Raw genomic sequence first — 72089 nt, 5'->3', positions numbered from 1 at the left:
TTTTTATAAAGTGGCTTCACTACAGAGTACTTTAATCGGTCAGGAAACCGACCATTCCTAAAGGAAAAGTTACAGATATGGCTAAGTACTGGGCTAACATACATGGAACAATACTTCAGTATTCTGCTAGATAACCCGTCATATCCATGACAGTTCTTGGTCTTTAGTGATTTAATTATTAACTCAATCTCCCTCTTATCAGTATCATGAAGGAGCATTTCAGGTAACAGTCTCGGAACACTTTTTTTTACGAGCGCTATATGATTCCCTGTTGGGACTAGGTTTCTATTTAGTTCACCTGCTATATTCAGAAAGTGATTATTAAATACTGTACATATATGCGACTTATCAGTAACACGGACATTCCCACTACGCACTGGTTCTATATCCTCGACCTGTCTCTGCAGATCAGCCGCTTCCTTTACGACTGACCATATGGTTTTAATTTTATCCTGAGACTTAGCTATTCTATCTGCATACCACATACCTTCTGCCTTCCTAATAACTTTTTTAAGCACCTTACAATACTGTTTGTAATGGGCTACTGCATTTAGATTGTGACTGTTTCTAACGTTTTGATATAATTGCCACTTTGTTCTACCAGATATTCTTATACCTTTAGTCAGCCGCCCCGGCTGCCTGTTTGTGCTAGTACCCTGTTTTGAACGTTCTAACGGAAAGCAACTTTCAAAGAGCACGAGAAAAGTCTTGAGGAAAGCATTATATTTATCGTCTACTGTATCAGCGCTATAAACATCTTGCCACTCTTTTCCTTGATAAGGTTTACAAAAGCCTCTACAGCAACTGGATCAGCTTTCCTAAAAAGTTGGTAACTATATTTAACATGTGTTGCAGCGCAAAAATCTTTTAGACTTAAAATTTGTGCATCATGATCTGAAAGGCCATTCACCATTTTGCTAACAGAATGCCCTTCTAGTAATGACGAATGAACAAAAATATTGTCTATGGTTGTTCTACTGTTCCCTTGCACTCTCGTTGGAAAGAATACGGTTTGCATAAGATTATATGAATTAAGGAGGTCTACCAGCATCCTTTTCCTCGCACAATCACTTATACAATTTATATTGAAGTCACCACATATAACTAACTTTTTGTATTTCCTATAAAGTGAACCAAGAACCTCCTCTAGCTTTAGCAAAAATGTTGTGAAATCGGAGTCTGGGGATCTATAAAAAACAACAGTAAGAAGTTTAGCTCCACTAAATTTAACCACACCTGCACAACATTCAAACACCTTTTCAGTGCAGTACTTTGAAACATCAATTGACTCAAATGGGATACCGTTTTTCACATACATGGCTACTCCCCCACACCGCAAAGAGCTCCTAGAAAAGCTGCCAGCCAACCTGTATCCTGGTAAAGGAAGCCTCTGAATTATCTCCTTATTTAAGAAGTGTTCAGATATACCAATAATTTCAGAGTCAACATCTATAAGAAGTTCACTAACTTTATCTCTAATGCCTTGTATGTTTTGATGAAATACACTAATTCCCTCATTAATCGGATACCTAAGCTTTGTCGAAAGTGGTTTCTTTGTTAGAGAGACTTCCCTTAAGCAGGACTTCAATCTAAAAAAGGTACAGCTCTAACACCCACAACTACCGGAATTTTCCCATGAGTGATCCTTTCCATACCTGTTGAGGTGCAGGCCATGTCAGACATTGCGGTCAGTGCTGATGGGACTTATTGCTGCAATGGGTGTAGTGTGTGAACATGACATGGCCCGTCCTTTCGTAAGAAGTCGTGTATTGGCCGAACATTTAACTTGGTGCTTCTTTTATTGCACATATAAAAAAATTCTGAACCACACATGCGGCCAAGAAGTCACTAATTTAAATAAATATTTCCTTTTATCAAAAATATGTGACTAGATATATGAGATATGATGTTGTCTTGGGTGTTTGAAAGTTAAATGGAGCTTGACATGCTAGTTTTTTATGTTGTGCTGTCTTAAGTTGTTTTTCTTCTCATGTCAGTTAACCTTTAAATTTTGACCTAGGGGAGTATTGTGTAACGCCACGTTCTTCTGCACATGGTTAACACTTTATGAAGTATTGTTATTTTGTTATTCACTAGTGTGCTCTGAGCCTGTAGTACGTTATTAAGATATTAACTGTCTGAATTATGTGGCTAGAAGGGATTTTACTGTCACAGGCGCGAATGATTAGTGGGCCTGCGGATTATGTAACCTTTTGTCTTGGCGAAATCCATATCTAATTTATATTGCAGATCATCAGGGTATGGGTTGTATATAACATCATGCGAATGGTTCTGCACGGCCCTAACCAGTAAAAGAACGTTCCTTCAAAGCAGTGAACCAAGCCACTCATTGTAAACTATCTAATATTGAATTTCTGTGGTAGACTGTTATTTAAATTGTGATTTTTGCCATTGTAATGTTCTTAATTAGTAAGCGTTAGGCAGCCATTTTGCACTTCATTAACCCTGTTCTTCTTACCACTAGCGACCAGTGCTACAGTGCGGAAAGTTCCACCCACACTGTTCATTTATTTATTTACTGTCATTTTACACAAACTACAGATGAAATTAGCTGGAAACACAAAGAAAATTCACGCTAGTCATTCAACGGAAGGATTTCAGTTGAAAGTCATTAAAGTGGTGGACCACAACAAATTATTCTACCAAAAAAATTACGAAGTAGTTGAAAAGAAAATTATGTATGCAGTTACTGTTATTAATCCCTTCTTATTGTTCTTTCCTTTCCAAGTGCTCCTTTTTCGAAGAATGTGGATCATAAAATTATTATTTAATAGATCTGTTGACAGATAGTGTTCACATTAGCAAATGCATTTAATTTTATTTTGTAAAACCAATGCTGCAACACAGCTGGAAAACAGATATCAAATGAAATAAGCAACTATGTAAGGCAAAGCATAAAAATATCATTCAATAGTCATGTGGCATTTCATAAGTTAGTAGAAATTCTCTCAACTCTCGTAGAAAGGCACCTGTCATAATCAGGTGCGCAGATGTAAGAATATTTCCCATCAATTCATAAGCATTTCAGTAAGTAGCACAAAGTACGATATGTTTCCAAGTAATGAGCGTGTCGTTTCTACAAAGGAATGTCAATAGCGAGGTTAATGGTCTCTTTTTTTCACTTAATGGCTTTTTCTCCAGGCAGGTGGCACAGCTGGGCGCCCATGACGCATTACGTGAAGGTCACTTAACTTTCTTACCGAAATATTTACGACAGCAGTGACAGTCTCATATAAAAAAAATTTCACAGGTTGAGAATTTGCGTTACAAATGTGTAGAAACAAAATCCTATAAATATAACAGTGTCCAAAAAATTTTCGCCGGTATTGTGATACATTCACACATATACACACATTTCATAACTCTTAAAGCTCGATTCTTGGTTTCCAACATCCTTTTCCACAAATCAGAGTCCCTAACCACTACTCATTATTCATATACGTATTCGTCGACACTTCTTCAATATTTCATCATAATAAATACGTAGCATAATAAAATTCCTCATATATCATAAGCTTATTGATCATAAACATATCTCAACAGCATAATACACATCGTCGTCGTAATAATAACATCATAACACCTCAGTCAAATCGCAAAAACGTCGTAGCTTTCTGCAATAATTTCAAAACCTAAAAAAAATTCTCTGCTCATTTCAATAGTGTCATCTACCTCAAATGTACTTTAAAAATCATGATCCCATACCAAATACATCATTCAAAGCTCTCATAGTATCACAATGGTTCCGAAGAAAATATGAACAGTTCACACAAAGTACAGACAAAATACAATTTCATAAGTGTGAAGTTGTCCAACTGTGTAATTACGTTAACATGTGTCACTGACGTAGTAAACCAAATGTTTGTCTCTCTCAGTTAAATGGTCAGATAGGTGTGTAATTACGTGTCAGAGAAATATGCTACCAATGTGTAAAGTTGTATAAGCAAATACCATATTAGCTAGGGATCCTTGTGCTTGCCAAACACATGGTACACAAAGTAAGCGTGTACCCCCCAGAGGATTGATGTAATTATACCCTCAGGTGTTACAGATTACAGCAATGGAATGAAATGAATCACGGAAAACCTTTGTATCATTGTAATTCAAAAATCTTTAAAAAAATGTTTTAAGTAAAAAATTAATCATTCAAATGCGTGTCCTGTAGCGCTAAACTGTGCGTCTTGCTGTAAGATAATTCTGTGGAAGTGTCGTAGTTATTGTCCTCCGAAAGCTAAGTTCTGCAGAAGTCAATGTATTTACCTCATCATAAACAAAAGTGAGATGCTATGCGTATAGATATCGTAGTTATTACGTACATTCCCGTGATCAAGAAAGTACTGTACTGAAATGTATTGTTGTGCTACGAAAAAGGCTGTCTCATTGTAGCTATACCACAAAAGTTACTACTAAAACATGTTTTACTTTCCAAAGGATTCAGAAAAACTGTGCAGATATAAAACAGATATAGCACAAAAGCAACAACGTAAATTGTGTCACACATTAGCAACATCATAATATAAACGTGTAGCTGTCAAAGAAACCAAATACTAAGTCATCTTTAATCTCACAGAAAGTACTTCAAATAAAGAATGTCTTTTCAAGTAAACCAAAATGTTGCATTAAAATCTCATTAGGAGTATATGTTCTAAGTATGTAAGCCTTATAGTCGTTACATAATCGTGCAACTAACAAGCAAGAATGTACAAATAACAACACTGTGTCGCTTTTCACTATAACAATGCATTTGTAATTACTTGTCTAAATAAGTTCCCTAGGTTCTTGACTGGATAGTTAACTTTAAAACATAGTTGCATGTTAACAGTTTCTAAGTGTGACAAAGACTCCTAGTAACGTGAAGTGAAAAATTTTATAGCAAAGACTAAGTTAAAAAGCAGATTATCTCTCAATAAAAGGTTTTACATGTGAAATGTGGTACAATCCTTTACCCTTTATAGTGCGCAGAATTTCAACTTCAAAGTAATTTTCATGCTGTATACGTCGGTAAGGAATGCTAAAATTTTTCTCAAGGTTAGCGTCTATGTTATTTTTCGCTGAGGCAGCCGGCGCACGTGGCTGCCTGAGGTGCGAGTCATTGTCTGACTCTTAGTTGTCGCGCGTCGTTGCTGGGATTTGGAGATCTAACTTCTGTAAATTCATCTTGTCGAGAGGCCCCTGCCCTGTTTGAACAACACCAATTTTGGTTAAATTCTGGTCTGTTGTTAAGAGTATATCGTCTGTCGTCATGTCGGTAGTTTCTGTAATTTTTTTCTTGTCGGTCACGTGGTGGAGAATTTCTCCCTGAATCGTAACTGCGCACTGGACCGTTGCATCTAAAGATATTCTGTCTCCCTTGATAATAATTATTTTGGTTCCCATATTGTCTGTTTCTCTGATTGTCTCTGTCATATTCATTACTATGGAAATGCGATCTTTCTCTGTAATTATTACTACTCTGCCAACGGTTGTCGTACGGGTGGTGTCTGTTTTGTTCACGATTTGCGTTGTAAGAACAGCCTTGTCGTGTTCAGTTATTATTTCTTTCATCGCGGAATTGTGATGGATTTGACCTGTAATTGTTGTGTTCCTGTTTTCGCGTCCCGTGATTGTCAGTGTCAATTTCCAATTCTTGTAACAGTCCCTGAAAAGCTTCAATGTCGTCTTTACAACGTCCTGCCAAAATAATATGTCGTAAATGTTCAGGCAATTTGATTAAGCAAATGCGGATGAGTTCTAAGCTGCTGTATGGGTTTGACAGGTACTGATTCTTGTGCAACATGTCTTCAAAATATTTCACAAGACTGGAAAATTCAGATTGTTCGAAATGTTTCACCATCATTATGATGCTATGTTTTACTCGGTCTTGTGTAGCTTGAGACCACTATGCTGAGAAGAAGGCATGATAAAATTCTCCTTCACTGTGACAATAGTGAATGACCGATCGCATTCTTACAGCTGGTTCATCCTCTAAGAAGCCACACATAAATCCTAACCTGTGCTCCAGTGACCAGTTGGGAGGAAAACAATGAGAGAATTGATGGAGCCATGCTTGTGGATGAATGTCGTTGCCAGAATTCTTAAATGTTTTGAATTTACGTGTAGTAATGAACAGCTTATAGTCAAAATCATCATGTCGGCGAGTCGCATATTGGTCATTGTTACTTCGTTTCGGCGGTTCCATCTCAAAATTCGGTGTACCTTGCCAATTTCTTTCATAATTTCCGAAGTGGCATGTGTTATTATTTTGTCGCTGTTCCCTATTTCAATGTCCCTCTTCCCGTGTTGGAACGCAAGTCTCCTCTGAAATATGTAATTCTTGTATTATTTGTGCCAACTGATCTTGTACTTCCCGGATTTCTCTTTTGTGTTGCGTATTAATTTTATTCTGATTTTGTTTGAATTTCCTAATTTGTTCGTATTCTTATGTGTCATTGAAGGCTACAGGTCTTGTGTCATTCGGATCATCATCTACCTTTGTAGATAAATTAGTGAACTGATCAGAAAGTTCGGCTACTTTCTCCGATAGTGAACTGATTTCCTCAGTGTGTTTTTCTGAACCAAGTTTCAGAGTGTCCATTTGTGTTGAAATCGTATCTACTGTGTCCTTTAAGTCAATTTTAGCTTGCAAGATGTCGTGACTTTCATGAACAATAGTTTGCAGTTCTTTTATGGCTGCTTCGTGATTCTGTAATGCATTTTCATGACACGAAAAAATAGGTTGAAAATGCTCACAAATTTGTGTTTTTACGTCATTACAGACTTTTTGACATTTAGATTCGATTTTAAGTAACTCATCAGTTAAACCTTCATGTGTTTGTTCAAGCGTGGTGTCTAACTTTTGAAGCTGTTGCTGTGACTGTTTTTGATATTGTTCCATTGCGTCTAACTTTTGAAGATTTTGTTCCATTGTGTCTCACTTTTGAAGATTTTGTTCCATTGTGTCTAACTTTTGAAGCTTTTGTCCCATTTGTTGCATTAATTGTAATAACAATGCACTGGTGTCTGAAACATGTTTCTCAGTGCTATTCGGCAGTGCATTTCAACCGGCAATATTCGCATTTTGAAAAGCAGAAAATGTGTCTTGACTTACTTGAGAAAACGGTGAGGACGTAAAACCTGAATCTACAGTATTTGCAAGATTGTGTCCTGTTATTTCGGAATCCTGAGGCGAGCTGTTGCCGACCGATCGATCGATAATGCTTCCCTGTTCACTATTGGTTTCACTGTCTACGCGATTATTTGCCGCCCGCTCCATTTCCCTATGCATAATTACCAAAATTACTACTTTGAGTGTCTGTTAATTCATTACACAGTGGTGATGATAAGCTACGCTCGTCGTCACTATTATCTCTCAGTTTATTTTGGAGCCTAGTGTTACGTTTTTCACACGCCATTATTGTCACAATATTTCACACGATAACACAGAAAATCACAATTTGAAGAGCAAAATAAGAAAACACATTAACATAGCACTGAAAATAATATCTAGTTAATTGCAAGCGCAGCTGCGAAATACTTGGTGCCAATCTATATGCATACCACAACTGTTTTACTGTACAACAATGAAAAACTACAACTACAAAGGAAATTCTCTCTATAATTACGCGCTAGCAATAAACAGTAGCTACACTAATTGCACAAAGTACAAGAAAAAAATCAGAAGATTCCAGTGAGGTATTCTCGGCTAAGGGTCGACATATGAAACGTCGCCTTAGAAAAATTATTGAATTACTGTGCTGGTAAACTCCTTACGTTATTTGATTTTCAAACAGCTGAGCAGAACTGAACGTACTCAGACATTTCGCTCTTTACTTATTCTGATCAACACTAAACTGACACACAATATTTTTAGCGCAACGCAATCTGACTTTCAAAAATCCCTGCAAAAGAATGACCCTGACTAACAATAACCTATACCTTTCATGAATGACTTACCTCACAAGAATCTTCGTTACTCGAATTACTGCAATACAGCGAGCGCCACTACTGCCAGCGAAATAAAAGATTCTAGCTACTGAGGGGACTATTTACTGATAGGCATAGTTAGCAAATGAAAGATTTTGATAGAGAACAAACAATGTATTTACTTTAATAGTTTTCAAAAGTCATTATATATATATATATATATATATATATATATATATATATATATATATATATATGTGTGTGTGTGTGTGTGTGTGTGTGTGTGTGTGTGTGTGTGTGTGTGTGTATTAGTTCATGACATCCAGTCTTACAAATTTACTGTCTCTGATGGACACACGCCCAGATCATCCGCTCTCAAAACTCCGCCATCTCTCTCCCCACATCCACCACTGCTGGTGGCTCACCTCCAACTGCGCAACGCTATGCGCTGTTAACAGCCAACACTACAATAGCAAATTCCAACAATGGAAACCAGCCACAGACTGGACACGGCACAGTCAGTGATTTTCATATAGAGCGCTACATGGCGTTACCAACATAAAAACCTAAACAGCCTACTTACAGCATCAGTATGACCATGAGGGTGCTGCATATTTTTTTCCGGCAGTGTGTTTGTCGATTCGGCCTGCTACTTTCTTCATTTGAGTGAGTTTGTTATACGTAAACTTAGCTAAGAATACCATTCGAAGAAGGCAGTGTTGGCGAGCGATTTTTTCGGCAATGAGAGAAGAGTTGGACGAGTTGAAGGTCGATAAAAAATTACACAGTGTTAATCTGTCAGGAACATCCATATGCAAGCAACGTACGTGTAACACTGGCCTATATGGAATTTGCAGGAAATGAATGATATACACACTGCACGAGAAAAAAGTGAGGTGCATAGAAGACATGATCCGAGGTCAGTGTAACTTCTTACACTACACACCAGAGGGTGGAATGTAAACGATTAGCTACAATTCTCTGCAGCTGGTAAAGCGGCCAACAGAGAGCATCAGTGTTGTTCGTGTTTAGAGTTACTCCCACGTCAGGTAGTGTACGTAAGGACGGTCAGCAATGTTGAGGAAACACTGTGACAGACACAAACATGCCATGTACTTGTATGAGATAGCGTTATCAGCACCTGACAGGGATTGAAGAGGCCTCAGTATCGGTCCCATTTTGTTGGATGGTGCACTATCCAGATTCATGGATCATTCAGATTCGACGGTTGTCCACTGTTGGAATACATGGGAACATTAGGATCAGGTACTCATACCGTCAAGATTACGGTCGATCACGTCTAACCACCACGACGAAGGCTCGACACACTGTGCACCAAGCACATTGTAACCCTTTCACATCTGCGCCTACTTTCCGAGAGCAAATAATGGACTCCATGAGACAATCTGTTCTATGCTGCTGCAATGGTTACAGACTAGCAGCAGCCAGGTTAATGAAATACCGCCCCATATGTACGCTGCCTTTAAGAATATAACACTAGTGCCTGCGGTTGGTGTAGTGCCGGGACCAGGAATCACGCACTCCTGATTAATGGCGATGCATCGTGTTCAGCAACAAAGCGCAGTTTTGCATTACTATGGGTGACCACCATCATTGGTTATGACGACGACTCGGGGAGCTGTTTGGAGAGGCCCACCAGTGCGGTTTCTGGTGTCTTCCTGTGGGGAGACTGACCACGTGATGCCTGGTTGTGACTGTTCAAACCTTGGCTCCACATCGGTCGTCGTTATGCCTTACCTCTCATGCGACAGTAATGTGGCCCCATTTTTCAACTCCATATGCTCGTCTATTCATGGGCCATGTCTCTGTGAACTTTCTGAGTGTCGAGGTACTCCCGTGATCTCTCCACGACAGAACAGATATGGGACTAGCTCGGACGTCACCTCTGTGCCACTGCTGGTACCTAAGATATATCAAGGATTAGTGACAACAGTTGTAAGCCATCTTATTCCGTAGTAGGTTCAACGGCTTAATAACACTCTTTCCAACCGAACCAGTGCTTGCATCCGCTCTAGAAAATGTCCATCCAGTCATGGAATAGCGATATGCACATATACAAATGGCAACAGTATTGCGTACAAAATGTATAAAAGGGCAATGGGTTTGCGGAGCTGACATTTGTACTCAGGTGATACACGTGAAAAGGTTTCCGAAGTGATTACGGTCGCAGGACGGGAATTAATAGAGTTTGAACGTAGAATGGTAGTTTGGATGCATGGGATACTCCATTACGGAAATCGTTCGGGAATTAAATATTCCGAGATCCACAGTGTCAAGGATGTGCCACATTTTGGGTATTACTTCTTTGTCCTTTGGTTCGGTAACTAGCCCTTTTTCTGGGATAGGGTTGTTAGCTTCATGCAGAAAGAATGGTGTAGAGCTGCACAGTCAAGAAAGTGTTCAAAGGAAAACCAGGTGGACGCCATAACAGGAACCGACCAAGGACCAGATAGCTAGACAACGTGGAGGAGTATTTTATAAGGATGGAAGTTATAAGATGGAGAGCCAAGGCACCCAGCAGAGAAGAGTTAGCGGAGAAGACCCTAAACGAGCTGTAGTGACAAGGAATAAGTAAGTAAGTAAGGCATTACTTCTCACCAAAGTCAACGCAGTAGCCGTCGGCCTTCACTTAACTACAGAGAGCAGCGGCATTTGCGTAGAGCTGTGAGTGCTAACACACAAGCAACACTGCGTGAAATAACCGCAGAAAACGGTGTGGAACGTATAACGTATCAGTTAGGACAGCGCAGGGAAATTTGGCGGTAATGGGGTATGGCAGCAGACGATCGACGCAAGTGTCTTTGTTATCATCACGACATCGTCTCCACCGCCTCTCCTGGGCTCGTGATCATATCACGTCTGGAAAACCGTGACCTGGTTCGATGAGTCTCGATTTAAGTTTCAAGAGTTGAGGGTAGGGTTCGAGTGTAGAGCAGATCCAACTAAGCCATGGAACCAAGTCGTCAACAAGGCACTGTGCAAGCTGGCTGTGGTGCCATAATGGTGTGGGCTGTGTTTACATGGAATGGATTGGGTCCTCTGGACCAACGGAACCGATCATTCACTGTGAATGTTCGGCTACTTGGACACCATTTGCAGCCATTCATGGATATCACGTTTCCAAACAACAGTGTCACGTCACCAAGTCACAATCGCTCGCGATTGGTTTTTAAGAACATCCGGTACAGTTCGAGCGAATGATTTGAATACCCAGATTGCCCGACATGAATCCGATCGATTATTAATTGGACATAATTGAGAGGACAGTTTGTGCGCAAAATCCTGCAGCGGAAACACTTTCGCAGTTATCGACGGCTATTGAGGCAGGATGGCTTAATATTTCTGCAGGGTCTTCCAACTACACTGGGCTAAAGCAGGTCGGACACGACATTAAGAAGTATCCCCATGACTTTTGCGCATGAATGTATATAGATAGTTTGTGCCGTGTGGCAGGTCTATCGATGATTTATTCACTTGTTTCGATATAACAGACGTAGCAAGCATCTCTGGGGACGGTTTGAGCACTGGAGATCTCGATGGTGGCGTAGAGAGAATTTGAATGGGCGTGCACTAGCAGAGTGGAGAGTTGGTGTTTACGGGTTGGAGGAGAGAGCTATTTGCCTAGTAGCTCCGCTGGTCTGTTGTAGTCAACTTGTCTGATATGCACTGGCGGCTGCAGCAGGTGTTTGTGGGGCACGGAGTTGAGGCATGTCTGGCTATGCACTACCGCACTTAGCGAACTGCGGGGCTTCCGAGACGCTCGCTTTTAGAAGTACACGAAGGGTGAAAATTATTGAACTATATGAAATAAAATCGTCATAGCTTCTGTATGGTTTCCGTAAGGACGTTCGAACTTCACGGTTAGCCGCTGGACGTGGTGGGAGTTTGTATGCGCATGCGTGGTATGATTTAGCGACGAAGCCCACTTTCATTTGGATTCGTTCGCCAATAAATAAAATTGATGCATTTGGGGGACTGAGAATCCGAATTTCGCGATCGAGAAGTCTCTTCAACCTCATCGGGTGACTGTGTGGTGTGCAATGTCCTGCCACGGAATAATTGGTGCCATATTCCTTGACGGTACGGTGACTACCGAACGGTACTTGGTGGTTTTGGAAGACGATTGGATCCCCAATATCGAAAGTGACCCCTAATTTCGACAAGATGTGTTTCATGCAAGGCGGAAATCGACCTCATCGAAGCAGCAGAGAGTTTGATGTCCTGGAAGAGCACTTTGGGGACAGCATTCTGGCTCTGGGGTACTCAGAGGCAATCTCCGGTTCAAAAAATGGTTCAAATGGCTCTGAGCACTATGGGACTCAACTGCTGAGGTCATTAGTCCCCTAGAACTTAGAACTAGTTAAACATAACTAACCTAAGGACATCACAAACATCCATGCCCGAGGCAGGATTCGAACCTGCGACCGTAGCGGTCTTGCGGTTCCAGACTGCAGCGCCCGAGACAGGATTCGAACCTGCGACCGTAGCAGAATTTCGCTATTCGCCTGCACCACATCATCGCCAATGATGGCAGGCATATCGAAAATGTCAGTTAACCTAAATTCGAATATCTGTAATGACGTTTACATGTTGAACAAAGTGTGTGCACGTCTTAGTTTGTAACTAATTTACGTTTCATTGTATATAGTTCAATAATGGTCACCCTGTAGTTGTCAAGCCCGTGGGGGTGCGCTCCCCTTCCTGTTCACTACCATTGCCAAGTAGTGAGGACTGCACAGTGTGAGTTTGCAGTGTAACGGTTATTGTACCTTGTGATTTATTAGGTTGGTGCATAATTTCTTTGCGTTCTTGTTTTGTATGTTGACATTCCAGTTACCATGGGTTTATTTACCGATTGACATTTTTTGTTTGTAGTTCACTGTTGTTATTGGAGTTTACAGGATCGTAATTTTGTCATTTGGAGCTATGAGTGGACCTGTGGAATTTAGAAAATGGAGTGCCAAGGGGGTAATCGGATCATTTCCGACATATTCTTCTGTTTAAGTTGAAAAGCAGCAGCGGAGCCAGTCAGAAACATTTGCGCTGTACACGGGGAGAATGCCATTGGACAGAGGAAGGAAGAAAACGGTTTCCTCGTTGTAAGGAGGACCGTTTTGACATGAGTGACTCTCCATGTTCTAGAAGACCTTCGGGGATTGATGAAGATTGTTTCAGAGCATTAATCCACAATGATTCACGCCAGTGCACTCGAGAACTGTCAAACTTGATGAACTGTAATCATTCCACAATCCTGCGACATTTGCATGTAAAGGGAAAGATTCAAAAATCGGGTTTAGCGGTACTGCATGGTCTACGTCATAATCATAAAACACACGCGGGCCACCATATGTGTATCTATGTTTGCTCGTCATCAATTAGCTAGTGAACAACAACGATCATTTCTATCCTGTATCATTACTAAAAAATTAAACTCCTCCTGAACAGGCCATGAAGGTCCAACGGTACCGACCGGCCGTCGTGTCATCCCCAGAACACAGGCGTCACTGGATGCGGATATGGAGGGGAATGTGGTCAGCACTCCACTCTGCGACCATATGTCAGTTTCCGAGATCGGAGCCGCTACTTCTCAGTCAAGTAGCTCCTCAGTTTCGCCTCACAAGGACTGAGTGCAACTCGCTTGCCAACATCGCTCCGCAGACCGGACGGTCACCCACCCAAGTGCTAGCCCAGCCCGACAGCGCTTAACATCGGTGTTCTGACGGGAACCGGTGTTATCACTGCAGCAAGACCGTTGGCCTTATATCGATACTGGTGACGAAGAATGGTGTCTTTATACCAATGTAATGAAAAGAAAGGAATGAATGAGCCCAAAAAAAGCAGCAAGTCCCTGTACAAAGACCTGCGCGCAACCACAAAAGATAATGAGATGATCGCGTGGCACTTATTGGCCGGTATATCCCCTTCGGGGTTCGGCCATGTTAAGCATCTAATGGAAGAGAGACGATGTGCTGTACTACGAATTGCTTCCCTGAGGTGTAACATTAACTGCTGACATTTGTTTTCAACAACTGAGACGTCTTGCAGACACAATCCGAAAACAACGACCGGGAGAACTGTATGAAGGAATGCTGCCCCGCGATAACGCGCGCCGCATTCTGCTATTCTGCCAAAAAAACATTATACAGAATTTAGACTGAGAAGTTATTTCGCATCCACGTTATTCTCCTCATCTTGCGCCCTCAGATTTCCATATTTCCGTATTTTGTGCTGTCTATCGAACAACCTTCAAGGAACTGCCTTTCCATATGGAAATGAACTCCGAACATGACTCGGCGAGTTCTTCGCCTCAAAACCACGTGATTCCTACAGCTGTGTAATCGAAAAGCTACACCAGCGTTGGCAGACTGTTGTAAACAGTGAAGAAGAAAATATTACTGTTAACCAAAGTCTCTGTTATGTGTATCTCCTGTGTTTATTAAACTAATGGAAAAACGCTGCGAAATTATACGAAAATTAATATATTGCTTGAGTGAGATATTCTACATATACTATTTATGTGCAAGTAGTGTTAATTAACTTAGATGAATCAATTTTTTTTCTGCTGTAGTCCGTGTATTACACCAATCATCTGCAGAATGTAAATAAGTTTGAATTTAATTTTGGCCTCGGTGCCTTTTCTTGATTATCATTGCTTAGTGTTGCGGTATTTTGTGGCCTTGTCTAACTCTTGTTATAACCTTCAGGTGACATATATTTAATTTTGTCTGAAAGCGTATGACTCACTGATCTGTACAAGATTTATGTACCTGTAGTTTGTACAAAGTCTGTTAAAGTTCAGACGCAGCTGCAGTTACCTATTAATAACGATAATTCAAGTGCTTGCGTGTCGGCTTGATGGGGGTCGTGTCTAGTAGACCAGCCGTGCAATTTACTTCCTTTAAATAGCATTTTCTAGCGGTTTTAATATCTTTTTTTAAGGTTAGCTACTATCATCTCAGGAGTAAACATTGTTACCGTCACAGTTTTAAACTTACGCCTTAATCAAAATCTCTTGCCACACATTTGAGTATACTTCTAAGGTAATTGATATTAAACCTCCATTACTAAGGCTCCAGTGTGGAGCGGCGGTTATCGTAATTTTGATAGATTGTTTTTATGTGTGTATTGTATAGCACGGTTATTCGTTGCGCCTTAGCTGTTAAAAACTTCTTATCCATCCTACTGAGGCGCGGTCGGTGTTGTACCATTTTAGACAGCTATAAATTCTGTAAGCATAAGAATAATTGCTGCTTCTAAGGGTGACGCAACTCACCTCTGCTAGTGTATAATTTGGTATTGTTTTAACTATAGGTATTGGGTTTTCTAAGTCCTAGGGTGACGTACGTCGCGTCTATGATGTCCTATATCTTTGAATTCTGTTAAGTAAACTTGTATTTTCCTGAAAGTGATATACGTCACATCTAAACTGTATTATACCTCTCGATCGTGTTTAAGTAAATTTCTGTTTTCTTAAAAGTGGAATACGACACGTTTGGTCATAGCATATCTTTGATTCAGTCTAAGTTAAATTTAGCCTTTCTCCAAGATGTTCTGCTAAATTGTACATGTAAATGCTGTTGGAATAACACCAGTTTTATTTAAAGTGCCATACGTCACGTCTGACCTTTGGAATATTCATATATGTTAATCTCTGATAGGCTTTAAGGTCAACGGTTTGGACCTGTTGTAATTTAATATTAATTTCATAAGGTAGTATGATCAATATAACTGTACAACCTTGACTTACAAATTAAACTACTGCAACACAAAGAGTACATATGTTAAAAAGTTGAAATAAGTGCTTGGAATACCGTTATTATAAAAAATAATTGGCCTTGTATAAATGAAAGCTCACCTTTTCTGTTAAGCTGGTAATGAAATAATCAGAAAACAAAAGCGATTTAAATGTCAGTCACCTCGCTAACGATTATGATTGTTTCTATCTCCTGTAACAACTTCATCGATCCATCGGCCTGGCCTCATTGTATACACTGACTCTCACGCATTACCTAAGCTAAGAAGCGCCTTATTAGGTTTATAGCAGGATACGTGACAGTCCTCCTGTCAATAGGTCCGTGCTGCGAGCTCTGACCACATGGATGTATTTACGTCTGCTCCCTCCATCCTGTGGTTTGGTGGAGCCAAATCACTACACTCAGCTGTGTTCGTGAATTTCTGGCAACTTCTTCGAAATTGTGTAAGTGGGATGGCAGCAAACGCTGGTAATAATTTTACGCACTTTAGCCAGAAATTCGCAGAGGTTAAGAGGATTCGAAATACACGCTTGGATTTGTGATGTTTTGCGTTTGTCAAGTGTCGAATTTGTAGGCATGCGATTAGACACACTCACCTATACTCATGCTCTCTCAAGTTCGAAAAAACACTATATCTCGGAAAATGACGGTATCAGAAAACTGAAGCACAATGACGGCAGCATTAATGACGTCGCTGTGCATCACGCATCATATGGCATTCGAACTTCGCGTTCTTTTACATACATTTCGAATATCCGAACCATGAAATAAGTAATCGTACTGATATATACGTACAAGGGGACGGCGTCCACTCGTTATCACCGATTTGAGCCAAATTAATGGTATATGCAGGGTCTGTCTATAAATGAAACGCCGGCCGGTGTGGCCGAACGGTTAAAGGCGCTACAGTCTGGAACCGCACGACCACTACGGTCGCAGGTTCGAATCCTGGCTCGGGCATGGATATGTGTGATGTCCTTAGGTTAGTTAGGTTTAAGTAGTTCTAAGTTCTAGGGGACTTATGACCACAGCAGTTGAGTCCAATAGTGCTCAGAGCCATTTTTTTTATAAATGAAAGTGAGCTCTAAGTGGCCAAGTGTTTAGAAAAAAAATTGCATTTTTGGCGTGGTTCGCAGGAGGCATACTCCATTTCATTTATGCTAGCGTAGTTTCGAGAGAATGGTAGTAGCGGGTTCGAGTCGTTGAGTGTACTTCCTCATTTTCAATTTTTACGCTACTTACACTACAAGTGAACCTAAAAGTTCAATACTTCGTAGTTCTTAATTTTTCATAAAAGGCTAGAAATGCAAAGGCAAAGGAAAATTTCGAACAGCGAGTAAATTGTCAAGAGGGCATGGTACTTACAGCTTCCACGAGGATTTTGCAAATAACGTTCCGAGAAGGGATTGTAATTAAAGCGTACAGGACTTCACATTCCACTTGTTTCATTTACCCCTTCCGGCAGTGTTACGCGTGGTTTGCTACAAATTTTGCGATGAGAGAATCTTTTATGAGTGTAAACCAAGCGTATTTTTTCTATGGAAAACTCACAAAAACCTTGTAATTATATAACTGCAGCGTACATAATGCTTCCCCTACTTTGCTATGAGTATAGCGACAGGGCCGATAAACTGTCGAATGCAGAATAATAAAAAGATCTAATGTTACATCGGAATTTGACATGTACGTCTTACAATCCTTTCCTGGAAATTTATTTGCAGAGGGCTCGTGGATGTTGCAACTGCAAGTCTCTCTTGGAAATTTATTTGCTATCCCAAAGTTTCCTTTGCCTTCCCTTCCAAGCATTTTATGAAAATATTAATAAATACAATATACTGAGCACTATTTAGGTTTGTTTGTAGCGTAAGTAACTTAAAAATTGGACATGAAGGAAGTTTCCGCATTGTAACTCGATTCCATGACCCTCGGCGTACCGTTCTGTATTTTTCCCGCTGCGACACCCACTGCTTGGTGGTGTTTGGTCTATATAAATTGATGTACTATCGTACTCGCATATCGTTTGACGTAGGGCGTACATATCATGTAGCGAGCTTCTGAAGACATGCGGAATTTGTTACTCTATGGACCACCTTGGAAATGATTGTCCCAATAAAGAGCGGCACCCCGTCTAATTGCCAAATGTGGTGACGGAAAAAGTCTCATACCTTTTTAAGTGAAACATCAAAGGCATTGCGACCCCACCTCCAGAACAATCGCATTTTCAGTAAGTGGAAGTAGACGTTCACGCTGTCGTACAGTCCCAGCCTGATGTAGCTGAAAACCCAAGTTCGGTTAGCGTCCAGGAATTAGTGGACGTTCACCAAAGACATTCAAACGGACACGAAAATTTCAAAAAAAGAAAGAAGAAAGAAGCACAAACGTAAGACCAATAAGGACACCTCAAACACGGAAGACAGTAGTACCGAGAGCGACCAAGAGGTCCCTCGCCCAACGCAGTTCGGAAAACCAACGAACCAACAATCTAGGTGCGAACACAGGGAGCAATATGTATCGGAGAAAGTTCCACGTGAGGAAGTCGAACACCGCCAAAGCGAGGACTGTGTGGCGGCCCTAACCCAGGGCTCGCGGCGGCATCTGCACAGCGAACCGCCCCAGGATACCAAAATACAACCCGCTGCTTCCTCATCCCCATCATCGCTTCAAGCATTAGGCTTCTTTTTACGCCGGCCGTTGTGACGGAGCGGTTCTAGGCGCTTCAATCTGGAACCGCGCGGCCGCTACGGTCGCATGTTCGAATCCTGCCTCGGGCATGGATGTGTGTGATGTCCTTAGGTTAGTTATGTTTAAGTCGTTCTAAGTTCTATGGGACTGATAACCTCAGATGTCAAGTTCCATAGTGCTCAGAGCCCTTTTAACCAGCTTCTTTTTTCCTATTACGGTACCCATCGCTTCCTCGGTCTTCCTTGACTTCATCTCCCAACTGGCTTAAATCTTCTTATCTGAAAAGGTAATCCTCCTCCATTCATTCTTTCGAGATGTTCACTCCAGAATCTCCCATTTTCTTATATTTTATTGAGGATGTTAAATTTATTCAGTTCTTTCCTGATTTTGGGATTTCGAAATCTGTGGGCTCTTGTGCATCCCTTTACTGCATTTAGAAACTCCTTTTCCTTTGCTTCCAGAATCTCCCATTTTCTTATATTTTATTGAGGATGTTAAATTTATTCAGTTCTTTCCTGATTTTGGGATTTCGAAATCTGTGGGCTCTTGTGCATCCCTTTACTGCATTTAGAAACTTCTTTTCCTTTGCTCGTGGCCGACTTTCTTGACGTTTACTTATAACCCACGGTTCACTCCCGTAAAAATGTATTCTAACTGCTACTGTCGTATAAAATTATTTTAGTCCTCGTTTTATTTTTTAGACAGCTGTTCATTGTTCCACATATATTCTCAAACTTTGATAATTTCATCTCTATGCCTTCGTCATACTTACAGGTGACGTCAGAAACTATATACTTCAAAATGTTTAACCTGGTTGTTCAGGTGTTGATCACAAGTTTTGCCCGTGCAGAATATTTCCTTTTGAAAGCCATTGATTTTGTCTTCTTTTCTGAAATCCTCAAATGCTACTCTTCACAAACCTTACGTAATAAATGTATTCTCCCTTTTATGTCATCTTCATTATCCAACAGCAGCGTGGCGTCGTCTGTACATGAAAGACATTCCAGGTGGGAAATACCGTTAATCTTAATTCTCCCATGAAACGCCTCCTTCCATTTCTAAATTGCGTTATATAAACAAATGTTACAAAGTGTTGGTGAAATGCTGCACCGTTGTCTTACTCCTTTGCTTTTGGCTATAGGCTCGGACAGAGTGCCATGTTTACCTAAAATTACATTCGTGTCTTCGTACAGACTTTTTAAAACGTTTATTAGATGTGGATATCCTCTTTTCCTCACCATTCTCCTCACTTTCTTTCTATCAACATTATCGAATGCCTTAATAAAATCAATGAACGCTAAATGGGTTTCCCTATTATACTACCTATTTCTTCGATTATTTTCTTTATTATAAATACTGCCTCCGTTGTCGATCTACCCCTCCGTCTGCGGCAAGCTCCCAAATAGAAAACCTCACAACCACGGACGGGGTGGAAGAAGAGGAGAACGGTGAGGATCCAAGAACGGATATTGAATTTTAACATAATTTTGTCAGTTTTTTTATACATGTGTCCTACGGTGCACCGGAATGCTACTGTTGTTACGATTCTGACTTCAACAAAATTGAATGTCCATTCAAATTACAGTTGTTGATATAAGAGTGGTAAAACAGACGTGGCCCTCGTGCAAGAAGTGAACACCGATGAAGCCGAGTATCTACCATGCTTTCGGACTCTTTAAAATGTCGACTCAAAATCAAAGTGCCTCACTGAAGTTTTAGTGAGTCACACATTGCATTTTGAAAACGTCTCAAGATAAGCCAACGGACGCGGCATTGCCTGCACGGTGGAAGATGTCTTGTTTGTGTGATCTGTCACGAACGGACATCAGATGTGAGCGTGGTCAGGATTTTACTACTGATGGTGCCCATTTAAAAAAAAATTGTGACAGCATAATTGCACTAAGGAACGACTTTTATTCTGTCACAGACGACGCGGACCAACAGCCAAGAACCAACAAGCGTCAAGCACTGCAGTACTCAACGCCTGCTGGACGCCACACTACGAAAACCTGAAATTAGTCTTTCGACAAACGCACTACATCTACATATATTCTCCGCTAGCCACCAAGCGGTGTGTGGCGGAGGGCACAATTCGCGCCAAAGTCATATCCCCCCTACCCCCCCCCCCCTCTCTGTTCCACTCGCGGATCGCGAGAGGGAAAAACGACTGTCTGAACGCCTCTGTACGAGCTCTAATTTCCCTTATCTTTCAATGTTGATCATTGCGCAGTTTGAAAGTTGGTGGTAATAATATATGCTCAACATCCTCGATGCAGATCGGATTTCGGAATTTAGTGAGCAGCCCCTTTCGTTTAGCGCGCCGTCTACCTCCAAGTGTGTCCCACTTCAAACTTCAAGATTTGTAACGCTCTCGCGATGGCTAAATGTACCAGTCACGAACCTTGCCGCTCTTATTTGGAGCTTCTCAATCTCTTGAATCAGACCCAACTGGTAAGGGTCCCATACAGACGAACAGTACTTTCAAAGTACCATACAATGGTGAATCACTAGGGCGAAAATGGCTTTCCGATCGACACTGAAAATCTACAGCGCGATGAAAGCGTTTCAGCGAAAGCCTCCCACGGAATTCTATCTGCAAGTGCCGTACAATTCTATCTCAGACGGTCATCCGACATTTGGTGCGAAAAATAAGCATCAAGTTGGAATTTCATACGGCAAAAAGGCCTCAAGTGAAACACATGATTGCGGGAAGAAACCAGTCGGTAATGCGGTAATGTTATAAGGAAAAATCCATTCGCTTACCATATTATGCGGGAACACAAGCGGAATCACCAACACACTATAGATCAGGGGTGCTCACCACTTTTTACCTGCTGCTCAACTTTGTAACTCTGTTAATAGTAAGATAGTCTAACAGCGCACCACATCCACAGTAATGCTGATTTATACAGACTTAACTTTGCTTTAAAGCGAGTTACAACAGCTAACCACTTACCAAACGCATATTTCATGAAAATCTAGCGAAAATGGTTTTAAAATCTCTACTGTCTGCCGCCCGTCATGGAAGCTGGAACGCCCGCTAGTGGGTGGCAGAAACCACGTTGACTACAGCTGTTCCAGGAGGAGTGGCCGAGCGGTTCTGGTCGCTACAGTCTGGAACCGCGTGACCGATAAGGTCGCAGGTTCGAATCCTGCCTCGGGCATGGATGTGTGTGATGTCCTTAGGTCAGTTAGGTTTAAGTAGTTCTAAGGTCTAGGGGACTGGTGACCTCAGAAGTTAAGTCCCATAGTGCTCACAGCCATTTGAACTACAGCTGCCTTAGTTGAACTAGAAGGGGAAGGCGGGGAACACCTTAATACTTAGGTTGCTGTTATCAGAAGCACACAAATACTTTACCAAACTGTTTCAGCAAAAGGAAATACACGGACGGAAAAAAACTGCAACACAAGATCGAATTGTGCAAAATAAACGAAAGTTAGTATGCGTGTTTCTACATGCAAAAGGTGATGTCTATTCAAATTTCGTGCCACTCCCACAAGAGTGGCGCTAGTAGCACCACCATGAGCATGCAAATCAGGTTTGCCTTAAATAAACGCTGTAACGGTCGTGAGAGTTCGCTACCTGTGCGATTGGACGTGGTCAGTTGATGTCAGTAAAGAAAGCCTTTAAAGGCGACAAAGACGCCATTATCAAAACCTCACTCAATTTGAACGAGCTCGTGTAATACGGCTACGAGAATCTGGGTGTTTTTTCTTCTATGGTGCAGAAAAACTTGACAGATATGTAGCCACCGTACATAATTGCTGGTAGCTACTATACGCTCACAAAGTCCGGCGACGTGGCACTATGGAGAGGGAGGACCATCGTGTTCGGCGTATGGCTCTGGCGGATCGTACTGAATCTGCAGCAGCAATTTGAGCAGCAGCTGGCACCACAGTGACACGAGCTGTTACTAATAGGCTACTTCAAGGACGGCTCCGAGACAAATGCCTCTAGCGTGCTTTCTACTGATCCCAAACCACCGCCGTTTGCGACTTCAGTGGTGTGAAGCGGGAGCTCATTGCAGGGCAGGGTTTTCTGTGTTTTCTCGTGAAAGCTGGTCCTGTCTCGATGCCAGTGAATGGTTGTGTGTTGGTTAGAAGTAGGCCAGTTGAGGGCGTGCAAGTAACCGTTTTGCGTGCTAGGCACATTGGACCTACACCTGCAGTTATGGACTCGGATGCGATTTGAACTGACAGCAGGAACACTCCCGTGGTTGTCCCACACACCCTGGCCGCAAGTTTGTATGTCAGTCTTGCGGTTCGACCTGCTGTGCTGCCATTCAAGAACAGCATTCCCCCGGGGGTGTTTTCGAACAGGATAACGCTAGCCCACTTACCGCATGTTCTACAGCAGGGCCGGCCATGGCGTGCCAGATTTCATGCGTGGAATGCATGCGAGTCACACGCAAACCAAGGCCCAGCCTGTCACTTGGCTTTGCTCGGTCTGTCTCGGAGGTACCCGGAGCAGCGTGACATTTCATTTGCCGGCCGGGGTGGCCGAGAGGTTCTAGGCGCTACAGTCTGGAACCGCGCGTCCGCTACGGTCGCAGGTTCGAATCCTGCCATGGGAATGCGTGTGTGTGATGTCTTTAGGTTAGTTAGATTTAAGTAGTTCTAAGGTCTAGGGGACTGGTGACCTCAGAAGTTAAGTCCCATAGTGCTCAGACCCATTTGAACCATTTTTTTTGCATGTGTGTATGTAAACGATTGACCTTCAAGGCAATTTCAGAACTTGTAACAAATCTTTTTACGTTAAAACTGCCCAGGACATTAACTCTGCTTTCGTCAGGTATAGTTCACAAGTCTCCATAATGAAATTGGAAAAGAGATATAATATTTCTATCGACATATTTGTGTGAAAGAGCTTATTTCAATTATGAAATTAAACAAGTCACGATTACGTGGCAAATTGAGTGTGAACGTCGTGAAATTCTTTGTGTCTACTTGTATGCCGACAAACTGTACCGCATAAAAATTATGTTATGTAATCAGTGCAGCAAAAGTAATCGAATACTACTGAAAATTTGATTTGTTTGTGTCCTATGTTGTTGATAAATGTTAAATATAAAACCAAGCACTAGGCAGTGCGACAACACTGTCATTGAAATGTGGCGCATTCGCAGTTTCCCTTCTTCCTGCACCTTACGCTCAGGCAGTGGCGTGGTGGTGGGGGAAATGTGAAGTGAGGCTGAGAGCTTTCGTACTCGTGTCCGCGCATGGTTTATGCGCCGAAATCTTGGCCGCCTCTGTTCTACAATGTCGACATGTTGCCTTGCCCTGCACGATAACGAGATCTGTCTCCCACCAAGAACATATGGGACATCATCAGACAACAACCTCAGTGTCATTCTTCTGTCCCTATATTGACAGACGAAGGTCAAGAGGCATGGATGTCCATTCCACAAACTGACATCCAGTACCTATACAGCACAATTCATGCACGTTTGCATGCTTTCAATAAACATTCTGGTAGTTACACCGGCTATTAATGTACCAGCATTTCACATTTACAATGCTTTATCTCGTACTTGTACTAACCTGCGCTCTTGCGTTGTTAGTCAGTTAAATGCGTTACCTAGGCAAAGGTATTCCCAAAATGTCATTACTCTGCATTAATAACTTTTTGGTGTTGCAAATTTTTTCTGTCGTTTTAGATAATGTAGCTGCGGATACTTCAAGGTAAGGAATGCCACACTTTCTCACCAGAAGAGATAAGACACATCTTTAGCAGAGCTGCGTGGAAGAAGCAGTTCCTGACACTCTAAAAACCAGCGCTAAAGTGAAACCGCCAGAGGCGGGCGGCTTACCCTCTCAATTCCTGCTTTGGTTCTGGGACATTATGTGTGCAACGATAACAGAACCCGACAATGAAGTAGTTAATGACATTCCAATTCACAGCATCCTTAGGAAGGGTCATAGTTCTGCAACCGAAAGGCACTTGGAAACGTAACTAGAAAATTTACGGCCAGTTACTCTGTTAAAGGCAGAGTACAAACAGACCTCTCGCTGTCTTGCTGCTGGCCTGAAAACTGCGATATTGAAAGCAATTAGCGAGAATCAGTGCTGCACGATTCCTGGCCCGAGTATCTTAGACGCCCTGCTAACATACATATATGCAGTCGCCGGTATTACAACCTCACCAACACTTCTGTCGACTAATTCAGTGGACTTCGCCTCAGCGTTCGACAAAGCGAATCTTAATTACTTGAAGAAGATCATGTTGAAATTGGGCTTTAGAACAAATTGTACTATCGCCATCACGAATCACTTGTCCCACTCAGAACCAAAAACTGCGATTCACAGGATCCTGTCGGACTAAATAAATTCCCAACTTTCAGCAAAACAGAGTTGTCCGTTACCCATGGGGCTCTTTACCCTTTCGCTGGATCCTCTTCTGAACAAACAGTTCATTGTACAGGGGCGTACTGGTTAGCGGCGCACGGGTGGTCTGTCATGCGGCCGCAGATGACCTGTGATGTTTGTTTGTAACAGGGAGGACACCGATGTAGCACACTTCTTCCCACCACTGTATAAGTGAGCCTCGGGTTCCGGTAACAAGCAGCATCAGACAGTTGTGGTCCCTACACGAGTCAGTGCACGAAAGGTCGACCGACCATGGTTTCAAATTAAAGATCAACATAAAATCTTTGCTGTCTGTTTTCAAGCATACTTACAGAAAACGACAATCTACACCCATGCTCATAAATTAAGTATAACGCTGATACATGGTGAAACAACGCTCTGGTGGGCGGTTTGAGGGTTTTAATCACCTTGGGGTATGACCATGAGGTGCATTTAACCTGCGGTCGTCGCACGGTGGCGCTGGCAGCAGTCCACAAACGCAGAGGTGTGTTGGAGCATGTCAGAACACGGGGCAGCGAGTAAGTGTGCAGACATTTTCAGACGTACTAATGGTGACTGTGTGTTCAAAATGGCTCAAGGAACACATATTGATGTCATTATGAGGAGTAGAATACTATGGCGACTGGAGGCTGGGCAAACACAGCAGGTCGTAGCACAGGCCCTCTGTGTTTCACAAAGTGTGATCTCAAGATTATGGCAACGATTCCAGCAGACAGGAAACGTGTCGAGGCGCTACAGTACGGGACGTCCACAGTGTAAAACACAGCAAGAAGACCGATATCTCACCATCAGTGCCCGCACACAACCACGGAGTACTGCAGGTAGCCCTGCTCAGGACCTTACCGCAGCCACTGGAACAGTTGTCTCCTGACAAAAAGTCCACAGACGACTGAACAGACATGGTTTATTCGCCCGGAGACCTGCAAGGTGCATTCCATTGACCCCTGGTCACAGGAGAACCAGTGAAGCCTGGTGTCATGAACATGGTACATGACCTTTGGAAAAGCGGTCCCAAGCTATGTTCACGGACGAGTCCAGGTATAGTCTGAACAGTGACTCTCGCCGGGTTTTCATATGGCGTGAGCCAGGAACCAGATACCATCCCTTTAATGTCCTTGAAAGGCACCTGTATGGAGGTCGTAGTTTGATGGTGTGGGATGGGATTACGGTTAGTTCACGTACAACCCTGCGTGTCTTTGACAGAAGAACTGCAACAGGTCAGGTGTATCGGGACGTCATTTTGCACCAGTGTGTCCGCCTTTTCAGGAGTGCAATGGGTCCCACCTTGCTCCTGATGGATGATAACGCACGGCCGCACCGAGCTGCCATCGTGGAGGAGTACCTTGAAACAGAAGATATCAAGCGAATGGAGTGGCCTGCCTGTTCTCCAGACCTAAACCCCATCGAGCACGTCTGGGATGCTCTCGATCGACGTATCGCTGCCCGTCTTCAAACCGCTACGACACTTCAGGAGCTCCGACAGGCACTGGTGCAAGAATGGGAGGCTATACCCCAGCAGCTGCTCGACCACCTGAGCCAGAGCATGCCAACCCGTTGTGCAGGCTGTGTTTGTGTGCATGGTGATCATATCCCATATTGATGTCGGGGTCCATGCCATGAAACAGTGGCGTTTTGTAGCACATTAGTTTCGGGATGGTTTTCTCAACTTATCACCAATACCGTGGACTTACAGATCGGTGTCACGTGTGTTCCCTATGTGCCTATGCTACTAGCCCCAGTTTTGTGCAGTGCCACGTTGTGTGGCACCACATTCTGCAATCATCCTTAATTTATGAGAACACCTTACTGCCTGAATATACGGTTTCAAATCAATTATAGTTTTCAAACCAAAAATTCTGTGTGTTTTCGTGTCTAAGCTAGTTCATATGCAATGTCATGGACAACACTAAATGGTCCATGACGTACAGTTGTAAACTTCTTGATTTCGTCATTTACTCTGCTTGATTTCTCTTTTGTCTTTATGAGGACTATGTCCCCGTCTTGTATCTGGTAGATGTAACATTCTTGTCATGCCTTTTCTTTCTTCTTAATGCTTTGCCAACCTAACCTTTTCACCCTGGGCTAGTTTGGTAATTGCTGGAAATGCCATTTCCTCTCTGATAATGTTTGTGGGTCTTTCACTGAATATGAGCTCGCAGGTAGCAAACCCTGCAGGCTCATTCCTTCTGTTATTGATAATATTTTCAAACTGCTGAATATGGCCGGCCAATGCTGAATGGTGTTTGCTACAGTAGATCCAATGTAGTCTATTGATCTCCTTCATCATCCTCTCACTCATATTGCCTTCTGGAAAATGTGACGAAGTTGATATGTTTAATTTTATACATTCCTATACACTGCATGAGATAAACTGTGGCCTGTTACCTGACAATACCGATTTTAGTACTCCCACATTGTCAAAGTAATCAGTTTCCAATTTCTCATCTATGGTTTTGGTGTTAGTCCTTTTGATTGGGTTCAGTTTTACATGTTTGGAGAAAGTGTCTAGCACACAAAAATATGTCTGCAACCCCTTGTTGACACCGAGAGTGGCCCCAGGAGGTCAACAGCGATTAGTTCCCTCTGTTCGTTAGGCAAAACAGAATTTATTAACCCTTTAGATGATACATCAGTGGTCTTTATACTTTGACGTTTATCAACCCTTCCGACATCTGCTTAACTCTCCTCCTCAAATTGTTAAAAGTTACAGTCTCGAGAATAGTCCTGATAGTCAATCACTTATCCGCATGCTGTTCTGGGAAACACAGCATCCACTCCTGTTCGTCCAGAGTTTTACTTCTAAATAACTGTCCTTTGTATATGGCATAGTACTGTTTTACTATTGGTTCGTTATCAGAGTTGTAATACTTTTTGACTAACCTCAAATTTGGAGTTTTGTTCTGTTCCCTTCTCATTTATTTACAATTTTTTTCTAATTGCTCTTTTCTCTTTTACCTCTGTCATATAAAACAATTTGATGTGTCCCATCGTCATCAGGGTTGTCACTATCTTTCTTACCTGCTGATATCCTAGAAAGAGCATTAGCTGTAATGTTGTCTTTTGCTTTAGTGTAACGAATCTCTAAATCAGACTGTTGACGATATAAGGCCCACCTTCTCGATTTCTCATGTTTCATTCTACATTGCTATAGAAAACCCAAGGCCCCGTTGTCTGTATGTACTACATTTTAATGGCCCAATAGATAATATTCAAACTTTTGAATAGCAAAAACAGTTTCCAAAGCTTTCAATCCCGAATGTGGAGTCATATTTGCAAATTCAGTGGATGTGTGTTCCGTTCCCTGTTCAGTTGGTATTAATAGAAAAATTTCGACCGCCAGACCACAAAAACTGAAGTAAGTGCTCATTCAAAGAGATAACGAAAAATCAGAGTGATATGGTCATTTACTTTCAATCAATTCTTTCTTTAAATTTTGAAAAGCTTCCTCATACTCTTTACTCCAATTTCATACTACATTCTCTTTCAGTAAATTTCCGAGGCAAGAGTGGTTGGAAGACTGATCTGTCACAAATTTTCGATTGTATCCAAAACAGCCAAAAATAACTTTCAATTCCTTCTTACTTATTGGTGACGGAAATTCAGCAATAGCACTATACTTTCTTGCATCAGAGTGTATACCTTATTCATTAATTTTTTGACTCTAAAAGGTAATTTCCTTTTTGTCAAATTTAGATTTACTTAATTTCTCCTATTGTACATAGCTTTAAAGACTTCATCCACAATTTTGGAATGCTCAGATCAGTCGGAAGTAGCTACGAAGATATTACCAACACAAACAATTAATTCACCCCTAACACCCTAACACTTATCAGGCAGCCTAATGAACACACAAATAAATATGCTTAACCCGAAAAGTACTACAAATATTGATAGCACTTATCTACTTGTAAAAAGGCTGCATAAGGCCTCTACTAATTTGCCAGGTTGATATTCCAATGCCCACAAGTTACATCAAAAGAAGTAAAAAATCTACATCCATGGAATTTTTGTAAAACTTCATCTATATATGCTGGTCTGTTACTCTCGTTCAAAATAAGTTCATTCCATTTCCTGCCATCCAGGACAACCCTGGTATCTCCATTCCTTTTTCTTACAGGCACCAAGGGATTATTGTACATACGATCTGACCCTTCAATAATCTCCCATTATAACATCTTTCTAATCCCCAATCTTACTGTTTCTCTACTCGCAAACGGTATAACAGATGGTTTTTTTAAAAAAATGTTTCATATTATTTAAGTTTCAATTTACATTCATAGTCTTTTACATATCCAGGCTTGTCTTAAGGTGTCTTACTATTCAGTAATAGCATATCCTCCAAATCCTGCTTCTGACTAGTAGTTTTTCCTTCAACTCCATATACATTCTTCCTTATCGCCACTTTTATTCTATACTCTTCAGATTCTACAGTGCCTCTTGCAGTAGCTATGTACCTTAATGAAAAGTCTAACATCTCGTGTACTGGTACACCCACATTTTCCAAAAAAGACACTTCATATACGCTATCATTACACATGAAACAAAATGTATACTAGCAAAATGAATATTTACATTTCATTTACATAAAAATTCAATCCCCAACAGGACATCGATTGTGAGATCAGGTATCATGACAAAATTACACTCCAATTGCTGCCCAGCAAGTTCTACAGACAGTAATTCGGGTAACACGTACAGGCGTTACAACTACTCCTTCAATACTCCTTTACTAGAACTACAGGACGCCATACCTCATTAGTACTTACCCTTTTTCTTCATCATTAATCTAATCTCTAGAGAAGCTATCATCTTCGTCACCAAATCTGTTCTCTGTTACATTCAAGTGACAGACAGCTCGTTCTTCTTCGTTATTTAATTCACAATTAGCTTCTATATTCTTTCCTTGGAAGGAGTACTCTGAAGATCTGTTGAATGCCGCCAAGCGGGTAACTAACAGCGATGGAGAGCCTAAGACAGCAGACGATTATAATAGTGGGGAAATTGATGATCTAACTTGGAATGAAGTGGAAGAAGCCATAAAGAGGATGAAAGGGGGCAAGGCACCAGGTTGGGACGAAGTAACAGTGGATATGATACGAGCAGCAGGAGAAGTAGGAACCCAGTGGCTATACAGAGTGCTGAGGGTGGTGTGGAAGGAGAACAGAATTCCTGAGGATTGGAAGAAAGGAATTATAGTCCCGATCTTCAAGAAAGGGGATAAAAGGAGATGTGAGAACTACAGAGGAATCACCCTGCTATGCCACTGTGGAAAAATCTATGAAAAGATCCTGGAGAAGAGAATAAGAAGCAGTATTGAAAGTAGACTGCAAGAGGAGCAGTACGGTTTCAGACCGGGAAGATCAACAACGGACCTCATATTTGCGGTAAGGCAACTGCAGGAAAGGCACTATGAGTGCGGGAAGGACTTAATCATGGCCTTTTTAGATACTGAGAAGGCGTATGACAGTATCTGTAGGGACAAGCTCTGGGATGTGCTGAACGCAAAAGGGATAGACCCAGCCAGTGGCTGGAAACTGTCCAAGATGATGATGATGATTCTTTCCTTCTTACCTTGTCCTATTACCTCTATTAAACTTTCTTTACTTGTTATGTTATCTTCCTCATCAAACACAAATTCAAATAACTCCTCATCCTCGTCGTCTCCATTACTACTTGACTCACTACTAGGTTCATCGCTATCTGAACTGCCGCTTGAACCAAAACACCGTGATATCACGTTAAATGTATGAGGGAAGTGAGAGTTGTGTGAAAGTGGGGAGGGAACGTATTGCGTGGTTCAAGCTGGAAAATGGGCTGCGACAGGGAAGTGCACTTTCGCCTTTATTGTTTATTATTGATATGGATGAAATCCTACAGCAAGTATCAGATGCAATTGGAGATCATAAAATGAAAGCAGTGCTTTTTGCCGATGACCTGATGTTATGGGGAAATTGCGAGAAGGAGGTGCAAGAGCAGTTAGATGCATGGGAGGCAACAGCAGCTCAATATGGAATGCATTTCTCTGCAAAGAAAAGTGAAATAATTGTCACAACAAGGAAGAAGAATAGGCCAAATGTGGATATAACTTGTGGAGGGGAAAAACTACAAGTGGTAGAGAACTTCAAGTACCTGGGAAGCATGATTGAAAGTAAGGGGGGAAACGCAATGGAAATAAATGAAAGGTGCAGAAAAGCAGGGCAGTTCTACAAATGCATTAGGGGGCTTATTTGGAGCAAGGAGGTGCCACAGAAATCCAAGGGAATTATATACCGAACCTACTTTGTCCCCATATTGGCATACGGAAGTGAGACATGGGTAATGCACTAAAGCGACAAAAGTAGAATACAGGCTAGTGAAATGAAGTTCCAGAGGAGCAGGTTGAGTGTAACAAGACGAGACAGATTGCGAAATGTGTATGTGAGGGAAAGACTAAAGGAGGAACCAGTACAGGACAGGATAAAAAAATCAAGACTGCAGTGGTATGGACACATGAAGAGAATGGATGAGGGAAGAATTCCAAAGAGGATGTTTGATCTGCAACTGGAGGGGAAGAGGCCCAGAGGAAGACCAAGAGATAGATGGGTGAAGGGAGTGAAGGAATGTGTGACGAGAAGAGGAGAGAACTGGACGAAGGTGGAAGAGGGGGAATGGTGGAAAGACAGAACACGATGGAGAGGCTTGTGTTCCCGACAGACCCAGCCAGTGGCTGGAAACTGTCCAAGATGATGATGATGATTCTTTCCTTCTTACCTTGTCCTATTACCTCTATTAAACTTTCTTTACTTGTTATGTTACCTTCCTCATCAAACACAAATTCAGATAACTCCTCATCCTCGTCGTCTTCATTACTACTTGACTCACTACTAGGTTCATCGCTATCTGAACTGCCGCTTGAACCAAAACACCGTGATATCACGTTAAAAAACTTGTTTAACCGACTCCACGATTAGCGTACAATGCAGCACACTTGAAATTTTTCATCTCACTTAATTGAATACCACCAAGCATGACACCTTGATCATCCTCTCTGCGGTTAGTTGTATGCTGAACACTCCTCTCCTCATGCACTAACTCTGCCGACTTTCTTCGTTACCTTATAATCCTCATTACTTGGAACAGTTTCACTTACAACACGAGTTATACACTATCAATCTTATTACTATTATCCGTGTATGTACGTATATGTACACTTCCTGGAAATAAATTACTGTTATTTACAAGAGGCTCTTTCCTGTGTCCTGCCCAGGTTTGAGCTGTAACTGGAGCAAATCTGAATTTAAATGCCCAGAATCATCCTACTGAAGGTTCCCCACACTTCTGTCTCTGGACATCTCTGTTTATTATTACTATTATTTATGAAGTTATTTCTTTAACCCCTGTTCCTTCTATCTGGGTGGGACCTGCTCATCCTATTTATATAATACTCTCCCTTGTTCTGGTTTCTTTGATCGAAGTGTCTCCTATCATCAACAGAAGGGTTTACCCTTTCTACTTTTCACATATAATTAAAAAATTCATTAATATTGCTTCTATGAGCAGGCGTCACTTATTCTCTAACCTTCTGTGGTGACTTATTTCCTAAATCCATAATTACGGCTTTGCTGCCCAATTACTTGTCCAAATGTTTAATTTGTTAATCCAATACTGACGAAATCCTTTAATCGTGCCTCTCCTAGAAACGCATTTTTCACCTGATCGAAAATCACTTAGTTTTGCTTGTTGTTTATCCTTAACCACTATTCTTTCAAAAATAATGACTTGAATTCTTCCCATGAATTACAAGATTCAGTCACGTCTCCTTTAAAATATAACTTACTACTTATATTTTACTTGAAAGAATGTTAAAGCTTGTTAAATAGAAAGACTATTTTATAACTGAGACGACTTATATTGACAGTAAATAGTAACTTTTATAAGTTAAGTTAGTAACATGAAATTTACCTTTTGTGGTTTCTGTAGCGAAGTTCTAGAAGAAGTCATTCAGCGGTAAATATATTGTATTTTGGCTGGTATACCGGCTAACTTTTAAAGAGCAGGGTAAAACTTTGCTAAGAAAAATATTTTTTCTTATTACTGTCCAGAAGTGGGGTCGACTAACGATGAAATATAGAACAGCCGAGACTCTGTAAACCTAACTAATAAATAATTTTGTGTAAACCTTTTTCTTTGTTAACAACAATTCAGGTTATTATTTTACAATAATTCAGATTATTATTTAGAAAATTTGTTTCGTGCAGTTACAAGTTTCATGGCAAACATCTTCCGCAAAGAAAACACAATGGAATTTGCCAACTTACGGCGAAAATTACTTATCGTTTACAAAGTATAGTCCTGTTTAGAAATTAGAATGCTTGTCATCAGAGGAAATCATCGTTGAAAATAATAATATCGCAGTATTTGCGATGCATGCTATGTCATAAGACACAAGGAAAAATTACAATATTAAGAAATAGAACTCACTAGAACTAAAATGTCTGACAAGATAGAATCTGATAGTTCGAGAGGCTAACAGAAAGGCGCTAGAACAATAGAGAGCGCAAAATCGATCACGCATCGTTATTTATAATAGTAACAGAGATGTTAATGCCGCGCCGATCACAATAAACTTGGCATTAACACTCAGACAATCAGCGTTACATGACTGCTGCACTTAACGCAAAATATGTCTTTCCTTAGACATAAATAAATAATTATTTCTACCGGATCACGGAAGGCGTTTCCAACCGTATGAGTCTACTTTTAGATGTCCCCTCATCACTTCGTACATCAGGAAAGCTATTAAATTAGCTAATGAAATCAAGAGGGTGTACTGTGTCGCATGGCTCAAAACATTAAATTTCTTACAACTCACAAACAAATTTACACGAGACACATTACACCCACCAGTGAAGCATTCTTTACCTCATATACTTTCTTTCTCATCTCCACAAATTTAAAATCCACTTCCTCATTAACCTTCTCTACTTTTTCTTATCAATTATGGCCACACACTTATCCTATACTTCTGAACACACTACTTCTATCGTACTCTGCAGCTCAGCAGTAATTTGGTTCATTTGACTTTCAAGATCTTCTCTATTGTCAGAACAAAATTTCTTGGATTTCATTTAGTTAGGTACTATAACAGTCTGGTCAACAACTTCCACACTCTTTTCACATAACGTGATTGTATTTGCATTAGCAGTATAATCCTTCTTTACTAATTTTGCCCTTTCATACATAACTTGAGATACATTTTCAGTTCTACCTTCAAGCTCAAGTTTTACAGCAGTCCTTGGAAGGTATGGAATTAAGTGTGTTTTTCAACCATCTGCAAAACTGAGAAACCTATTGTGTTCATTTAAACATGACCTTGGCCTGAGGAAATGTGATATATACAAGATTCCTTGTCAATGTGGGGCGGCATATATAGGATAGACATGCCGCACGGTACAAGAACGCTGCGATGAACATCAGCGTCATACACACCTTCGTCAGTCGTAAAAGTCGGCAATTGTGGAAAACTGTCTGAATTTGGGACAGCGGATGATTTATGAAAAGACAGAAGTCTAACCTCCGGCATCATCTTTCTGGGATTGCGTCATTAAGGAAGCAATACACATCCGTACAGCCGATAATCTCATCAACAAGGATGCAGGATTTCAACTGAGCACAGCCTGGAACCCAGCATTGGCTGCCGTTAAATGACGACGCGAAAATCAAGATTCTTCGATAACAGGCCCGTCATAACACTGGTCTAGTATGGCCGCTGGTGAGTAACGTCTGGCCGCACTGTTGGAAAACACAGGGTACAGAGCACGCGTAGGAGAGCCGCTCTGCGATTTTCGGCAGAGGGAGTTTGAATATGGCACCATGTAACTGCAAATCGTTGCACATGCGGGATTTCCGCGCCTGCGCATTCTTCGCGCGTGTGGTCGAGAAATGGGGCGTCGACGTGCGGATACCGCCAGTCGTACCTGAAGATGTCTGACAGTTGCTCCGAGGAAATATTGTGGAAATAGCACAAGGTGATCCGGCGGCAAACCCGTGGATACTATTTACAGCACATCCGCCGGGAAAGCTTGAAGAGTTACGTTAACTTTTTTGTTTGAACTAATAATATCAGTGTTAATTGTACCAATTTCTTTCTTTATAGCCCCAATGTAATCTTGAGTACTTAAATCCCTTTTGATCCCATCCCTTAAGTCATTAATGCTTGTGTCTGTTTCCGAACCTGTGTCTGATTTTACACTACTATGTTCTTTCCGATGTCATTAACCGTTTGTTTACGTAGTTCACCCAAATCTTTCATCAACTACTCGTCAGTCATTGCACCTCCTAGATCCTGCTATACATAGTATTGTGACCTTGTGTTTCAACTCCCCCTTACTTGTATCTTCTGCTTCAAATGGTTCAAATGGCTCTGAGCACTATGGGACTTAACATCTGTGGTCATCAGTCCCCTAGAACTTAGAACTACTTAAACCTAACTAACCTAAGGACATCACACACATCCATGCCCGAGGCAGGATTCGAACCTGCCACGGTAGCAGTCTCGCGGTTCCGGACTGAGCGCCTAGAACCGCTAGGCCACCACGGCCGGCTATCTTCTGCTTCGTGTCCACCTACTTCATCATCATCACGTTCAGTAGATGAAGTCCTAGACATCTCATTTAATACAAGACTATTATTCGTTTTACTGTACAAAGTTTATTCTAATCCAGATCGAAACCCACTGTCATCTATTGGTTCACTTCCAACTACTGTTTTGTTATCATATACAAAATTAAACTCATCCTCATTGTCCTCAAACAAACTCTCGTCATGAAGTTCTCGTTTTAATGTCCACTAACTGCCCGATATCATCAAACTCTTGGCCCTTTCCCTCCCTTCTATTCATTCTGACAGTGATAAAACTATTTTCGCTATCGCCTCTGCCCCTGCTGCAAACGGTTGTTATTGGTGCTAGTCACGTGAGGTACTCTGCCCGCGACGAAGTTGCGCTGACTGCTAGCTGGTGTTGTCCACAACCCTCGCGTCATCTGCTGATGCCTCGTGTTCCGTAGACCTCGCATCGACTGATAATGTCTCGTGTTGATCTGCTAGACGCCGTCTAGTCAGTATTCATCAGTCGGTCGCTGCTTAGCTGAATCGACCTCTCGCATCGACCGGTTGCTGAGTTACGATCTATGACGTCGACCAAGTACTCGTACTGTGATTGGCTGTAGTACCTTGACAAATTAATGGCGTCTACTGTCTGCAGTTTATGTTGCATCCCGACATAACAGTTCCAAAATCAATGTATATGTACACTGTACACTGTCAATAATTCACAGTTCGTTATCCAAAACACTGTCAAATTTCTGTCTATTACTTCGCCACACGGTATAACAGCCACTGTTAACAGGTTATCATTGTAATTTTCGTAATCCTCATGTTATTAGAGTTCGTTAACACGATGCTTACACTGTAAAGTGCTCCTAAACCACGGGGCACCATTTGAAACAAACCTGCTTCCTTCTGCATAAGTCTATTTTGTTCTTCTTGGTAGCTTCCCTGGCTCCAAAACTGGCTGAAAGGTGTTAGTGCCACTGATAGGCTATAGCTGTGGTTCCCAACCTTTCTTAGTCCAGTACCCCTGAGTGTAATTAGAAATTAGATAGTTCCCCCATTCCGTCACCCCCCCTCCCCCCCAGCATCTGTTGCCCCTTCTTCCTCCACATTATCACCAACTTCAGCACCTAACTAAACTGTACAATGCATGACGTTTTTTGGAACACTGCTATTTTTAAAATGTTGAAAGATGAATGATACGTAGTTCTGTGTGCGTTAAAATGAATGATGAAATTCGTGGTCCATCGCAAGTGCTACTCACAATCCCTTGCCAGATACGAAAGCTAACTATCCACAGTAACGTTAGACACTTGTTCACTTGTTGCGAAACATACTTCCCCTGGGTCACTCCTCTCCGTTGCGGCACTTGCTTGACCTGCACACGTCACCTCAAATCAACCAAGTTAGAATGTGCGCTACACTTACTTTACGTAAATCACTTGATTATGAACTGGCAGAAATTTGAAGAACAGGCTATTAATTCTTTGTTTCTGACCACAACCACTAACAGTAATATTAATAACAATAAAAGCAGTAACTACATGAGGGCTACTATAGTGTTGTAGACACTGTATCACGCTGTGAATTCATTTATCTGTTTCGAAACGCATAGTGAAGCAATTTTTGGACTACTTCAGGTACTATCTACAACTTGGGGAAGAAGTTTTCTTCAGATATTTGGCATTTGTTACGTACATGTCTCACTTTTATCGTCAGCGATGTACGAGACAAAACACAACATATTTGCGTAGTGGGTGAGCATATAAGGAGCCTGTAATCTCCATCGCATTAATACCACTGATTGATAAAAAGTAATTAATGATAGCTTATATAATCAGTATTGAAATTTTACAAAGTTATGATAGTAGTAACGATATTTTGAAAATAATTTAGCTTCGTGACTGAAACAGAATCGCATCGTTTAGTTTTTACCCCTCAGCAAATTTCATTTTCGACACCGGAGGTATATTTAAAACACGTTAATTACACTTTTGCTGTAAAGTATTCACTGATATGGCCAGTTTTGGGTCTCTCAGATAGTACAAATTAAAGGAAAGCAGTTTGTTACCTCCTACACTAATTCATATATTGTTAAATTGCACTAGTGCAGTAATCACGCAACACAGTCCAGCGGCTCAAAAGGATACACATGTGGCAAAAATATAACGCATCAGTTCACCGGATCACCTCATACACATTTAAGGATCTTGAAACAATAACGAGAGTCCAAAAATAATGAGCAAGTCCGTCAAACTGCCCCATCAACCAGTCATTGTTCATAGGAATCAAGATTCACTGTGTTCCTCTAATAAGTTCCCTCTCGGAACTAATTCGTTATTACTATCACAGAAGACATGAATTTAACCCATGTGTGAAGAGAACACACTGGAGGCAATATATACGAACATTTCAGAATGTTAGTTATTGGACTACAGCACACTGCTCACGGCAAGAGACATAGACGTTGCTCACTTTACTGTCACCCACAGACTGCCTGATCTCACATGTGCTAGGTTTATAATTGCATAATTTCGCCTACGAACGATATGTTTTACACTACTCACTAATGATGGCAACCATCTTAAATAAAATGTTTTATGACCCTTAAAATACTGAACTTTCTAATTAGTGAGTTAATGAACTAATGTTGCATGTCAAATGGAACATCCAAATATATGAACAAAACTGTAAAGCCACATTTCAGAATCTATCAATAATTATGACATAAGAATTAACTGAAATTAGCAATGGTCTGAGCTGAAATGTAATTAATTCAGAAGATAATTAGTTTCAGACAATTTTAGATAACTTACAGAAAAGTTTTAGATACGTACTTTCAAATGATGGGCATTAATATGCCGAAATATGTTTCCTACCGCTCACTAACTATGTAAAGTCGTACTGTACGAATTAGTTCAATTAACAATATTTCGTAATTAACGAAATTTCTGGGTTAACTAATTAGATCTCTGCAACTATATTAGCAATTGGTATCTAACGAGCAATGAAATTCTGTGGGATATTGCTTATTTATGAATCTGAAATTACTATGCACCCAATGAGTGCTAGGTATACTGTCATATTATCATCATAATTCAGGAAAATATTTAGAAAACCTTGAGAGTCGGAAAAACGTCACAGATGAGATTGGACACTCAATTTTCTTCGTCTCAACCTCACAGCGTGCAGTTGTGATTGTGTTTTTTAAGCCACTGCACTCACAGCTCCCACTCAGATAATTTTCAGATTATCCAAAGACCAGTCTCAGATTATACGTATGGACGACAACGCAGTGAGTTCTTACAAACTGAGTACGACACCAGTAGGACTTTACAAACAAAACGACATGCCACTGCGATTCCGACTGCTAGTAAGAAGAAAAATACAAGATACAAAGTTATATCTACTTAACACCATATACACAGAGATGACAAAAGCCATGGTATACCTCCTAATACCATGTTGGACCTTCTTTTGCCCGATTTAGTGCAGCTACTCGACATAGCATGCACTCAACAAATCGTTGGACGTCCCCTGCAGAAATATTGAGCCATACTGTCTCTATCGCCGTCGATAATTTCGAAAGAGTTGAGAGAGGACGAGTCACTCTCTCACGTATTCTCCATATTCAAAAGTATAATTTAATGCTGATTTTTCACCCAAGACATCGTATTTGTGAGACGATAGGAAGTTATCTGTAAGTCATGCATTGATAAAAGCGTGTACATTGTTATGCATGCAGGGTCCTTATGGTGGCTCTCCTTGTAATAGTATTTTTCTAGAGTTGAGAACAAACAGGCAGTTTGGTCATTTCTTGCAGTGAATGCTTGGGGCTTGAAAACCGAATGCAGCTATCAGGGAAACGAACGTCTCGAAGCACTTACTGGGGACATAATGCTTGGCCAAAGAATTTCTCCCACAGTGTATGAACAATGCGATTGGTGGACAAGGCGGAAAATGGCTTCCCTGGACTTAGCTGTTAGGCGCCTCTTGTCATGGCAGAGGCTGGGGGCGCAAGAGGAATCTAGGTCGCCCAGTCAATGCATTGTGACATTGTTATAATTGCCCTTTATGAACGGGGATGGCAGCCATAAAAATTCGGTAATTTCCATGTTCACTGTGGACAGGACATTATCGAGGGAGCCGTCAGGCGGTGCATCCCTATGCCTGCAGAGTTTTTTGGGAAGCCAAAGACTTTCAAAACAGTTTTACAAGGAAGGTAACATCTATGGTGGATCTGAAATGTTCCATGTTGGGACACGAAAGCACTTTCGTTGGTTTAGCCAGGACCCTTGTCGGACAACCGTAACGTTCGGGCCGTCCAGATAACGATCTCTACGATAAATGTGTTGTTCATTATAGAGCTTTACGGAAACTCAAAACAACACGCTGCCTAAAGTGGTGGTAAGAAAAAGCGATTGGGAGTATAACATCTCCTCCTCCCTGCATAGGAATTTGTGAATCATGGATTGGTCGCTTCTCCTGAAAAGTAAAGAATATTATTAACTTTGATTAGGATCGGCTGATAAGTAGAGCAGATTAGAGGGGGCACATGGAACTCATGGAGTCTTGCGATTAGCATAAAACCCTTGTGGGAACAGTTGTGGTACTGTTTTTGCAGAGTTTACCGAGGTTTGCTGGAAAATGAGGAGAGGTGATACTTGGTCTTCCAATATGGACCTCTGTCTGGAGCGGGTCTTCCGATTCAGACTCCTGTCTGAAGTGGGTTTTCTGATTCAGACTCCAGTTTGGAGAGGATACTAATCTTAACTTTTGTTATGGGTGGGGTGCATTTGGTACACTTGTCCTGAGCGTGACTCTGTACTAACACTGGTCTTGACTGAGGATCCTGTTGCGAGAACTTAGCTGTACTAACAGTTTAGACGTCACTCACCTCGCACAACTCGCTGTGACAATAGCATTCATATCTGTGAGAATTTGCCGCCCTGACGATTGATCTCCTTGGGTGCACTGCCATATAAGTGAGCCTAATTGGTCCATATTATGACCGGCGAAAGGTAGTGCCACACGCTGGAATCTTCCGAGATTTCAGGGCTCTGTTAGAGAGTAATTGTGATCCATCTAACAGATCGCCATCCGCGACTTTCCATATTTCACGCCCGCGAAAGCGGATTACAGGCGCCGCATATAGCTTCTATGCAGACGCTTGAACCACAAATATCACCCTGAGGCAGTGCCGTACATCGAGAAGAGGGGTATTGTGTTGGTGCTCTGGCTTGCTACGGCAAACAAGATCACAATCTCGCCACTTGTTCTCAGCTGCAGCAACGTAGTATAACTCCTGTACAGAATAAATCCATAAAGGTCTTTTTTGTGTTAAATAATTTCAGATTGCATTATCCATATCTAGAGCCAGAGTAAATAGTTCAATCAGACAAATTTTACTCTTTGACAACCATCCGCCACACAGGGTTCTCAATTGTTCTTTGCATATTTATTTTTTTCATCACGCTTTTTGTCCAATTTTTAATCAATAAACTTGTGGAATAATTTTTAAAAAAGATTTATCGATTGTTGATATATTAATCAATATATTAATCACCTATCAACAATAGACAAAAATAATGACAGAGTCACCATTTCTAAACATTATTTCGGCATTCAGGTTCATTTAGATTCTTATAACTGTAATAAACTCTAACGCAGGCTATCAACAACAAACACAGTTAAAGGGCAAAAGCAGTTTAGCAGATGCATGGGAGTGTTAGCCGAGTGGAAGCTTTACTAGTTAAAGTGATTCCTCTCAGGGCGGTAATTCTTAGTCGCCTGTCGCCCACTAAAACATACTGCAAGAGCAGTGTATTCTTGCGAGTTGCCAGCGTAGGACTTTGCGCACAAGTGACCTCTCGATTATGTCTCATAAACGTTCTATGGGGTTCATGTCGGGCGATCTGTGTGGTCAAATCATTTGCTCGAGTTTTCCAGAATGTTCTTCAAACCAAACGGGTGCAGTTTTGACCTGGCGACATGGCGCCTTGTCATCCATAAAAGTTCTATCGTTATTTGGGAACATGAAGCCCATGGATGGCGTCTTCAAGAAGCCGCACATACCCATTTCTCGTAAATAATCGGTCCGGTTGGATCAGAGGACCAACTCCGTTCCATGTAAACATTGTCCACGTCATTGCAGAGCCACTTCCAGCTTGCACAATGCCTTGTTGAAAACTTGGGTGAATGGCTTCGTGGGGTCTGAGCCATACTCGAACCTTACCATCAGCTCTTACCAACTGAAATCAGGACTCATCTGACCAGGCCACAACTTTCTAGTCACCTATGGTCCAAACGATATGGTCGCAACACCAGGTGACGTGCTGCAAATGATGTCGTGCTGTTAGCAAAGGCACTCGCATCGTTCGTCTGCTGCCACAGCCCATTGACGACAAATTTCGCCACTCTGTCCTAATGGATGCGTTAGTTGTACATCCCACATTGATTTATGCTGTTATTTCACGCAGTGTTCCTTGTCTGTGAGCACTGACAAATCTTTGCAAATACCGCAGCTCTCTGCCGGCAGGTGAAGACCGTCGGCCAGTGCGTAGTAGGTGCTGAGAGATATTGCCTGAAATTAGGTATTAGTGGAGCTCAGAATATTGAATTTCCTAACGATTTCCGAAATGGAATGTCCCATGGCTCTAGCTCCAATTACCATTCCGCGTTCAAAGCCTGTTAATTCCTGTCGTGTGACCGTAATCACGTCGGAAACCTTGCCACATGAATCACGTGAGTACAAGTGACAGCTTCGCCAATGGGCTGCCTTTTTATACTTTGCGTCCCCCATACTAGCGCCATCTGTATGTGTATAGCACTATCTCCGTTATCAGTCTATATTGTAAATAAATAAATTTATGTTTTAATCATTATATAGTGCCTGATGTATTGTAGAGGGGTTCATCCGCCTTGTTACACCGACGGACACAACATACACAATCTGCCATACCATCTTCAGCATTGTTGCACCACACTTCAAAAAGCCACCATTCTCATTTATCTAGACTATTTACTGCATGTTTCATTTCCGTGGAGGGCTACAACCCAGAAAAGAATTCCAGAAAAGACAGGTTAAAAATTGATGTTAAAATATTTCTCTTGTTCAGAATTGCTTTTCTTGCTGTTGACAGTCAGCATTTGATATAATGTCTCCTTAAATCATCGTCAGTTATTTCGCTGCTTAAATAAATGAAAAATCCATTACTTCTAGTGTCTCATTTCCTACTTGAATTGCTTCGGCATCCCCTTCACTTATCTCGTTTTGCTTTTGTAGATGTTCATCTTATATTCTCTCACCAAGATACTCTCAATTCCGTTCAACAGTTCGTACGAGTCCTTTCCCATCTTTGACATAATTAATTTGTTACTGGTAGACTTGGGTTATTATATCTTCTCCTCGTATTTTAATAGCCTTACCTAAATTTTTCTTCCGTTCCTTTCCCGCTTCCTTAACGCACGGGTTGAATACCATGGTGTATAACCATGTCTCATTTTAGTCTTAACTACTGCGTTCAACTCTTACAACTGCAGTCTGATTTTTGTACAGGCTGTAGATAACACGTAGTTTATACAACTTTTCCCTGCTACTTCAGAATTTGAGGGAGAATACTCCAGTCGACAAAGTCGCAAGTTTTGTGTAAACGTGCAGTGAAATAACGTATGTTTGCCTTTCTTCAGACTACCTTTTAAGATAAGCTGTCTGGTCAGTATTACCTTGAGTGTTCCTTTGATTTATTCGGGAACGAAACAGTTCTTCTCCGGGTACAGGTTCATTCTGTTTTCCTTTCATCTATGAATAAGTTCTGTCATTATGTTGCAACCATGACTTCTTAAACAGGTAGTAATGTTCACACCTGTTAGCTCCTACATTTGTCGGTAAGGAATATCTAAAGAGAATGATCCATTCGTGGAACAACATACGAGTATACTTGTTTACTAAATGTCTGAATGTTGCCATGCATGAACGATCACAAAACACAAAGATAGTACAACAATCGACGAAACTCAAGTTTCCTAAATCGGGATGGTGTAATTTCCTTATAATCTGCTTTATTTCAGCAGAAACAGAGTCGTTTTATGGAAAACAGTGTTACTACCTATTTTTTGAAGTGTTCAATATCCGATTTTATTCAGGAAGGTACCACTAAATTACCTAGTCTTTAAAAATCGAACTTCCCTCTATAAAATAGCTTCAAAAGCCCGAACTCTCTACAAATATGTTACGTATTTTACATTAAACATGTAAAATATACATAGTTCAGAAAAGTTTTGAAATTATCTATAAGTTTCGTTGGAAGTCGCTAAGAGCCCTCACTACGAAACACAGGATGAATAGCCGGCCGGTGTGGCCGAGCGGTTCTAGGCACTTCAGTCTGGAACCGCGCGACCGCTACGGTCGCAGGTTCGAATCCTGCCTCGGGCATGAATGAGTGTGATGTCTTTAGGTTACTTAGGTTTAAGTAGTTCTAAGTTCTAGGGGACTGATGAACTCAGATGTTAAGTCCTATGGTGCTCAGAGCCATTTGAACCATTTAAACAGGATTAATATAGGCTGGGTAGCTTGCGCTCCCTTTTAAGCAACAGGAAGTTTATGATGAATCTTAATGTTTATGACGTTACAGCTGCTGAACTATGCGTCATACAATGATGTGATATAATTTGCAGGTACACTCTGTGATACATGTTTATACTGCCTGAAAAGTGTGTTGCAAAAAGAGTTAGTAGTAAAGAAGTCATAACTTAAAAACTTTATGCGTGGTGCTGAGGTCTTAATAGCGGAAATGCAGTAAACGGTAAATCTCTTCTCTTTCACTGTTTCGTGGTGTGGGGGTGACAGCGAGCAAACGTTTCAGAAAAAAAAGGCTCTAAGCACTATGGAACATCATTCCCCAAGAACTTACAACTGCTTAAACCTAACTAACCTAAGGACATCACACACATCCACGCCAGAGGCAGGATTCGAACCTGCGACCGTAGCGGTCGCGCGTCCGGGACAGTTTCTTAATAATACAGATTGACGAAAATAATTGCCAGTCACTTATTTGCTGATTGCCTTATAGTCTCTTGAAGTTTCACTTTACAATAAATGCTATAACTTCGTGTACAATTGGCATGCAGGCGTGCGCTCGTATCAGTGAAGTTTGACTTGCGGCGCTGGTATCGTGTCATGTGCCCACGCTGTCGCTTCTGCCCCTAGCTGTCCACGCAGACTGTTTGAGCTGGTAGTGAGTATTATATCGGCTCCTTCCCGCTGCCCCCGCCTAATCGCATATGAGAGTACCGTAATAACCCATGTAAGGTACAATTTGTCTCGTGCGGAAAATTTGTAAACACAGCGCCGGCTGTGGAACAGGTCCGCGTGCGCGCTATCTACCATCTCTGGCAATAATGGCCAGCCGTACCTCCCGCTGAGCACCGCGAAGCTACGGCTGCAGTTCAGCTATGTGTAAGAAGACCATTACATTCTATTCCGCCGTAATTTCTCCTTGTTACCTGCAATTACACTTTTTATGATTCTAAATTTAAAAAGTAATCCGGAGAGCAATGACGTAGACATATCTTGTGTCATTCTTCCTCAATTACAACGGAACAGGCGCACATAGGAGCAACATTCATTTTCTTTCTAACAGTTGGCATTATCTCTTTACGGCGTCATTTCAGAAAATAACGTCTGTTTGTTTAATAAGACGCAGGCATTCAGTCACATAAAGTATGACTCGATGAGCTCTGTCGAGTAGCAACCTTGCGCACGCCTCCGCAGTCGAGGTCGCTAACTCACACCTGTGCCACGGCTCCGGCTTCTTACGTAGTCACATCGAGATCTGCAAGTGACAAAATTACACCTACAGGATTTACCGTTGCGAGGAAGGAGGTGTTGGAGTCCAAGTCCTGGTCACCAAATTCACACCGTTATTCTGGGTTGATTTCTGAACTTCTCGGCAGTGTCATATTGACTGAGGGTTATGTGGTACTCTGACTGGTGTTCCATCCATCGGATGGTGACGCTGGGCTCGGTTCCTGTCTCGGTGCTATTCGAAATAAATAGATTACGTGCCGTCATCAGATTCCATCTCACAATTTCTCTAATTATTAGAGCCGTAACCTCTATGTAATTACATAATCTTTTCCTGAGCTCGTGCACACCTGAAAAGTGTAAATGTTCACGGATTATGTTGCCAGCATAGACATGTTCCACTTTGTCGTTACATAGTTTTAAATATTTCGCTATAATTACAACTTTTGTCTACTTTAACTTGGTGCTACACTTTTTCTTTGCGACGGGAGTCTTGTGAGTGGTTTCATTTATGCAACACAAAATTACATACTGCTCCTTTTTTTACCCTTCGTCGTATTTCCTCACACCCTCAGTTGGCCGCTCCCAATAAAAAAAGTGCGTGTCCAACCTACCATACAAGGTGAAACAAGAAGTAAATTATCTCTATAAATCACGTCCAACAACAATAAAACGTGGTTTATTCCAATTTGAGATAGATTGTGAAGGACGAACTCGATTAATTTTCTAATATTCGTAATTCCAACTCTCAGAAGCAAAGCAGACGCAATGATAATACTTTTAATTACCTTTCCAGAACTAGGAAATGTATGTCTCGAGAAAAAATTGCCAAATACTACTTCTTGACAGCAAATGTTCATCGAGCCTCCTGTTACATCAAAATTATTTTCTAAATTAAAATCTTGGGCTTGATGTATAATGGAGATATTGTCCATCACAAAACAACATGGCACATTTTCACTTATTAACTGCATGTGTTATGACAACTGCATATCATTGGTTCATTACACTTTCTTATTGCGTATTTATGTCTAACGAAATTTAATGTATTCCATCAATTTGTTGTAGTGTTTTATATAGAAAACGCTTTGGTCCAGTAGAAGAAGTTTTATCCGAGCAAATTTTTTTAAGGAGGATATAACAAATGAAAGGAGTCAGTTGATGTTGGGACTCAGCAATTTAGCTACAGATGGACAAAGACGAGTCTTTCAATTAGTGAAAAGAGTGATAGTTCAGAGGAAACCAAGGCAGCTCTACGTATTTCGAATAAAATTAACCGTTTTGTTTAGATATTGTTGAATAACCGTGTGATTATAATTGAATTATACGCCATCCAGTCACATTAATGTGACGTCCTGTCGAAAGCGTCAATAACCATCTTTTGTAGCACGGACCACTGCGTGAAGTGCAGGAAGGGAGTCAGTGCGGTTATGGAAGTTACCGACAGGTTTTTGGGGTCACGAGAAAGATAGACCGTGGCGCATATGTCACGGTACGTGACACGACAGATCTTACGAGTGCCAACAGCTGTCTCCAGTGGAAAGCGAGTAACTGTTTCGGACGAATTTAATAATTTTTGACTGCGCTGTTAAATTCATGCAAGCTCTTGACAGCACACGACGAAGTTAAGACCCTTAGTGCTTAGATTTTCAATAACAGATTGACTTCCCATGGGCCCTGCACGTAGCCGGGCGTTCGCACAGTGTGGCGGACAAGCCGACTAGTGTGACGTCACAGGTTCATTGCACGGCTCGCGTTGCTCCTGGCCTCGATTCCGACTCCAGTAACGTGATCACCTGCACTAGGTTTCTCGGCTGAGGATCCATGGCGGAAAAACCGATTGATGTGGGGCCAGAGATTCTCGATCGGATTTAAATTCATGGAATTTGGTATCCCCTGACGTATAGTGAATTCATTCTGCTGATCTTAGAACCACAGACGTACTCTGAGAGCTGTGTGACATCTTGCATTGCCCTGCTGGTAGATGCGTAGTGCAGAGGTTCAAAAATGGTTCAAATGGCTCTGAGCACTATGGGACTCAACTGCTGAGGTCATTAGTCCCCTAGAACTTAGAACTAGTTAAACCTAACTAACCTAAGGACATCACAAACATTCATGCCCGAGGCAGGATTCGAACCTGCGACCGTAGTGGTCTTGCGGTTCCAGAATGCAGCGCCTTTAACCGCACGGCCACTTCGGCCGGCTGTAGTGCTGAGGAAAACCAAACTGTAAATAGGGGTGGACATAATCCGTAAGTATAGAGGCGTACTTGCATTGATCTATTGTGCCTTCTAGAATGACGTGATTTTCTAGGGTATGCCACGAAAGCACTCCCCAGACCATAACGCTTTCTCCTCCGGTCTGGCCCCTTTCGGACGATTGTTGCAGGGATTTTCTTTCAGACGTTTTAAGCCGTACACGCATATAAACATGATGAATCTGGAAACGGAACCTGTCACCACTCAGTGGACGTTCAGTTGCAGTATTGGAGTGAAAATTCCAGCCTTCTTTGCCTATGAAGAGCAGTCTAGCACGGGTGCATAAACCAGGCACCTGCCGCAGAGGCCTATACGCAGCAACGCTCACTGAACGGTCGTTCAGGAGGCGCTGTTGGTAGGCCCCTTGTTCATCTGGGCGGTCAGTTGCTCAACAGTTGAGCGGCTATTCTGCCGTACATACCACCGCAACCGTTGTGCGCCCCTGTCATATGTGGACCCTGTCCGCCCCCGGTAGCTGAATGGTCAACGTGACGGATTGTCAATCCTCTGGGCCCGCGTTCGATTCCCGGCTGGGTCGGGGAATTTTCTCCGCCCAGAGACTGGGTGTTGTGCTGTCCTCATCATCATCCCTCCATCCTCATCGGCAGCAGGTCGCCGAAGTGGCGTCAGATTGAAAGACCGGCGAAAAATATCTATGGAACCTTCAACATCGCAGCGCGTCAGCAATCGTTGGTCAATATATTAAAAAACTAGAAACCCGCCTCGATTGCGAAACCTAGGTTTCGGCGTAGATAACTACACCTTCTTCAGAACAATAAAACCCACAAATGCCTAAGAAGACCTTTGTCAATGATTAAAAGAACTCCATAGCTATACATTTATAAACTAAAAAAGGGGAACACAAACAGTACATATGTCTAAACCGTTACTTAACTTAATGGTGTAACCTCCACCTCACACCGGCCCATCGAACATAGTGGCATCGGCGCCGGTTTTGGGTAGCGCTATTTTGCCACGCAAGCTATACTCTTCCACGTTGGCACGGGAACTGTTTACAAACCTAGCCGTTTCGAAAACGATTCCACCCTCGGCCTGAAATCCAATGATCATGCACTTTTGGACGTCAGATAGGTCACCCCGTTTCCATGTTATTACAACGACTATTCTGCTTTCCGCGCTCCCCGAGGCTCTTCATTTACTTTTCACTGCTAGTGCTGCCACCTGCAGTCTGTGATTGGTTATGGTACGCTGATGTCGAACATAGGCGGTTTTAACATAGTGACCAGATCGTGTATATTGTACATTTATTGTTATCGAAGCAGTGATTCAGTTGCTTCACCTGTATGCACCCCACTGCTGTTTTCAGTCACTCATTTATAGTACTGCAGACGATTATCATTTGACCATTGCTCACCAAAATGCATCACCAAAATTTTGTGACCATTAACCATCATTGCCCAATTCCCAGACGTTTTGGGTTCATAGAAGCCTATATTTTGCATTTCTTTGGAATATAGTTGTCGAGGTTCTTCCCGCTTCGCTTGGGTTACGTTGTGTAGCACTCTCTGCTCACTGCATCTTGTCAACACACTCGGTACTCACAACTGTAGCTCACAAAATACTGACTGATGCTTACTCTAAGATCCTAGAAGCGAGGCAGCGAAAAGTAGCGTGACTTGGTGAGAAGCATTATGATTGGTGCACACACATTGTAGCTTCCTGAAAGTGAAATAATGAATTAGTTTTGTTCACGATGCACCCCAATAATCGAAGACTTATATTATAGCATATGGTTGACTATTGCAATATTAATTTTCAGCGAGCCTGTCGCTATGGACGAGCGCTTCTAGGCGCTTCAGTCCGGTTCAAATGGTTCAAATGGCTCTGAGCACTATGGGACTCAACTGCTGAGGTCATTAGTCCCCTAGAACTTAGAACTAGTTAAACCTAACTAACCTAAGGACATCACAAACATCCATGCCCGAGGCAGGATTCGAACCTGCGACCGTAGCGGTCTTGCGGTTCCAGACTGCAGCGCCTTTAACCGCACGGCCACTTCGGCCGGCCTTCAGTCCGGAACCGCACTGCTGCTACGGTCGCAGGTTCGAATCCTGCCTCGGGCATGGATGTGTGTGAGGTCCTTAGGTTAGTTAGGTTTAAGTAGTTCTAAGTCTTAGGGACTGATGATCTCAGATGTTAAGTCCCATAGTGCTTCGAGCCATTTGAACTTTTCAGCGCATTGTAGAGCTTGATGTTGATAATCGGATGGCATGAACAACGCAGTATGGCCGAAATTTTCACGTGGCAGGTTTTGAAGCTCACCCGCTCAGATTTATGGGAGCCGTTCATTAAGTAATGCAACACTTTTTTTTGAGAGCAGATTGGTTTTATTCAAGTTTCCAATGCACCATATGTTTTTGTCACTCCTTCAGCTAAAACACCCTATTTTTCAACATAATCTCCGTTCAATGCGATGGGCTTACGACCCTTTACTGGAAGAGCTTGTACACCCGAATGGCACCGCTCTGCTGGTCGGCGTCAGATCTAACGTCTTGTTGCATCAATAACCTTCTGATTATTCATGTCCTGCTTCACGCAGAGTGCACCCGTCATCGGGCCAAACAGATGGGAGGCAGAAAGTCGAGATGCGTGCTGTAGGGTGCTGTAGGGTGGACGGGGAACAACAGTCCAACGAAGACTTCATATGTGTGTGATATCTTATGGGACTTAACTGCTAAGGTCATAAGTCCCTAAGCTTACACACTACTTAACCTAAATTATCCTAAGCACAAAAACACACACCCATGCCCGAGGGAGGATTCGAACCTCCGCCGGGACCAGCCGAACGAAGATTTGTGAGCTCCTCTCGGGTGCACAGACTTGTGTGCGGGCTCAAGTTGTCGTGGAGAAGAAGAAGTTCGTTTGCTTTTTTGTGGCGACGAACACGCTGAAGCTGTTTCTTCCGTTTCCTGAGGGTTGCACAATACACTTCAGAGTTGATCGTTGCACGCTGAGGAAGGACATTAAACAGAATAAACGTTTCAGAATTCCAGAAGACCGCCGACATGACTTTACCGGTTTAGGGTGCGGCTTTGAACTTTTTCTTCGGAAGAGAGGTGATGCGGTGCCACTCCACGGATTGCCGTTTCGTTTCCACTTCGAAGCGATGAACGAATTTTATCGCTTGTGACGATGGTCGACAAAAAGTTCTCACGATCAGCCTCAGAACGCGCAAGCAATACCGCACGGATGGTGCTTCATTACTCTTTACGGTCTGCTGTTATGCGGCGAGGAAACCTTTGAGTACCCCAACTGGTGCCAGCCCAACTAGCCGCGCGGTCTAACGCGCTGCTTCCCGAGCGGGAAGACGTGCCGGTCCCCGCTACGAATTGGCCCGGCGGATTAGTGTCGAGGTCCGGAGTGCCGGCCAGCCTGTGGATGGTTTTTAAGGTGGTTTCCATCTGCCTCGGCGAATGCGAGCTGATTCTCTTATTCCACCTCACTTACATTATGTCGGCGACTGCGGCGCAAACACTGTCTCCACGTACGCGTACACCATAATTACTCTACCACACAAACATTTGGGATGACACTCGTCTGGTATGAGACATACCCGGGGGGGGGGAGATCCACTGGAGGCCGAACCGCACAATAACCTTAGGTTCGGTGTGGGGCGGCGGTGGGGTGAGTGAACTGCTGTAGCGTGTTGTGGGCTTGTGAACCACAGAGAGCTACACCGGGACGAAGCCTCTCCATCGTTTCTAGGTCCCTTGTCTAATACACAATACTCAACACAACTGGTGGAAATTGGAAATTTGTGGTAAGGTCTTATTGGACCAAACTGCTAAGGTCATCGGTCCCTAAGCTTACACACTACTTAATCTAATTTAAACTAACTTACGCTAAGGACAACACATAGACCCATGCCCGAAGGAGGACTCGAACCTCCGACAGGAGGAACCCAAGTGGATAAGAGTGTCAGCACCTGGAACAGAAACATCCAGTTTAGCAGCGAAGTGTTTGATTGTGATCCGTCGGCCATCTCGAATAAGAGTGTCCACACGTTCCAACATTGTAGGTGTCACAGCTGTGTGCAACCGGCTGGCACACGGGACCTGGGACAGTTTTGCGCGACCTTGTTGCGATGATCACAGACGCCTCACTCAGCGACTCACCGTGCTTTTGTTCATTGCCAGGTCTCCGCAGATATTCTGCAAACGCCTGCGAACCACTGCATTTCCGTCAATAGAAACTCTCTGCTTGGAGTCCGCAGCTCGTGGTCTCGCCGTCGCGTTCTCGCTTACCGAAGAACAGGAAGTCCCATGTTCGATTCCCGGCGGGGTCAAGGATTTTCACCTGCCTCAGGATGATTGGGTGTTTGTGTTGTCCTCATAATCTCATCATCATTCATGAAAGTGGCGAGTTTCGACTGAGCAAAGGTTGGGAATTCGTATGGGCGCTGATAACCGCGCAGTTCAGCGCCCCACAAACCAAAACATAATCATCATCATCATCTTTGCTTGGAAGGCACCTCCGTTGCAGACGCCATTTTGAAGGTTACGTACAACGCAGCCACCAAATTGAACCTCATGACACTCTGCGGGCTGAACCGAAAATATTCCACGACGTTCCGCAACAAGTTCCCCTTTTTTTCGACCGAAACTGGCGGAGAAAACGCCTTTCATAGTATCACTGTGCAGATGAAAATCAGATCAGTGTTTGATGTTCTGTCCAAGGCTAGCTCGTTAGTGACGGCATGACTAATGTTGACAGCACCGATTACTGACTTCACTCCCGTGGCGGAGTCACTCGTACCATTAATGATCAGTTGCTTCTTTTCTCGCGTTAATCGTGTGTGAGACCAATTTCAGACCTCTGATGGTCCGCTAGTTCAAGCCACTCTTTGCGCTGCAAGAACCATAACATGCGCGATTATCCGGCTTCCTCTTCTCCCCATCACCCCTCGCCACTGTCGGCTGCCACCGATGCGGTCACGAGCGGGAGCTGCCGCCGCCGCCCTGAGGACACGGCGCCGGTCATTAGACGGACGCCACGTAATTACTTCTGCCAGACAACGGGTCCGTCTGCGCGGGCACCGTGCATGATGAATGTTCCCCCCTTTTAAAATTCGTGACCGGATCTGCATGATTAACGACAAGCGGTTCGCGCCTAATTGGAGGCATTATAATGTTGTAGGAATTAAGGACGATTAATGACTACAAATTTCTGCCCTTTTTTTTCTTTCCTTGCTGCTTTTTACCGGCTCCACCCCTCAGACCGCCGGAGCTAACAGGTGAAATGACATGGCGGGGCTCCTCCCCGTGACAGAAACAAATAGAGATGGCAGATAGCATCGCTGCGAGGCTGTCTTAAGAACACGACTCCGTAATTGCGAGCAGCGACGCGAAGTAACCGCAGCGACCGCCTATCTGGTAAACTACTAGTGACTGCACACGTCACGCGAAAACGTTCACGAGCGCTGTCTCCACTGTCAAAGTTCAGAAGGGTACTTTAATTACCGAGAGACCGCTGCGGTCTCAGTTCATAAATGCAGGATGCTTCAAGGCAATGGTGACTATTACAGTCGTTTTTAACTCGCTCTATTTGCGACTCGAACAGGAAAGGAAATGGCTAGTGGCTGTACAGGATACTCCCCGTCACGCACTGTACGGTAGCTTACGATACGCACGGACAATTTTTTTAAAATATCGCTATACATTGTATCGATATTTTGTATAATATATCGATATCAGCGAGACGAAAATACAGATGATTTGATAAATCGGTCGATATTTCTAATATTTACAGGAACATAAAAAATGAACAGAGCCATAGAAAAAATAAGTGAAAACTTAAAAATTGAACCAACACTGCATCTTTTACAGCATTATACACTTCTGACACCGTCAGCATGAGGATGATCTGTAGTACTATGAACACTGAATGAATTTTCAGCTGCCGAGATCGCTAAAATCATTTGTTCATATAGATGACAGGTTTCGACAATTATCTGTTACTATTGTCAGATCTATCTTTACATCATTACACAATGACCTAAGCATAGATCCAAAGGTGATAAAAGAGAATTGCCGAAATCATTACACAATTATGTAAACAGAGATTCGAAGATGGCAACAGAGGATTGCCGATACCGATGATTTTAGCGATCTTGGCTGTTGAAAATTCATTCAGTGTTCATTTCCAACATTAATCAATAAAAAACGCATAATATAGTACAAAATTACTTATTTACAAAAACTGATTAATAAAACCAATAATCATCAGTGACATACATTAATAGAACTTTTTTTTCTTGTTGCTAGGTTCCTACAGCTGCCGTCGTATCTAGCATCCCTTTCGCCTGATGCCTCGATCCCGCCACTCTCCCTTAACCTCCTCCATTCCTCTTCCTTCCGTCACTTCCTGAGTACCACTTAGCCGTCCTTTCCCTGCTGTTCCTTTTCTCTCCCTTCCAGGAGGGTACCATGAAAGTAGCACCCTTCAGCCACCTATCTTCATCCATTCTTTTAACATGCCCAAGACATCCTAGCTGTCTTCCTTCCATTTTATTCGTAATAATGTTATGAGTCTGTGTCCTTTCTCTTATTTCCTCATTTCTTACGTAATCAAGTCAGGAAATTCTACAGGCGCTTCTCACATGATCCATTTCTAATGCTGCAAGTCTGTTTTTATTTCTTTCTGTGAGTTCCCAGCACTCAGGCCCATAGCTTGTTACTGCTTGACCTATAGATTTGTATAAATGAAATTAAACTTTTAAGCTCATTTTTGATGACCAAAGTAAAAGGTTTCATTTTCTGATAACCGCCCTTCCCTGGCTGATCCTTTGCTACATATCTCTGTTAAATCTTCCGTCACGTGATAGGATACTATCGAGGTACTTGTAGTCTCCAGAAATTTTAATTAGGTGTCCGTCAATGTCCAGGTCACTTCCCTCTTCTCCGCAACATAGCTGTTCCGTCTTCTAAAAATTAATCTTCAGATCTCGCTTTTTATACTCTTCCAACAACTTCCTAAGCATGTATGATATATCGTCTTCATCGTTTACTACAACGATCTGATCATAAGCATAGAAATGTCTGTACATACACCGGTTCCCGATTTCAGTCTCTGTGCCCATGCACTTTCTACACCACAGATCCAGTGTCCTCTTCACATACATTTTACATAGTGTGGGAGGGAGACAGCATCCTTGCTTCATTCCTATAGTTTATTCTGAATGTCTCCCTAGAAATTTCTTTATCTTCTTTAAGGACACATTCTGTGACCTATGACACTTCTTACATAAAGTTTTCCTGACCACAACACCTCGAAAAATAGATTTAGCGCACTGCGTCACATGATTTCTGAAGATCTACGAAAACCAAATGATTGCTAAGATTCCTTTCCAGTCCCTTCTCCATAATCTCTCTTAGGATAAATATATTGTCTACACATGAACAGCCTCTTCTAAAGCCAATTTTTTCTTCCACTACATTTATGAACTCCTCCGTTCTTAGTTTTAAAATCCTCCGTACAGCCTGTAATTGTAGCTGTGATACTTATGCCACGGTAATTGCTACATACACTATGTGGTCAAAAGTATCCGGACACTTGGCTGAAAATAACTTAGAAGTTCGTGGCGGACTCCATCGATAATGTTGGAATTCAACATGGTGTTGGCCCACCCTTAGCCTTGATGACAGCTTCCACTCACGCAGGCATACTCTCAATCAGGTGCTGGAAGGTTTCTTGGGGAATGGCAGTCCATTCTTCACGGAGTGCTGCACAGTGGAGAGATGTCAAGGACGGTCGGTGAGGCCTGGCACGAAGTCGGCATTCCAAAACATCTCAAAGGTGTTATATAGGCCAGTCCATTAAAGGGATATTATTGTCGTGTAGCCGGCCGGAGTGGCCGTGCGGTTCTAGGCGCTACAGTCTGGAGCCGAACGACCGCTACGGTCGCAGGTTCGAATCCTGCCTTGGGCTTGGACGTGTGTGATGTCCTTAGGTTAGTTAGGTTTAAGTAGTTCTAAGTTCTAGGGGACTGATGACCTCAGATGTTAAGTCCCATAGTGCTCAGAGCCATTTGAACCATATAAAAATTAACAAATTTTGAAATTGTCGTGTAACCACTCCGCCACAGGCCGTGCATTATGAGCAGGTGCTCGATCGTGTTGAAAAATGCATTTGCTATCCCCGAATTGCTCTTCAATAGTGGGAAGCAAGAAGGAGCTTAAAACATCAATTTAGGCCTGTGCTGTGATAGTGTCACGCGGAAAAACGAGGGGGTGGAAACACATGACCACGCCATAACACCACCGCCTCCAAAATTTACTGTTGGCACTACACACGCTGGCAGATGACTTTCACCGGGCATTCGCCATACTCACACTCTGCTATCGGATCGCCACATTGTGTACCGTGATTTGTCACTTAACACAACGTTCCATCTTCCAATGTTTACTCTCTTTACGTCAAGCGAGGCCTCGTGTGGCATTTACCGGCGTCATGTGTGGCTTATGAGCAGCCGCTCGACTACGAAATCCAAGTTTTCTCACCTCCCTCCTAACTGTCACAGTACTCGCAGTGGATCCTGATGCAGTTTGGAATTCCTGTGTGATGGTCTAGATAGATGTCTGCCTATTACATATTACGACCCTCTTTAACTGTCGGCGGTCTCTGTCAGTCAACAGACGAGGTCGGCCTGTACGCTTTTGTGATATACGTGTCACTTCAAGTTTCCACTTCACTATCACATCGGAAATAGTGGACTTAGAGATGTTTATGAGTGTGGAAATCTCGCGTGCAGCCCATGACAAAAGTGCCACCCAATCACCTGATCACGTTCGAAGTTCGTGAGTTCCGCGGAGCGCCCTATTCTGCTCTCTCACGATGTCTAATGACTGCTGAGGTTGCTGATATCGAGTACCTGGCAGTAGGTGGCAGCACAATGCACCTAGAATGACAAACGTATGTTTTTGGGGGTGTCCGGATACTTTTGATCACATAGTATATTTTCTTGCTTTCTTTTTTATATGTGCTACTTAGATACGAGTACACTAAGCTCCACTCCCCCTCCATTATCTCACATAAATTTATGAAATAATTTGCTTATGTTGCAACTCTTCGTTTGATATGGTTCCATGTCAGACTGTTTATGTTATCTGACACAACCAAGTTTCTTAAGGAAGCAACTCTTTCGGATGAAGCCGAAGAGGCTTGGCATATTAAGTATTTCTGAGCAATTTGTAACAAAACAGCTGGCCGCGGTGGTCTAGCGGTTCTAGGCGCTCAGTCCGGAACCGCGCGACTGCTACGGTCGCAGGTTCGAATCCTGCCTCGAGAATGGATGTATGTGATGTCCTTAGGTTAGTTAGGTTTAAGTAGTTCTAAGTTGTAGGGGACTGATGACCACAGATGTTAAGTCCCATATGCTCAGAGCCATTTTTTGTAACAAAACACAGAATAATATTTCAGCCCTAAATGTGGTCGATTGAAGTATTGTATTAGCTCGTTGAGCAGAGAATCAGAGATTGGTATTTCTTTCGTGACTGAGCTTCAAGTCACCAGTTTTTTAATGTAGTGACGAAAATGAAGGGTTGTCAGTCTGTGTTACTTGTAGCTCTACCTTCAGAAGACCCATCCTCCTACCGTCGGAACGAATTTTTTGTGTAATTTCCACTATTAAAGCTGACACTGCTAAGGGAGAATCAATGTGAATGCATTTGAACGGAATCCAAAACTGTAACAACAGCAAGCAAAGTACATCTTTCCAAAGGAAGTAGTCAGTCTACTATTCCTGTGAATACAGAATTTTTTACAGACACTCATAAATCAGGTGAAAGAGTTTCGTGCTCCATTTCTTATCGAAGTATGTAGAAGGACTTGCGCGCTTCATTTCTTGTCAAAGTCTGTTTGTTTCTAATGATGCCTAAGTTGCAGTCACGTAGTTAGCGCTGCTAACCTCTTCAGTGACTTGTTTGAAGGGGGTAAGAAGTTCAACAAGATCTCTTATCACATTCTGCTCCATAGCCACGAGCAGTGAGTGGTAATTTCCACCATTCTCATACAGTGCTGTCACCAAACATGTGCGTTTTACACCTCGTACCTATTATTTGCAAAAGTAGGAATGGCACACGGAAGTAACAAGCTGTCATGAATACGCAGTACACATAGATTCATGTTCAGATCTTATGCTCATTTTCAGTACTGAATACGAAATTAAATTAAGCGCATTGAAAGGTATTGGTAGTGGCAGGAACGAGCAAGAAATCTGCTGATGAGAACTACAGTACCTCTGAGTCAAGAAAAGACAAAGAATGAATAATATCGCTTTAAATATTAAATAATAATGACTGACCAAGGTATCGATAATTTAAGTGTCGTTGATATGTATCGAAATTATTATGGAGATACATAGATATTTTGATATATCGAAATTTCTGGCTCTTCCATCGCTTGCGGTGTATGTATATAGATGTAGAAGTTACCCAAAGGGGTAGAATGTAGAATTCGAACTATAAAGTTCTCACATACGTGAGTCTTGTTTTTTGTTAATGTGAAGTTGCATTTGGTTACGGATGAAAGAAGCCCTCAAGTGATTAAAATCACGTTTATAACATTTTCAAGACAACCGTGAAAAATTACCAAAAGTCCGACGTTATTCTCCTTTGGCTGTAAAGAGCAAATGTCTCCGTATTTCTCGTGCTACCAGACAACATCAAAAATCCGAAATATATACAAATCTCGTACAAATTCTAATCTCTTAATTGAGAACATGGAAGCAACTAGGAAGGTATTATAATTTGGTAAGGTTAATAACTGTGATTGAAGAAGTACAGTTATTCAATAGTTTTGGGTTTTCTTTTGTATGAAATTGTGCTATACACAAAAGTGCAGCATACGCTCGCCTGTAAAATAAAACACTAATTCCGGAATTGTGCTACGTTGACTTCATGCCTGTCTCTTCCAAGAAATTATTATGATTGTTTTGCGAATAAAATCATATAGCTCGATTAATATATTTCTTTATTGATCACATCGTTTCAGCTGCTGTTATCATCAGATAAAAAAACAATTTTTAAAACAGCGGTAGCTGAAACCAAGTAATCAGTAAAGCAATACACCCGTCAGTCCAGAAAGTTTCAAAATTCGATTGACTATAAACAGAGAAAAGTGAAGTTTTAATGCTTCATGTGTTTTAATGAAGCCACTCTTCTACGGGCGTAAGTCACGATTTTAAATTCGTTAGTATCTTTTGTATAGCTATGAATATTTAAGAATAACCATTTCAAAAGCGTAAATAATGTACTAAGAACTTCTAGGAGTAAGAAGTTATAGTTACGTCAATCTTTATTTTGTGTAAGTATATAAATAGCCCAGACGATAGTGTCTCGATTTCATTTTGTCTTTTTATCATTTTACCTCATCTTCTCTTACGTTGTATGTATTGTGTTGGATCGTGTTAGAGCTTATTGTGAAAATACATAGTGTGGAACTCGACAAATTTTTAATTGCAACAGTACGTTCCGTTTTATCCTCCTGTAATTATCTTTGCATGAGAGAAAAGTGTGAACATTAAAAAAAAAATAATTAAATTTTAAGTGAATTCAGGGAATTGAGACAGGGAGTTCCAGTGAACAGAAATTAATCCAAAGCTTAAACTATGAGAACTTTAATTGTTTTTGATCTCTACATTACGCATCCCAGCGCAGCGATCGTCATTTTTTAAAATTAAAATCGATTTGACAGCCAGCATTAATGAACATTGACTTTATTATAGACTAACAAAAATAACTTTTCACGTGAATTTAACTTACGTCCAAGAGTGAAAATTAATTTGGACACGACTTCATGAAAGATTATAGATTTTAATCATTGATTAAACCATCAAAGTTAAAGAGAGAAAGATACTACGAAATATCCAGTTTTATGACGAATCCTATTTTACGATAAATTTTAAGGAGATTAATTTGTGTGGTCTTCTCACAAAGAAAATTAACCATTATCACACCCTGAGATCAGAAATAATACAACATTAACGACGACTAACCACTACCAACTATTCAAGGGATACCAAGATCAGCATAACCGTCACACTACCCAGTCGGCCCCCACTTAAGTACAACTCTGAGAACGTTCACAGAACCATTTGAAATTGTCGGAAAAGTCCATCTTTGGGACGTCGTTCAACTCATGCGTCACATTCTCACTTCCTCCGATCTTGGAAAGCCATGGCAGACCCACTCTGCGCTTTCTCGATTTGTGGTACGTTCATACTTGTAACCCAATGTCTCGTCACTCGTGTTAATATTTTACAGAAAAGAACTGTCCACGTCTTTCTTTCATTTCAGTCAAATCACAGGTGTCCTCGCGTCGTTGTTTCTAGTTCGCGAGCCGGCCGGTGTGGCCGAGTGGTTCTAGGCGCTACAGTCTGGAACCGCGAGACCGCTACGGTCGCAGGTTCGAATCCTGAATCGGGCATGGATGTGTGTGCTGTCCTTAGGTTAGTTAGGTTTAAGTAGTTCTAAGTTCTAGGGGACTGATGACTTCAGAAGTTATGTCCCAGAGTGCTCAGAGCCATTTGAACCATTTGAACCTAGTTCGCGAGTCAAAGTGTGAGGGACAAACTTTGCGCACACTTTTCTCTTCATCAAAGTATTTTTGAGAATATTTTGAACACTTGATTTAGAGATGTTTGTCCATTGCGATTTGTGACACAACTAGGTTGGCACACTACTTAACACTGCCTGTTGGCAGCTGACTGGTCGAGTGCAAATCCGTTGTTAGTTCGAGCTGCCACCGTAGTCACTGTGCTCACATCGTTTGCATGCCAGCAATGCAATCAACCTTGGAACTTGTTGGACGGAAGGTGTATTAAGTCATCTAGATGGTTTCATTTACAAAATATTCGCAATGATCGCGGACTCATGCAGGAAATTTATTTCCTTTGTTAACTATTTCTTTATGAATCTTCCCTCCTTCCCCGTTCCCTGCCTCTGACTTAGATGCTGGACACTTTTGTTGCATACGAACGTACTCCTCAAGGCACTTTACAGAGCATAGCAGATATTTTAACACACCATTCTTAGCCACTCCAGTATGTATTGTATTCGCTTATAGAACGGGGGAAAATCAATTATGTTAATATTTCCGTAAGTATTCCAGTCGCAATCGCATTAGTTTCGGGATCCTTTGTAAAGGCAAACGAATGGTGCGCATTCTCTTAGAATACCTGTTCTTTAGTTTGGCCAACAGGGCTTGATAGGAGCAAAGCAGAGTTTTGCCAAACGTTTACAACCCTGACAGTGCATTTCCGAATTCTTTGACGTCTTCTTTAAGTACAAAGGGAGTTCAAAAAGTTTTGCAGAGTCGTCTCTAATTGTTTTATTTTTTGTAGCAGGAGAATAAAATTTTTTGTGAACGTACTTGACACATGAAACTATAAGTTGGTATATAAAAGTATCTTCTTTTATTTACAGGTGAGCCATAATGGGCCGTGAAGTAGATGTGACGTTGCGACAAGGGTCGGTGATGGAGTTCCTCTTCAAGACCGGTGATGACTCTGCCACATCGACTCACATGAACTTGCTCCCTGTTTATAGGCAGGACACAGTGGATCCCAGCAGTACCCAGCGGTGGTTGCAGAGGTTTAAAGAAGGTGATTTCTCTCTACTGGACAATCCACGATTCGGCAGACCATCGATGGCAATGACTGATGTGAATAAGGAGACCATTTATCAAAACATCGAAAATGTGTGACGACATGACAGCTTGCTGAAATGACTCATTTGTCATTGGATAGTGTAGTATCACTGGCCCAGTCAGAAGGGCAAAAAAAAAAAAAAATCCGTGCACGGTGAGTGCCTAGATTATTGACAAGAGAAATGAAAACGATGAGGAAGAATGTGTGCGAGGGTCTCATGAAGACCTTTACCGAAGAATGGAAACAGTGTTTTGACGGCATCATTACCCAGAATGAAACATGGTTGTTTTTGTCCGAACCTGAGAGCGAAACCCAATCCATGGAGTGGCGTCATCCAGCTTCCCCTCGGAAGAAGAAACCAAGACTTTCACGAACAGCAGGCCGAAAGGTGATGGCCTCCTTCTTCTGGGATCAGTGTGGTGTCATTTTCATTGACTTTTTTGGAACCTGGCTCCATAGTTAACCGGGACCGTTATTGTTTGTCATTTGACAGGCTGCGATGTGCCATCAAGACCCACAGGTCACAGCTTCAGGGTCAGTTCGTAATGACAATGCCAAACCCCATACAGCTCTTATGAAGCAGGATGAAATCAGGAAAATGGGTTGGAAAATTGTTTCTCATCCTCCCTACAGTCCGACTTGGCTCCGTCTGATTTTTACCTCTTTGGTCGTCTGAAGGCCCACATACGCGGTAAAACATTTGATAGTGAGAAAGACCTTATTTCCTGTGTCAAGCGATGGTGTAAAAGTTAATCCCCAGAATTTTACCAAAGTGCATTTACATCATGGAAAGATGCGTCACAGGTAATGGAGGCTACATTGATTAGGCTCAATGTATGGCTAAATGTTCTAAGTATGTTCACAAAAAATTCCATTCTCCTCCTGCAAAAAAATAAAAAAAATTAGACACAACTGTGCAAAACTTTTTGAAACCCTTTGTATAGCTTCATTAACATCTGCAATACAGGCATACTATTCCAGAAGACGTGTAACTAGGATATTACGTGCACCCTCATTAAGACATACATCATACTTTCCTAGAGACAGTTCGAAACATTTATATTGTGAATGAGGCGACTTAGGAAATGGTTTTCTCGTTTGAAATAGAGTAATTTTGATGTGAAATGTGGGCAAGAGGGGATGTGACGACCTTCCCATCGTATAGCACGTTCACGGTGGCGATGAGCAGAATTGCTGTCAAATTTGGTGTCAGTATGGTGTAGCTAAGCCACCTTACACTTTACACGAAATTTTGAGCTCTGGCCTTTCTTTTCGTATGTGTTAACACCTTTGTGTTGGCAGTTCCGCCGAACCTGTGGCTGACGTCACTGGGCGCCACACCTTGCACAATTACAGACGAAGGTTGTAGCTACCTTTGAACCAAATTTCAAACTTACACGACGCAATAAGACATAATACGGGGTTTCGAAAAAGTGACCTTCTAATTCTGTTGCTCAGTGTCGTTTGAATCTGTTTTTATTGTACACTACGAATCTGTTTCTTTCATGGAAGTATTTGGGCTGTAATTGGACTTGCTGGATCCCGAATTAAGTTCTTACTACATCTACATCTACATCTACATACATACTCCGCAATCCACCATACGGTGCGTGGCGGAGGGTACCTCGTACCACAACTAGCATCTTCTCTCCCTGTTCCACACCCAAACAGAACGAGGGGAAATGACTGCCTATATGCCTCTGTACGAGCCCTAATCTCTCTTATCTTAGTGGTCTTTCCGCGAAATGTAAGTTGGCGGTAGTAAAAATGTACTCTAGTCAGCCTCAAATGCTGGTTCTCTAAATTTCCTCAGTAGAGATTCACGAAAAGAACGCCTCCTTTTCTCTAGAGCCTCCCATCCGAGTTCCTGAAGCATTCCCGTAACACCCGCGTGATGATCAAACCTACCAGTAACAAATCTAGCAGCCCGCCTCTGAATTGCTTCTATGTCCTCCCTCAATCCGACCTGATAGGGATCCCAAACGCTCGAGCAGTACTCAAGAATAGGTCGTATTAGTGTTTTATAAGCGGTCTCCTTTACAGATGAACCACTTCTTCCCAAAATTCTACCAATTAGCCGAAGACGACTATCCGCCTTCCCCACAACTGCCGTTACATGCTTGTCCCACTTCATATCGCTCTGCAATGTTACGCCCAAATATTTAATCGACGTGACTGTGTGAAGCGCTACACTACTAATGGAGTATTCAAACATTAGAGGATTCTTTTACCTATTCATTATCATTAATTTACATTTATCTATATTTAGAGTTAGCTGCCATTCTTTACATTCTTTACACCAATCACAAATCCTGTCCATGTCATTTTGTATTCTCCTACAGTCACTCAACGTCGACACCTTCCCGTACACCACAGCATCATCAGCAAACAGCCGCACATTGCTGTTCAGCCTATCCAAACGATCATTTATGTAGATAGAAATCAACAACGGAGCTACCAAACTTCCCTGAGGCACTCCAGATGATACCCTCATCTCCGATGAACACTCACCATCGAGGACAACGTACTGGGTTCTATTACTTAAGACCTCTTCGAGCCACTCGCATACTTGGGAACCAATCCCATATGCTCGTACCCTAGTTAGGAGTTTGCAGTGGGGCACCGAGTCAAACGCTTTCCGGAAGTCAAAGAATATTGCATCCGTCTGATACCCTTCATCCATGGTTCGCAAGAAATCGTGTGAAAAAAGGGCGAGTTGCGTTTCGCAGGAGCGATGCTTTCTAAAGCCGTGCTGATGCATGGACAGCAACTTCTCTTTCTCGAGGAAATTCATTATATTTATTTTCAACCCATTCAGCTGCTTCACAACCCCAGGGATGTCTACCACTATGTTTTCCATACTGGAATCTGTACGAGACTCAAATGGCGGTATGTTTGTACGATCCTCCTGCGTGAAAGATTTCTCAAATGCTAAATTTAAAATTTCAGCTTTCGTTTTGCTGTCTTCCGTTGCCAGGCCAGACCGATCAGTGAGTGACTGTATAAGGTGTCAGGGAAATCCAACACCTTCCATGAAAACCCTGACATGATAAGCAAATCCAGTAGTATGTCACATAGCTCCGAATAAATCGCGGCATTAAATTAACCAAAGTAATACGAGTAACGAGTGAGCAAATTGAATACCACAGACTAACACAAGAATGCCTAAATGCAAGTCATACCTTCCTACCGTGAGACAGACGCAATTCCGAGGGGGGAAACGAGAACAGAAGCCGAGAGCAGAACCGTGTTAAGCTAGAAGGCCCTACGATAAGGGACGGACACCCACGTCGCCAGCTAACCGACAGGACCACCCCCCAGCCCATGTTAAAAGCTAGAGCCCTCCAGAAGAACGGTATAGATCTTACAATAACACTAAAAGGGCCACACCAGCTGCAAGTTTTAGCGTGAGACTTTTTCGCGTCTCTGTTACGTTGCAAACTTTAAAAACATTGCCCCACCACGAAAAGTATAACGTTTCTCATTGGATAGACAGAATTTTTGTAGGCGGAGTTTAAGGTTAACATTATGACCCTGACTGGTCAGATGAAAACACAGCCAGATAGTTTTTTTTAAACCAACTTCGGCAAATTGTAGTAACGAGAAGTTAGGGAAGAGTTGCTTCCGAGACGGCTAGGTGAGCGGAGCTGTGCTGCCCGCCGCCCCCTGACGAACACCGACAAGGTAATGAACGCACGCGATGCCGCATTTTTGAGCGCATAAGGCTTCACTCAGAACTGCAGAAGTCTCATCTGTTCCCTCCCCTTTTTATGTAATACTAGTGTCGATCGTCAATTAAATCTCATGGTATTCACATTTGCTATATGAAGTAAAAATCTGAAACGCGATGATGTTTCTGTTATATAATTATTGAGAAGCCACATCAGCCACTGTAATTTACGAAAAGTTAGATAAGTAATTAAAGATAACTGAGGGTCACTGTAGACCATTTTGATAGTTTTCTCTTTTGTGAAACTTAATTTGTACCTAGATTATATATGTGATATGGCATAGGTCATCCTTCGATCCATTGTAGAACTTGGAAACCCACTCAGGAAATATTCGTTCACATTTTTGTTGAACGCATTTGGTTTTTATCATCCTGTATTAAAATATTTCCTTTTATCAATATTGCAATTTATAAACAATGTTTTGTGAGTAGAATAAAATTTCCAATGGTAAACTTAACTGCTTTTTCGACGTTATTTTACCAGGTAACTAAAAATAGGAAAGCCTTGAACCCCTTCCACAAAATTTAGTTAGTATTAAGATTCTTTTACAGGGAGTGCAGTGGAGCTGACGCTGAAATCATTAAGTATTATATCATCGCTAGTCTCACTGAACTCTTCTGAACTCTACATGTCATGTGTGGTCTGGCGTCTCCTTACCAGCAACAGGTCCCAGGTTCAAACTAGTCAATTCCCTAAAAAACACGATCAGAGCGTCGCTGCGCGAAAGTGGTAGGGAGACACGACTTAGAACAAACAGAAACCACGGAGAATGTTAGAGAAATCCTGGCAGGGTCGCCCACACATTCCTTGGCAGCCACCCGCTGGACGCCCCATGATAGAGTACCTCATAGTTGCCAAATGTGTTCATTGGGAGTTGTTTAGGCTCTTAATTTGGAAACTCGCGGTCAGTGTGGGGAGTATACTGTACTTCTTTCGCTACTATCACCATCATAGTGTCGGTAGTCCGCCTGCTGGCTGACTGGACAGTGCTCTGACTGCCATGCAGCGGGTCGGGTTCGATTCCCGGCATTGTCGGAGATTTTCTCCACTCAGGGATTGGGTTTTGTGTTGTTCTCATCCTTATGTCATCATCATCGACACGCAAGTCGCCCAATGTGGCGTCACCTCCAAAGACTTGCTACTCGGCGGCCGAACTCTCTCAGGCAATACTATCATTTCATTTCATTTAACAGCACCTATGTGCTACAGGACCCAGTTATGTCAGTATGGGAAACATTTGTCGGCTGAACTGAATCAAATGTTCAAATGTGTGTGTGTATTCCTAAGGGACCAAGCTGCTGAAGTCATCGATCCCTAGACTTACACAACTACTTAAACTAACTTATACTAAGAACAACACACACACTCACGCCCGAGGGAGGACTCGAACCTCTGGTAGGAGGGACCGCGAAGAACTGAATCATATCGATTCAGTTTATCAGTAATCAAATATGTTAGATAACGGCTCACCAGCCTCGCCTTGGCAAGCTGTGCCACCGTCTCTTCTGTAGCAGTCGGATTGCCTTCAAATTGGTTCCAGATACTTACTACTGGACCGTTACATACATTGCAAGCAGTCTCCATATAACTCCTTAGTTTTCAGTTTTCATTGGAAAGCTGAGCGGAGATATAGTATGAGGAATCCAGTAAAAAAGAGAACAGAAAAATAGTCTGCAAGTCAAAGTCAATTAAAGACATCAGTTCCCACTGGAACAATATGATATATTTTCATTTTAACAAGACAAGCCATTTTATGTGACCATACCTCCGACAGCCAATGGCCTAGCCGCAGTGGTAACACCGGTTCCCGTCAGATCACCGAAGTTAAGGGCTGTCTTGCAGGGTAGCACTTGGATGGGTGACCATCTGGTCTGCCGAGCGCTGTTAGCAAGCGGGATGCACTCAGCCCTTGAGAGGCAAACTGAGGAGCTACTTGATCCAGAAGTTGCGGCTCCGGTCTTGGAAACGGACATACGGCCTGGAGTGCAGTGTTCTGACCACATGCCCCTCCATATCCGCCTCCAGTGACGCCAATGGGCTCAGGATGACACGGCGGCCGGTCGGTATCGCTGAGCCTTCATGGCCTGTTCGGGAGGAGTTAAGTTATACCTCCGACCACTAGTTACTTTTTCGACAAGTCAGAGGAAATCAAAAACATCAACCTCCACGGGAAGAATATAATGTAATCTCGTTTTAACAAGCCCGTCCTTTTATGTGGCCACACTTCAGACCATCAGCTATTTTGTCGACAGGGCTGCCTTCGATTAATAACGCCAACTTCTTACACGTTTCTACAAATTTCACTTTGAAAACTACAATTTCCGGTGATCTGCATAATCAGTACTAGTAACAGCATCCGTAAAGTCAAGTACAACTACATGTGATCACAAAAATCACCTTCGGAAGTCGAAAATCGCTGTATAACTGCACGCCCGCGCATGAAGCATGGAGCTCTTGAAGCATCTCCGCACCGGAAACATAGCTCTGCCTATCCATGTGGATCCCAAATATCAGTCTAGGGAAACTAATATACTGTCGAAATTAAACAATATGTTCTGCGTGCCTCTGGACGCTAAGATTTCTGGTTGTGATCTAGTATTGTATGTAGCAAACGTCCAACTCCCATGTCCACCATGAGCGAGAGAGAAGCTCATATGAACTGAATGGCTGATAACAAATGGAAGTTGTGAAACAGGGCTAAAGCTAGGTAGTGGCTCTGATGTTACATGGGTCATCCACATCTACTACAACTAAATGATTACTCTGCAATTCACAAATAAGTACCCGGCAGAGAGCTTATTTGCACGATAAATCGTAATAAACTGAAACGAGTTACTTAACTTTCACATCACAAATTAATTTTAAAGTATGGATACATGCTGAACATGAATATATATACTTTGCTGTCTCTTACGCACTTTTATGATTGGGAAAGTAATCACAACCATCTGATTGCAGCAAGCGTCACGTGGAAAAATGAATGTTATTTTTTTCATCTTGTACAGTGTTCATGTACATCATTGTTATTTCTGAACTGCATTGAATTATTTACAACAAAGTTCACGATGGAATGAAATATACTGTGAAGCAGTGGTGAAAATACCCAACTCCTTAAAAAGTTTTCTATAAGATGATCGTAGTAAGCACCATATATTATTCTTACAACACATTTTTGACCAATGCAGACTTCCTTTCATAATGATGAGATGCCCAAGATTTATTCCATATTACGTTATTGAATGAAAATAATGGAACATATGTGATGACACTGATTTTCCTCTCCTTAAGATTTGCAGTGATTTTAAGTGCACATGTGGTTGAGAGTTGTTTTAAGAGCTCCAAAATGTGCTTGTACGGGTTTAAAATCTCATCAGTGATGCTATGCAAAATTTTTGAAGTTCCCACACTGTTTATTATTTCCTCACCATCTGCTACACTTGCTATTGGTGGAGTAACTCTTGATGTGCAGAATTTAATATGCTGTGTCTTTTTAAAATTGAGCGAGCCCGTTTGTAGAAAACCAGCCAATGACACTTTTAAAAATATTGTTTATCATTTCTTCTGTTGCTTGTACAATTGGATTGGTTACATTGCTACTGTCATCCGTAAAAAGAACTAATTCTGCTTTTTGCATACTAGACCGAAGGTCATTTGCAGATAGAGCATGTCCTAGGAGGAATCGTCAGTATTCAGGTGAATCACAGGATTATTCAGAGCATAAACGTTCAGTATACGTGAGCTCTGCAATGTATACCTTAACAGTTATGAGGACTTCTTCATCTTCATACTGTGAAAGAAATATATTCTACTGCAATCTCTTTACTTTCCGTATTCTGGGAGGAGACAGTATGGACTGCAACAAGAAAAAATTGTGCGTTAAACATGGGCTCTAAAATGCGTACCTTATGAGCTATGAGTAGTTGTTGGACAGATTTTTCACAGTAGCGAAGATGAACAAGTGCTTGGACATTTTTTCTTGTTTTGGTCCATACTGCCACCTCTCAAAATATGGAAAGAAAAGAGCTTTCAGTAGAAGAGAGTTATTTCATAGTACTGAGGACAAAGCACTGCTAGAAACTTTTAAGCTATGCACTCAAGTGCCCATGTTTACGAGACTTCTTGCTTCGAATGATCGTTCCTATCATATTCCTGAATATTGACCAATCCTCCTGCGACATCCTGTATGAGGAAGAGCGAGTATTGATGGAGAGCAGGATATGTCTGTTTTGATTTTGTAACGCTGCGTTTGTTAGGTCTGTCAGCTTGACGTAGTTCCGCTCCTACCAGAGTATTGCGGGATCTTTGGCGTGACGAAGGAGACAGGAACAAGCCGGACGAACGATAGTCGCAGCAAGGTAGTCGAAGTTCAGGAAAACTCTTCATTAATCATCAGGCTGGAGTGGATATAGGTGCATTCCATCGTCTGGTGGCCGCAACCTGGCGTTGTTCCACGGCGCCTTCGATGCGGTGAGGTAGAGGTGGCGGTCTTGAAGGTCAGGACGTGGCTGGGAACACAGTGCTTACACTGCACTGACAAAGGAAACTCCCCATCGTACCTTCCTCATATGTAGTGGCAACATGGCCCATTGGATAGCATGTCGAAAACTGAACACACATCAGGTATGAAAACAGGAAGAAGGTGTACTGAACTGTGGGAAAAAAAGAGGCAAAACAGAAACAGTGAAGTGTCCAAGATCAACATGTGTAACATAGAGCGACCTTAACCTAACCGTGGCGTCTTGGTCATGCGGTTACGGCAATGGACTGAGAAAAGAGAGATCAGAGTTCAAATCTCCCTCATGCAACACTTATTTTTTCACAAAACTAAATTTGTGTCTCTATTGTGTTGTCACGTCCGTTTGCAACAGCGACGTGTAATGAAGGGTTCTCCAGACGTACGTACCTCCTGTTATACACAAGTATCACATGTTATGCATCTTGCGTTCCGTTTTGGAAGTTTTGATTGTAACATAGTTCATGCCCGTTTATTTGTTGTTTTCATTTTTCTGACTGGTCTGCTAGGCATCTCGCCTGCTCTCAGTATTCATCACATTTACTTGCGATGGTAATATATTCTTACAACGTGATTCATATTCTATAACCAGTATACAGCATGACAATTGTAAAGACTACAGAAGGGGAACAGACACGTCAATGACCGGATGGACAGTTGATAAATTTGCGAAAAAATGGGGTACGAGGGACGTTTGAACACCGATACCCTGATTTGAAGTTCAGTACCGTAACCACACAAACAGTACGTCATGATTCTTCTCAGTAGCTCGGTGTTGCACTTGAACCGTTCACTCTTTCTATTTTGCTTCTTTTTTCGCAGTTCAGTGCACCTTCTTCCTTTCATACTTGACCTGTGTTCAGTTTTTGACGCATTAACTACTGCCCATTTTTAGCAGCAGCAGTGGTAGTGACGTAACAGGGAAGAGAGTGTGACGGTGTGCCGAGTGTGACCGTCAATATTAATTTTTGGTCCTCGAATTCGTCTCAGATTAGGAGATTTCATGACAGTGGCTGCTGAGAGGCCAGGTGGATTACAAGTGAGGGAAAGCGTTGTGCTAATACAGGGGTTGGAAATACCGCGACAGATGCATACTTGAATAGAAATGCTAATACTAGCCAAGACAGCTGGTTATACTGTTGTATTTGACCACGAACAGCACCAGCGCAATGTTCTCAGTACGTTACAAGTGCCAGTCGCAGTCCGAATAGTGTTCCGTGTAACTGTGAGTGCATTATGTCAGAGCTACGTGAAATCGGACGTGGGCAAATTGTTGATGCTCGTGCGGTTCTTGCTTCGGTAACCAACATAGCCAAAGTGTTTGGTGCTTCAAGAGTCACTATATCGCAGATTTATACTACATACGGGAAGCGGTAAAACGACATGCACTAAGTCTCAACAAGGACGACGGCGGTGTTGTAGCAGATCACAATAATTTTGTTGTGCAGGCTTAAAAATCTTATTTAAGTACCGCCGGGAGAGCAGAGTAGATTAGAGATGAACTGATGTACCGATCGCTTTGTCAACATGGCGTACCGCCAATGCAAATGAACTCATAACGGGGTGAGCATAAATACTACTTAGTAAGGCACTGTGATGTAACACTATGTACCACAAAGTCTTTGCACCGCCGCAAAGACAAACGCTGACAGAAAGACCGAGCTCGGTGGCCTAGACTCTGATAAATGCTCTCATGTAGTGACAGTCGTCGCGCCATTAGTGGGGCCTCAGCTCCTATAAATGACGCAGCTTTCGAAGAGTAAGGAGACGTTATCTCGTGCTGCCATTCTGTCCGTGTCGAAGAATCAGAGAGAACGTCAGTATTAACTGAGCGACAAAAGTCGTGGGATACCTATTAATGTCGTGTCGGACCTCCATTTTGCCCGATGTAGTGCAACAATTCGACTCAACAAGTCGTTGGAACTCTCCAAGGGACATAGGGCCATGTTGTTTCTATAGCCATCCACAATTGCGAAAGTGTTGCCGGTGCCGGATTTTGTGAACGAACTGACCACTCGATTATGTCCCATAAATGTTCAATGGGATTTAGGTCGGAAGATATGAGTGGCTGAATCTTTCGCTATAATTGTCCAGAATGATCTTCAAACAATTGTGGTAACATGACGCAGTGTCGTCCATAAACATTCCATTGTTGTTTGGGAACATAAAATCAATGAACGGCTCCAAATAGCCTCCAAGTAGCCGACTATCAGTATTTTAAGTCAAAGATCGGTTCATTTGTGTCAGAGAATCCAGTGCATTCCGTTTATACACAGCCCACACTATTATGGAGCCACCACCAGTTTGCACAATGTTAGGTTGACAATTTGTGTCGTGGCTCCGTAGGGTCTGCATCACACATGCTCCCAACCATAAGCTATTACCAAATGAAGTTTGGAATCATCTGATCAGGCCATGGTTTTCCGGTTGTCTGGGGTCAAGCCGACGTGGTTAGGAGTCCTGGAGAGCCGCTGCAGGTAGCAGCGTGCTGTTAGCATTGGCTCTCGCATCGATCATCTGCTGCCATAGCCCTTTAAGCCAAATTTCGCCGTAATGTCTTAACGGATACGTTCGTCGTACGTCCCACATTGCCTTTTGCAGTAATTTCAGGCAGTGTCTCTTGTCTGTTATCACTGACAACTCTATGCAATTGCCGCTGCTCTCAGTCGATATGTGAAGACCGTCGGCCACTGCACTGGGCGTAGTGAGAGGTAATGCCTGAAATTTGGTATTCTCGGCAAACTCTTGACATTGTGTAACTCTAAATGTTGAATTCTCTA

The sequence above is a fragment of the Schistocerca piceifrons genome, chromosome 8 (assembly GCF_021461385.2).
Source record: "Schistocerca piceifrons isolate TAMUIC-IGC-003096 chromosome 8, iqSchPice1.1, whole genome shotgun sequence".
In the NCBI taxonomy this organism is placed as follows: domain Eukaryota; kingdom Metazoa; phylum Arthropoda; class Insecta; order Orthoptera; family Acrididae; genus Schistocerca; species Schistocerca piceifrons.
The sequence above is the reverse complement of the archived record's forward strand: the minus strand, read 5'-3'. Positions refer to the sequence as shown.